We start from the raw sequence: 71,712 nt of genomic DNA, 5'->3' as shown, positions 1-71,712 counted from the left end.
ACGAAGCCTTGCATGATGGAGACCTGGGCTTCAAAAAAGGAGACAAGCTGAAAATCCTGCAGGAGTGAGTGTCCCATAGCGCACACACAAGCAAGCCATGCATACAGTCATAAGACAAAGTGTGAACACCGCCTGTAAAATCATGTTTTGTTGGTTTTATAAGTGAAAAGAAGTTAAGACATCCTCCACAGGGAACATCCTTAATACGGCAACCTTCTACAGATTTTACGGCACAAGTTTTATTCATTTTCTGAGTTTAACATGCAGGAAAACACAAAACACATAAAATATAAAACGTGCCAAAACTTTTTTTTTCTATTTTTTTTTCCCCCCAAAATGGTAACTTCAGTCGTTTTGCATTAAAATGTGCAGACGTGCGTTCCCTGGAGAGGGTGCGTTAACTTACTTTCACCTTGAAAATCAACAAAACATGTCATATGACCGGGGTGCCAAAACTTTTGCACATGCCGGCATGTCCCATATGTGTGATATATATATATGTGTGATATAAATCATTCATCGACAGCTAATGCTCTTCTCATCTCTCTCTCTGTGCAGATCAGGTGAATGGTGGAGAGCCATGTCTATAAGCAGTGGTGAAGAAGGCTTCATCCCCAGTAACTATGTAGCTAAAGACACACTTCAAACTGAAGAGTAAGTCTGCAGTACTGACACTATTCTCTTCAGCACCGACAGTATACTTAATATGACACTACATGCAGAGTACATCTGGGCCTCGGCTACATGAAATGGACATAGTCCCTTCAATCCTGTCACGTATCACGTGATTTGCCTTTGGTCAGTTTTAGAAAAGTTGAGATAGTGTGGGAAATGCAAATAAAACCAGAAAGCAGTGATTTATAAATGTACTTCGACCTGTAGTTGCATGAAAACAGTACAAAAACGAGATATTCTTATTAACTACATAGATTGTTTATGAACATATGCATCATCTTAAACAGGTGATGCAGTCACCTGAGGCATCCAGCAAAGGTTAACCTTTATGAGCAAGGATGGGTTGAGGCTCGCCACTTTGCTAACAATTCATCAGCAAAGAATCCAACAGTATAAAAGTAATGTCCTTCAGCAGGGATATTAGGCAATAACATCAAAACATTCCGCGAATCCGGAAGAATTCTGTGCATAAAAGTCAAGGCCGAAAGTCACAACTAAATGCCTGTGACCTTCGATCCCTGAGACACCACTGCATTAAAAATCTGCATGTTTCTGTGATGTATATCACCACATGGTCTCGGGAATGCTTTCAAAAACGGCTTCCTATAAATGTTCTTTCTTGCTGCATCCACAAATAGAAGTTATAACCACTCTGTGAACAGTGGAAGCCGTAAGTTAACAGTTCAGAAATGCTGCCCACTTCTTTGGGCTTGAGCTCATCTGAAATGGAACTGACTGACGCACAGTGTAAATGTGTATTGTGGTCATGACTGTTTACGGAACTGATGGACGTTGTGTGTGTGAGTCAAAGAATTAAATGGCCATTTAGACTTTTATCAGAGAGTGCTAGACTGGGCAGCTTGCAGTAAACACCCTCTCCCACTGAAAACTTTTGTCGCACTATTAAGCTCAAAATATGACAACAAGGGCCCCTTGCACAGCTGAAGACTTGAATGACAGAAGAATCTGGATCGATTTGTGAGTTCAGGCCCCAAACGATTGTGTGTGTGTGTCTTTCAGCTGGTTCTTCAAAGGAGTGAGCAGGAAAGATGCAGAAAGACAGCTACTTGCACCCGGAAATAAAACAGGCTCTTTCATGATCCGAGACAGCGAGACGACCAAGGGTGAGTTAACCATTCATTCTGGTTAGAGTCCAGAGTGGAGAACAACAAGCATTCTCAATTATAGATCTTTATTGATGCCAGCATAAGGTGGATCAGATATCGGAGGGATGAAAAATTACCATGAGCCGATTCTGTAACAAACCTAGCCTGAAGGGGCAGTCGTGGGCTGGAGGTCAGGGAACCAGCCCTGCGACCAGAAGGTCACCGGTTTGATCCCCAGAGCTGATAGTACCTGACTGAGTTGTCCTTGAGCAAGACACCTAACCCCCAACTGCTCCCTGGGTGCTGCGGATAGGGCTGCCCACCGCTCCAGGCAAGTGTGCTCACTGCCCCCTAGTGTGTGTGTGTGCTCACTAGTGTGTATGTGATGTTTCACTTCACGGACGGGTTAAATGTGGAGGTGAAATTTCCTAGTTGTGGGACTAATAAGGGTCACGTAATCTGAACTGGCATATTCTCACAGTTGTGACAAAACCTGGCACATGAAAAATGTTCAAACAGTCACTTTTATACCTAGTAATAATTACGATTATCTAAGCCACAGCAAATCATGTGAGTGTTCTGTACAAAAGGAGACAATCAGATGTTTTTTCTTGCCTATTCTCAGTTATATTATCACTAACGATGAAGGTTCACTTTCCTACACTGGGTTTAATTTTACCTGCTTAAACACAGCAGTTTCGATATCTGTATGCGAAGTAATGACGTATAATCACGCCCATTCTGTCCATCCCTCACTGTTTCCATTCTGTTCGGTTCCAATCTGAGGCTATAAGGCCTTTCGTGAAGGCTTCCCTGCATTTCATCATCTTTACTGTAATTAGCAGGCTTTGAATCACATTTAAATTAAGGTGGCAGAGCCACAGCGGAGCTCATTTCTGCTTGCCTTTTTGCGTCACAACGCCCACCCTGTTTTCCTCCATACGCTCCAACACGTCCCGCCCATCTTTGAGTTGAACTAGAGGTAGAATCGTCTGAAAATAGGGGGATGTCGTTACTCTGTATTCGTTTTTGAAGAAAGAATATCAGATCAGATCAGCTGATACTCAGTGTTTCTAGTATCAGTGTCGGAAAAGAAAAAAGAAATGTACGGTGTCGTGCCTACTCTCGATTCCAGCTCTCCTGCCTCTCTTATATATATTTATGATGTAGATATATTTAGATATATGATACTGTGAGACATGACTGACTAAAATAAGAAGTGGAGCGGTTACTCTGTTGTTCTGTGATTAGATAAAGAAGACAAATTGGAGATGTGTGTTTTATTTTTACTGCAGCTGTTTGAAAGACTTTGAAAGTTGTCTTCAGAGGAAGCCTAATGAAGTCTGTTTGCATGTCTGTGATTTTTGATAGAATCATCACGCTTATTGTATTTTCTGAAAGTGTTGTAGTTATACTATTATTTCAGTATTTCAGCGTTAGATTCGTGAAATGCCCTGTGGAAAACTGTCCAATTAGGACTTTTTCCCCCTGTAGATACTACCAAGCCGGCTACTCCATTGGTTGACCTAACACATCAGATTACCTGCCATCACAATTAGAAAGACAACTAAGTCATGTTTTGATTTCACTCTAGATCAGTTTAATTCAATTCAATAAGGTCCAGTTAGAGAAAATTTCCTCAAGCGAAGGTCCAGAACATCATAATGTCTAACCTGCATCATGACTCAGTGCCATATACTGTTTACTGAAGTAGCCGAGTAGGAATATCAGCATCTTATACAGTCGACAGCTGAATATCAGATCAAATAAAGTCCAGTTCAGTCAGATTTCAACAACATTTATTGCCAGTTTTCTCTTTTTAGATCACGTCATGTGGAATAATTTCCCTCTGACTCACTTTCTTCTCTGACTGCTGTTTCTCGCTTCGTCTGTCCCCTGTGTGGCGTCACTCACTCGAGTCTCAGAGCTCATCGTAATGCACAGATCTGATTGGCTGAGCAATGTCACATGTGATATTTACAACAAGTTTGTTTGTTCTGTGAGTTTCCTGGGCCACTACAGCAGCACCGTGAAGGCTAGATAAGTTATGCCTAAAATAGGACCACCCTGTCAAAATTAAATAGCTTCAGGTCCGCAAAGGACAGCTTCTGGGTCTGGACTCTCGGTGCAGTCCGACAAACATAAATCCCATTAAAATATAATTTAATAGGAGAAATCCATGGATCAATAGAGAAGAACAAAATAGCACATTAGTATACTTTGACGTTAAAGATCATCTCCTTCTAAATTCAGCCTTTTGAAGATATGTTTTGTCCCAGGCAACAAGATATTGAGAAGACTGTAAACATTCTGTTAGCTGGGCCGTCTGGCCTTATTCCAAATTTAGATGCTAATATTTCTAGAGGTCTAGAGGTCTGTACATCAGTACCACATCAGATTTCAGTGCTGGTTTGGTCAGACCACAGAGACCATTTGCAGCTGCTGATAAAACAGGTTGACCAGACCTGAATTGATATCATTCACAACTTCCGGCCCACAGGAAGCTACTCTCTGTCTGTCCGGGACGGTGACCCCCCAGGGGGCGACACGGTCAAGCATTACAAGATCCGCACTCTGGACAACGGTGGTTTCTACATTTCACCCAGAATCACATTCAACACCCTGCAGGAGCTCGTCACCCATTACAAGAGTAAGTACCCACCCGCTGACACACACACACACACACACACACACACACACACAAACTCTTTGTTTATGGGATTTTAAATTGAACTGTACTGACAGTTTTACTGCCTACACTCAAAGCTAACCCCTCACCTGTAGCTCAGGAGCCGAAAGTCTCTTTCATTTCTTCACATAATTGCTAATTCTGGGCCATTGGTCACATGTGTATTCATAGTATTTGATTATGTCATTAACAATGCCACACCCCTTCTTGGAAAGCAAGTTGTAAATCCGACTCAGCTCTGATATAGTTTGTCTCGTCATCATTGCTGCAGCAACGACCTTGTAGGTGGATGATGACCACGTCAGTAGACCAGAATGACCACAAAAAGATGAGACAATTACTGTTAACCTTAGATACAGCTTCTAGAAAATGCTGTAATTAGGAGATGGGTCTGTGTGATCTCCACATCCTAAGTTCAGAAAATTCCTACGCATGAGGTTTTACAAAAATGAATAAAACAGCTACCAACAGTGGCAAAGTTTTTAATGGAAAAACAAGATTAAGCCACTAAGATCTCAGGCTGTTTTCCATACTAAAGCTTATTATTTAGCAATTACAGGGACTACGATGCAAACTACCCGAGCTACTCTTAGGTTACATTACATTACCGGCATTTGGCTGACGCTCTTATCCAGAGCGACTTACAATTTGATCATTTTACACAATTGGCCTGACTGCATGTCTTTTGGACTGTGGGAGGAAACCCACGCAGACACGGGGAGAACATGCAAACTCCACACAGAAAGGACCCTGGTCGCCCGGCCGGGGAATCGAACCCAGGCCCTCCTTGCTGTGAGGCGACAGTGTTACCCACCACACCACCGTGCCGCCATAGAAGTGTGTAGTAAAACTTTGGGCCTGCCAGTCGCCCCTGGCCATTAAAGGGCTTAAGCTGGAACTGGTTTCTAATTGGAATGTTCCATTCCACCTTAAATGGTACAGCAGTTACAATTAGGCAGCGCTACATGACCTAGATAGCAAGACGATAGCGGACCACTGTTGGCCCGCTGACACCAAAGCTGGCAGCCCACTGGCTTTTTGCTCTGGTTTTCTGGGCACCCACTGGGGGTAAAGCAGAGCATTTGACAAAATGCCACCTTTCATCACTCATTTTCCACTCACAGTTCAATTTATTTGTTTTTTAAATATTTTTATTTATTTTTAAATAGTATTTAGTACTTTAAATATTTAAAAAAATATTTTTAATATGATTTTTAAAGCACTATTTAAAATGCACGTAGTCTTTTTCATCAGAATTTTTACCTCAGTAAATACATCATTAATCAGGAAACATCTTAAACTTTCACTTGGAAATTGAATGGCCAGCTAATGAGCAGCACAGCAAAGCCACTTTATCTGCTGGACTGTTGAACTTCTCTCTGGCTGATCTAACGCTGTGTCCCAAACCACACATTTCTATACCTACTATACTAATGAGTGCACTTCTAATGGCACTCTAATGGTTTTTTACATCTTATTTAGGGTACTAGGATGTGGTTTGGGACACAGCAGATGTAGTGCAGTGGGAAAGCTCAGCCATTTAGACTTCAGCCAAATCCCATTTCTTCTCTTTCTTCTGTTGATCACTTGTTCAGCCGTCTTGCCGGTTTTTCTTTTTTTCTGATAACGCTCTGTTTGAAGCCTCTGAAAAGCCTCTGTGTGGAGGGTCATGTAGCCCTAACACTTCACCCCACCCCTTTATCTCAAGAAAAATTGGGACACGCTTACCCTAGGCGTGAATGTGCAACACAGAGAGCCCTCAGTGGGCTCAGTGGTAGGGGCGAGGGGTGAAATCACTTGTAATATTAATAAATTAATACATGTTTGTCAGCTTTTTTCCAGCTTCCTAGTTTCCTACTAATTGTTTCATAGCAATGAAATTGCACAGGACTAGCAGGACTAAGACTAACGGAATACATTATTTACAATTATCTGAAACCAAATCTGGCAGCCTAGATTTGGTTTGAGATAAACGCGTACAAATTCTGAACAGTAATTCCGAACATTTGAAAACTAATTCCAAATTTTGGAACAGTGATTCCAAACACTCAAACATTGATTGCAAACTTTTAAACAATGATTGCAAAAATTTGAAAATTGCTTTCCAAAGTTTTTAACAGTGATTCCAAACTTTTGAACAATGATTCCAAAATTTTAAACAGTGCTTCTAAACTTTTAAACATTGATTGCAAACTTTTGAAGATTGATTCCAAACTTTTAAACAGTGATTCCAACCTTCTGAACAATAATTCCAAAATCATTATCAATGATTTCAAAATTCTGAACAGTGATTCCAAACATTTTACAGATGATTCCAAAATTTTGAACAGTGCTTCCATACTTTTGTACTGCAGTGCATCTATGAACTTTGCTTGAACAGAAATGAGTGCTCAGTGTAGTCATTAGCATTTACTAAGACAGTGGTGTTCATACTGCCTAATATCACCTGAATATATTTACTCTCTACTGACAATCCTGATCTTTTTGTATGTACACTGTGCACGAAAAGGTCAGTAGGTTCAGGATGTACCAAACACTCTGCTAGTCTGTGCAATGGTGGTACTACCTGCATCACTACACTCAAAACTTAGTGTTAGAGTTTTAGCTTAAAAAACAAAGGCACCAAAAAACGCACAGCAATTAATGCTGTTCTTTACAGCACCCCCTGCTGGTGGGTAAAGAAATACCACATTTCCCTTCAGTCTGAGCAAGAAAAGCAGTCACTTTGGCTGTAGCCTCTCGTAAAGGCCTCTCTCTGTTTGTGTGCAGTGTGTTTTCCTCTCAGCGCAGTGACAGATTGACAGAGATGGGTGACTACAGAAGTACTGAATTGTCTCTTTGTGCTTGTGTCCACAGAGCAGGGAGACGGTCTGTGTCAGTCCCTCACTAACCCCTGCATCAGTGCCAAACCCCAGAAACCATGGGAGAAGGATGCCTGGGAGATCCCACGAGAGTCCCTCAAGCTGGACAAACGTCTGGGGGCCGGCCAGTTTGGAGAGGTTTGGATGGGTAAGATTTGTTCCTGCTGAGTTTCATGTGAAACGTTTGGCCAGAGTGGTTTTCCATAATAATATGTGTTCATCAGAAGATCTTGTGTACCTCATCCGTCAGCGGTGGACGAAGTACACAAATCATGCACTTGAGTTAAAGTAGACACCCAAGGTAAAATATCACTCCAGTAAAAGTAGAAGTTCCACACTTTAGACCTCCACTTGAGTAAAAGTACTAAAGTATTTATCTTCAAATGTACTTAAGTATAAAGTAAAAGTACTAAAAGAGGAATTCTGGCTCTGATGTCCTGTTATCATTTTTATAACCAGACTGGCTTCATGAACTCATTTCAGGTGAAAGTCCTCCAGCGTCTCTCTTGGTAAACCAGTCTTTTAATAGAACGTCATTAATTAGTGACGCTGACGTCTATTAAAATGATCAGAAGCACAAAACACTGAAGGTAAACAGTTTCCATCAGGGAGAACCGAGTGGCTCTGAAATCACTTTTTACACACAAGCAAAGTTTCAGTTTCAGATTTATTTACAACTTAGTTCCAAGTTTAAGTTGAATAAAAACTGGCTTTAAACTCAGGATCACAGATGAGCTCCTTTACTATGTTGATCTGTAGGCGTCTGTTCATAAACATAAACCAGCCCAAACTCATTTACTATAAAATGAAATGGTGTTTGTAGAAATTCAGAAAAAAGCCGCGTCAGTCTCGACTGCATATGTGGACATATTTCTATATTGAGCTCTATTTACACAAAGTTAGGTTAGTTCATCATTTATGTTGAACAGACTCTCCCAAAGTTTTACGCTGCTGCGCTGACGTTGAACCGCGTGCTGCACTGGGTCGGTATGACCAACAGGTCAAAACCAGCTCTAAACAAAGTGACCGCTGGGCCCTGATTGGTGCTCTGGCTTTGTGCTTCTTTCGTTTTGACATGTTACGTTTTTATACACACAGAAACCAAAAGGAACGACAGATTTCTCAAAATATAATGTAATAGTGAATTATTTTGGTCAAAACAATACAAGCTGGTCAGGTCATATCATGTAACTTGCTCATGATTGCATGTGTATCACCATTACAATATGCAGCACTACCAGTATTTTACCCTCATTGTGAAGCCCAGCCAGACTATATTTGGCCTCTCAACAAATGCAAAGGAGATAAATAGTGGTAATAGTTTCAGTTTGGCATCTCATTTACAGCCACATACAACAAGCACACCAAGGTGGCAGTGAAGACTATGAAGCCTGGCAGTATGTCCGTGGAAGCCTTCCTCATGGAAGCGAACCTCATGAAGAGTCTGCAGCACGACAAGCTGGTCCGCCTCAATGCTGTAGTTACCAAAGAGGAGCCCATCTACATCATCACAGAGTTCATGGAGAAAGGTATGTGCACAATAAACTAGTTTTGGGCAATATGATGATGTGTCGTATGGGGAAATTACATGACAATCCAGGCTTTTTTGACTAGAGACAGACTTCTCCAGCTGTACTTCTAGAAAACTGAACAACTCGGTAAAAAGACAACCAGTGTATAGTAACTGCATAGACAACATATTATCAAGCAGCTGATTTTTCCTCTTATTATTTCTTAAATGGTTCATTTTTGCAAACACTGAATAGCCTTATGTAAATGTGGTGCTGTAAATGAAGGGTTTGGCTGTAAAACACTTTACAGACCACAAAAGTTTTCTATTTTTTCAAGATACAAGTTGTTAGTAGTGCAGTTTACAGATACACCAGAGGTCAGTGCTATATTAGGATTAATACCACCTTCACTGGAGAAATAAAGATATGTTTTTCATTATAAATCAGCCATTCTTCTCAAAAACTGTTAAATTACATGCAAAACCGTCACTGGTTTATATTCTATTTTGAGAGGAGACTCTTCAGATGGTTAAATGTTTATGTATCAGGATCAGCAGATTTGAAACATGAAAAATATCAGAAATCAGCATTTTCATATCGGTGCATCCCTAATTCTTGAAAGCCATTTTTATGATACATAAAAATGCTGTTTGGCTGGTCGGCTGGCGCATTTCTGTCTCTTCCAATACTGTGACACATATCACGGTTTGTTAAAATGTCTTGTATCTCAATAAATAAGGATTAGGACTGTGGAAACAGATTTCTGAAATTTTTCATGTGCGCTCCTGTTCAAAAAAATGGGCCAAGCCCAAAATGGCAAAAAGCTTTCAACGGTCTTAACCCACGTTTTTTTAAATAAACAGATAAAGTAACTTTGTGTCCATCCCACACAAAGTTCATTTATCTGTGCGTTTTTTAATAATAAAAGTATAAAAGTAAAAATTGGTTTTATTATTAAATGGCTGCTTTTATTTCTGTTAAATCTTCTTTAATGGCTTCAAGCAGCTGAAAACATTGTTAACCCAGTTTGTGTTTAATATCAGACTAAATATTCTCTCTAGGGTTTAAATGTGGATTCTGACCAGGCCAAAACCATCAATATCAAATATTATATTTTGGCCTTGGCCCATGTCCGTACCTGCTGATGGTGATTCATGTACCTGGACAAGCTTGACAGAGTGATGTAACACTTATTTGTAGACGGTTGTGAATGCAGTAAAAGGCTTTGGCTTTTCTGGAGTCCAACAAATACATTTAAAACATCGGCCAGAGCTAAACGTGTGTCTCATGCCGATAGAGTTGTGATTCTGACATCATTGGGCATTGAGTCGCCCACCCTTAGTGAAAGTCAGTGTATTCATAATGAATTATGAGTCAGTTCATTTGTTTATGTGCTCTTTCCAGGCAGTTTACTGGACTTCCTCAAGAGTGATGAAGGGAATCGTGTCCAGCTGCCCAAACTGATAGACTTCTCTGCACAGGTATGTGAGCCTTTCCAGCTCGTCCTCATGCTCCAGTTCCTCTCCCATTTTCTCATGTGTAGAACATCGTGTGCTGTGGCACATTTGCCTTTGATGTACAAAGCAAGTTTGTCATGTTAGTTTTTAAATTTCAATATTCAAATCTGATCATCAACAGCCGCCTCTGTGTGAGCGTATGTGAGCGCACTGGCTTTGTGTGTATTGTTGGGTGGTGTGTATTAAAAGACAGAGCCAGCCTCATAAAATTCAACGCTAAGAGCGCTGCGGCAGGAAAATATGCAGCACAATAAACATGTGGTGGGATTAGTGCCCTGACACCTTTTTAACTCTGCGGTATTTTCCCAATGAGCTGAGCAAGAGCCAATCAGAATCCACATGTATATGAGGTCATACGCAATAAGACCTACACCAAGTGAAGGTCTTGGTAGGTTGCCAAAATGGGCAAGATTAAGAGTAAGAGACCCTTATTAGTCCCACAACGGGGAAATTTCACCTCTGCGTTTAACCCATCCATGAGGTGAAACAACACATACACACTAGTGAGCACACACACACACTAGGGGGCAGTGAGCACACTTGCCCGGAGCGGTGGGCAGCCCAATCCACAGCGCCTGGGGAGCAGTTGGGGGTTAGGTGTCTTGCTCAAGGACAAAATATTGTTAAAACCACAGAGAACGTTTATAGGGAACTTTGAATTGTAGAATTTCCTGTATATTTGCAGGATTTTTCATTGGTAGGAATCTCATCCTTGAAAGACGAACCTTCCAAATAGTAAACAGAGTCGCCAGTACATGCGTAACAAAACAAATGAATACTCAAGTATTCAAATTATTCAGGCCAGCCCGATCAACAGCAACTTTTATATCGGTGTTGTCGGAAGAGAAGCTCATATGTCCAAATCGGTAACTTTACAGGAGAAGAAAAAAACCTGCTTTACTTTTAATGTAAGTCAATGGAACCAGAGTTTTTTCCAAGTAATTTTGGTCCGTTTGTTTTGGTCCATTCTTTATGAAATTTACACACAATTTAAAGAACAACAGGCATTTTCAAATGATGTCAAAAACTGAAATACAAGGTTTTCTTCTGACTGCAGCGCTACGTGCTTTATTATGTGAAAATAACCTCAATCATGTTTTCTCTGCAGATCGCTGAAGGCATGGCCTACATCGAACGAAGGAACTACATCCACAGAGACCTGCGGGCCGCCAACATCCTGGTCAACAAGAGTCTGGTGTGCAAGATCGCTGACTTTGGCTTAGCCCGTATCATAGAGGACAATGAATATACAGCTAGAGAGGGTGAGCCATTCCTCAGCTCTCAAATCTTTCCCATTAAAAGCTAATTTATGCTATAGTGTGCTTAATAACCTTGACAGAATTGGTTTGAAGGACTGAACTGATATTGCATTGGCACATCTTTGCCATAAGGGGGCAGTATATTTCAAATGACATCTCTGTACTCTCCCATGAAAGGTGCCAAGTTTCCTATTAAGTGGACCGCGCCAGAGGCCATTAACTACGGCTCCTTTACCATCAAATCAGATGTGTGGTCATTCGGCATTCTGCTCACCGAGATCATCAGCTATGGCCGGACGCCGTACCCAGGTCAGCACTGCCAACTGGTGCTAATGAACATAACACTGTTGTTGGGAGAAAACCTTCTATCTCCAAAACGGTAACTTTACAGGAGAAGGAAAAAACTGACATAACTTTTAATGTGAGTCAATGGAACCAGACGTTTTTCCCAGTCATTTTGAGTTGTTTCTTTTAGTCCATTCATCATGAAATTTACTCACAATGTAAAGTGCATCAGGTATTTTCAAACAATGTGAAAAACTGAAAAACGTCAAAAACGGAGATGCAAGGTTTTCTTCCGACAACAGCGAACAGCATAGCAACGTATAGAAGTAGTTGCTATTGATTTCATAGCAGACCTCTGTAATACTATTTGTAAAGCCTAATTTTGATAGTCATCCAATATGATGGTTTTACAGTGTTAGTTTGGATACCAGCGCTCGGACTTTTAAAATGCTTAACAGTTCTCCACTTTGCCATCCAACACACACTCCTCTCTCCTGACGAAATGCCATGGAAAACCGAAATTTTGCGTTTTATGTACAGTGCCAGCAACTCATCATCATCGAACTTCAGTCCTCAAACACTTTGAATAGAGACTGACTGATTGAAAGGTTAGATTACTGAATTATTCTACAACAGCACCATCCGGCGTGGACACTGATAACATCAACACAGAGATAACATTAAGCTTAAGTGATACTTTTTTAATCCCACAAACGGGGAAATTCCACCTCCGCATTTAACCCATCCGTGAAGTGAAACACCACACACACACTAGTGAATACACACACACTAGGAGGCAGTGAGCACACTTGCCCGGAGCGGTGGGCAGCCCTATCCACGGCGCCCGGGGAGCAATTGGGGGTTAGGTGCCTCGCTCAAGGACACCTCAGTCATGGACTGTCGGCGCACCTTCCGGTCACAGGGCCAGTTCCCTAACCTCCAGCCCACGACTGCCCCCTTCAGATCATTCTTTCACCCTTTAATGCTGAGATGAAAAGTGTGAATTTACTCTTCGTTTTATCTCCTTTAATAGCATGATTTCCCAAATGCTGTTGTTGTATTTGTTTCAACGTTTAAATGATCTGGTGAAGCCGTAAAATCACAGATTTTTATGTTAGCCAGCATATGAACAGTAATCGACTTCACACTTCACTCTCCTTTTATTGTTTTTACTGTGACAAAACAGGTCAATAATGAACTCATAGTGATCTGCTCTATCACAGTGCATCCAACAGTAAAGGCAGCATCAAGCTTCTTTTATATAGTGAGAAAGCTTCAGTTCCACATGTGGATATATACATATCTCAGCTATTGTTGTTGTAGTTTTTAAATTTTCATTAATTTTTATATAATTTTCCATTTTTTGTTTTTGGTTTAATTTCAGTTTAGTTTCAGTTAGTTTTAGCTTTTGTTTTATTTTCTGAAAAGTAATAGTTTTAGTTTAAAATTCAGTAAACGGATTCAGTTTCACAAACTAACGAGCAGAACGAGCTTCGCTGAGAAGATCATTAACTCTGATCAGCTCTCAGCTTCATTATTAGAACCAGACGGAGGAGAAAAAGGTGAGACGAGCTGCTTTTCCACCGTTTACAGGCTTTAACGTCTGTTTGGCGCTGTTGCCATGGTAACGCGGAATGATGCCGCAGGCGCAGTGGAAGAAAAGCACATGAATTCCGATATTAAGGTCATGACCACAAATCGGATACATATCCCATCTAGGACCACATATGAAAGTGGCTCAGGTCGGATTTGAATAGATCAGATTTGTGTCCTCGGAGCCCTGAAAACATCAGATCTGAGTCACATCAGGGCAAAAAATCGGATGTGTGCCACTTCAACCTGGTGATGTGAACTGTGAAAGCCTGAAATAGTCATTATAGAGGCATCGGGTCAGATTTTGTAGGAGTATTTCAGACCACGTCATACGTCTTTACATCACACACTGGCTTTGAATACTCTTTCAACACGTTCACAGTCAGCAGATTCATCCCCACGGGGAAGGGGACTGAAGCACAACCAACGACATTAAATGCAATTTCGCAAAATACATTTACACACAGCACAAGAAATATTCCGCTGCTGTCGGACCAAAACCTCGAACCTCCAAAATGGTAACTTTACAGTAGAAAGGGAAAACAAGCTCTGCTTTTAATGTAAGTCAATGGAACCAGACATTTCTCCACGTCACTTTGGGCCGTTTCTTTTAGCCCATTTGTCTTGATATTCACACACAGTATAAGGACAGCAGGTATTTTTAAATTATGTCCAAAAGTGAAAAAAGACAAAACTGGAGATTCGAGGTTTTGGTCCAACAGCAGTGAAATATTTCAAACGTTCCACGATGAATGGACCAATAGGAATGCTCCAAAATTTCTTGGAATAATATCTGTTTTTCCATATTTACTTATTTACTTCCTTTACTTACATTCAAATTGAAGGAGATGTTTGTCCTCTCCTGTAAAGTTGCCATATTGGGGTTTATTTGACAGCAACAGTATGAATGATTTTTAAATTATATTCAGATTCATCTGCTCACGGAAGGGGACTGAGGCGCAACCAGCAACGTTGCATGCAATTACCACATTTACATACAGCTTGACTTCTAAGTGCTGTTTTATTATCCAGGCATGACGAACCCGGAGGTGATCCGCTCTCTGGAGAGAGGTTACCGCATGCAGCGCTTGGACTGCTGCCCCCAGGAGCTGTACGACATCATGCTGGAATGCTGGAAGAACAAGCCGGAAGATAGACCTACATTTGAGTACCTTCAGAGCGTGCTGGAGGACTTCTACACGGCCACAGAGAGCCAGTACCAACAGCAGCCCTGAGCCGCTCTGACGTGTGTCTACACATATAATTCCTCAGGCTAGGCACGTACACCAAGCACACATGTGCATTCATATACATGCAACCATTTAAATGCACTCTGTCGACCAACGGCAGCGAATCAGTCACGATTGGAATCTTTATTTGATCACGCAGAGCCTTTTGCCTTACGTCATGTGTTGCACATGATTGCACAAAACTGTACAAAGTCATAACAGAGGTTAGAGAGCTTTTTTTATCTTGTGGCATCTTTAGTTTTTTTCGGTTCTAACGTTTCTCTCTTCTTTGTCAGTGTAAACTGTGGCATTCAGGAAGCCTAGCATCATTCTTTGAGTACTGTGAATAGTATGAATTATAATTTGGATTGTTAATAAGATACGAGAAAACATTCTAAAACTACAACCTATATTAGGTTGAAAAGACTCAAGCAAATCTGCGTCGCTGTTCCGCCTAACGTTACTGATTAAGCCCTTTTGTATCTTTTGGTCAGTAGTTTTTAAGGATAGCTGTGAAAATCACTTGTTTTATTATGTTACTTCTGTGTATTTCTAGCATTTACAAGTAACTGTGTGTTCAATAAACTGTGCTGCATTAGAGGAGAGCTTTAGATTCGCAGTCATGTTCCTTCAGATAAATAATAGATTCAGATCCTTTCATTTTACCGTAGTTGGACCTTCCACCTGACCCAGATGCTGTTATGACCTTATGCTATTCTCTGTATTTAGTGCATTTCTGGTTGAACCTCTGTGCAATAATAAGGGATTGTGTGATTCTATATACAAGTGTTCATTTTAAATCAGCTTTATTTATTTCAGGAACTCTGATATACTGCCTGAGAATCTTCGAGATGTTGCCTGAACATCAGTAGTACTGAATATGTCCTGTTTTTTGTTAATTGTGCATCTCATTTGTATCATGCTTGTCCTAAAATAAAGTGCTTCACAATGATTCAAGGAAGGAAAAGAATCTTTTAAAAAGCCGAATTTAACCCTCCACTGCATGCATTATGAGAGCAATTGTTTTTTAAATCACCTCACTTTTCTTGAATAAACTGGTCCTTGATTTACTTTTTTGGATTGTTAAATTCAAAAATATGAAAAATAGTAATAATGTGTGCTGGTGTCCTTTTGGAGTATGTTGCCTTGAGGCAACATTGTGCGACAATGGGAAGAAATGATAGAGTCATATTCCCTGAAGTAGGGAGATCTGGCTTGTGACTGGCTAAGTCCATTCCACTGTCGCACAATGTTGCTTCTAGGCAACAAACATATTTCTGCAAAATCTCATGACAAAAACTTGATATTCAATGTTTAAAAAGAGGTTTTTAAAGATTAAAAAAGCAAGCACGTGCTTTTGATTGACGTACTCAAACTCTTCCCTTCACTCTTAACCCTATCGTTAACTTTAAATGTGTATGTTATTGTAAAGTGAGGGAAATTAATTTGTTGCCCTGAGGCAATATCCTGCAATAGAGGGTTAAAGATGGGAAAAAGTTTAGCGATGTTCAAAAAATATCTCGCTGTTGTCGGACCAAAACCTCGTATCTCCAAAATGGTAACTTTACGGTAGAAAGGGAAAACAAACTCTGCTTTTAATGTAAGTCAATGGAACCAGACATCTTTCCAAGTCATTTTGGGTCGTTTCTTTTGGTCCGTTCGACTTGAAATTTACAAACAATGTAAAAGACAGCAGGTATTTTTAAATTGTGTCAAAAACTGAAAAACGGGAAAAATGGAGATACGAGGTTTTGGTGCGACAGCAGCGAAATATTTTAAACGTTCTATGTCATTTGTACACAGCAGCCCTTCAATTTGAGTGAGAATTTCACAATGAATGGACCATTAAGAATGTTCCAAAATTGCTTGGAATAAATTCTTTTTTTACATATTTATTTACGTATTTACCTTTTCTTATATTCAAAGTGAAGGAGATTTTTGTCCTCACCTGTAAAGTTACCATATTGGAGTTTATTTCACAGCAACAATATAAATTATTTTACCAAATTATTCCATAGTCAGAGTTGAAAGTATAATTTTCTTCAGTCTGCAGAATAATTCAATTTTAATTCTTAATATTAGTCCATTTCACAATGAACTGCACTACAGTTCCCACCATGCACTGCAGCATTATGTGTGCTCTGACTCTCCTACCCCAACAATCATCTATGGGACAGCAGTTACATCTCGATTCTACACAATTCCACACAAGACACGTCACCAAACACACTAGCTGCATTTCAGTTCGGCCAATATACTATATTATATACAATACATACATACATTATAAACAATATACACTTAACGTCAGCTCAGTAGCTCAGAAACTGAGCCCAGGTCTTGATGAACTTGCAGCAGTGAAAGGACGCCAGATGTCTACTTTAAGCAGACAGGTAGGTTTAAAAGACTGAGCGCCTGGGGACGTTTAATTTTTGAATATTTCCAGTGTCCATGTAATATTTCAAGGTCTACTACAAGTGTCCCTATTTTACTGTTGTTGTTCTTGCAGATTTTGAAAAACCAATGGCCAGTTTGGGTTAGAGCACAGCATTAATACCTTACACGTCAGTTAGCATTTTAATGCTGAGCAGTACAACCCCATTTCCAAAAAAGTTGGGATGCTGAGCAAAATGCAAATAAAAGCAAAATGCAATGATGTACAAAACACTTAAAACCTATATTTCATTGAAAGTAGTTCAAAGACAGTGTTGAAACGAAGAAAATATATTGTGTTTTTGAAAAATATATGCCCGTTTTGAATTTGATGCCAACAACATGTTCCAAAAAAGTCGGGACGGGGGCAACAAAATGCTGGTAAAGTTGTGTAATGCTAAAAAATAAACCTGGTGGTTAATTGGCAACTGATCAGTAACATGACTGGGCCTGAAAGAGCATCCCAGAAAGGCTGAGTCTTTCAGAAGTAAAGATGAGGAGGGGTTCACCACTCTGTGAAAGACTGCATGATCAAATAATGCAGAAATTTAAGAATAACGTTTCTCAACATAAAATGGCAAAGAACTTTTGTTTTTCATCATCTGTGGCACCCAATATCGTTAAAAGATTCAGGGAATCTGGAGAAATCTCTGTGTTTAAGGGACAAGGCCAAAAATTTGACTTTGCTGGCCGTGATCTTTGGGCCCTCAGGTGGCACTGCATTAAAAACAGACATGAGAAAATCACTGCATGGGCTCAGAAACACCTCTGAAAACCACTGTCTGTGAAAACAGATCATCACTGCATCCACAAATGCTAATTTAAACTTTTTGGAAATCATGGAGACTGTGTCCTCCGGGCTAAAGACCACTCTGCTTGTTATCAGAGCACAATTCAAAAGCCAGTATGCATGATGTAGAGGGAGGCATTAGTGAGCATGGCATGGGTGACGTGCTCATCTTTGAAGGCCCCATTAATTCTGAATGAAAAATACAGGTTTTGGCAACATATGCTGCCATCCAGATGACGTCTTTTTCAGGGAAGGCCTTGATTATTTCAGCAAGACAGTGTCAAACCACATTCTGCACGTGTTACAACAGCATGGCTCTGTATTAAAAGAGTCCAGGTGCTAAACTGACCTGTCTATAGTCCAGACTGGTCGCCACTGAGAACATTTGGAGGGTTATGAAATGAAAAATACAACAAAGGAGACCCTGAAGCATTGAGCAGCTGAAATCCTGGATCAAACAAGATTATGGAAACATTTCACTTTCAAAACTACAGCAGCGTCTCCTCAGTTCCCAAATGCTTACAGAGTGCCGTTAAAAGAAGAGGTGATGAAACACAGCGGTAAACAGGCCCCGCCCCAACCTTTTCGGAACATGTTGTTGGCATCAAATTCAAAAAGAGCATATTACATTCTGCACACTGTCCAAACGTTTTTGGAAATGGGGTTGTACAACCCCATCATACGAAATATGAATGTGATTGGGTGGAATGCAAGCAAAACAGGCTGCCATGCTCCGTTATCAACGTAAGACCACCTACGGTCTGCTTTTTGTTTTTTTCCCTTTTCTGTGAATGTTATAAAATTTTCTTTCAACAACAGTTTTCTTCACTTTCTTCTGACACTGAAGACTTGCTGTTCTTGCCAGGCCCTGTCAAAGATGGAGAAAACAGCAAATCACCAATGCTTAAATAAAGCATCTGAAGAAATAAAGGGGAAATTTCTGCATAATTAAATAGTTGAGATGTAAACAAAGTCATTCAGAGTGGTTCGATGTGAAAAAGTCCAATGCAGAGGAACTTACCAAGTCTCTGTTCATTGTTTACAGTGGTGGTGATAGGAACCAGACATCTAGATTTCAATGCCTACAAAAGCTCACTCCTAGAAAGTTATTCATTAAAATAGTTATGAATTCCACCTGACGCCTCAGACATTGTTTCACTATACTACTGAGAGAGGGTTTTGGCCTAAAGCATATATTATTTTATACATTCAAGGCAGAGAAGTACGTACAGAGCGTGGTAAGACTAAATAGTTAAAAATTGCGGATTTTACAAAGGAAACACCAAACAAGTAGATTCACTGGTGGTTTTGGATGGTAAATAAAATGGCTGTATTTGTGTTGTAAACATTACAGCCCCTGGCTCCTCTTACCACACTGATAGGAACCACAGTGTAGAGCAATCTGCAGCGAAATCAGAGAAGTCAGTAGGTTTCTCATCAATGTACAATTTTAGATCAAACCACTGTGAATGTCTTGGCTTATCAGTAACTGAACAATAAATAAGTTTTGAAAAATCTGTACGATTCCCCTTTAAATCAAGTAAGTCTATTTAATACAACGTCCATCCATCCATCCATCCATCCATCCATCCATCCATATTCTAAGCCGCTTCTCCATCAGGGTCGTGGGGGGTGCTGGAGCCTATCCCAGCAGTCTTTGGGCAGAAGGCAGGACACACCCTGGACAGGTTGCCAGTCCATCACAGGGCAGACAGACAGACACTCACACCCAGGGGCAGTTCAGCATGTCCAATTGGCCTGACTGCATTTCGTTGGACCGTGGGAGGAAACCGGAGAACCAGGAGGAAACCCACACAGACACGGGGAGAACATGCAAACTCCACACAGAGAGGACCCTGGTCACCCGGCCGGGGAATCGAACCCAGGCCCTCCTCACTGTGAGGCGACAGGCGCTACCCACCACGCCACCGTGCCGCCTTAATACAATGTTTACGGCTAAATAAGCTGGTGTGAAGGGCGGAAGCTCAAGGACACAGTGAAATTGTTATATTTTTAAATAGAATTTATCATTTTATATTAAATTGATATAAATAGGCTAAAGGTAAGAATAGACATTTGTTTGACCATGGGGCGAAGGCTGATGCTAAAATGACTTTTACTTTGTAATATTCAAGCTATAACTTCAATAGTGTCTGGGTCATTCTACAGAAACGTCCACTTTTCTGTCTTTCCATAGGGGTCACTGGTGTTACGCATAATAAAGGAAACACCAGAGACTTTTTTCATGAAAACTGTTACTAAACGGCTGCTGCAGAGCGTCAAACCACATGGTGTCAATCAGGGAACGTCCACTAAAATATGGAATTTAATCCATTTCTATTCTATTTTTTCACAATTAGCTCAGAATAAAGTCGGTCACACCAGGGACGTCAGCTAGAAGCTTCATATGAGATCATGAGCTGAATGAGAAAGTCTCTGAGAACTGAGAGACACAGTGGACTCACCGTGAGCTTTTCTTCATAGATCCTCAGAAAACAGTTCAAAGGAGGTCGAGTGACGGCATCAGTGTGACTTTTATTTCAAAATAAGAGATTTTTTGCTATGTGGTAACACCAGTGACACGACTCCTGGGGGACTTTTATTATATATTTTATAATATTTGTTTTCTTTATGTCATTTAATTCATATATTTCATAGTCATGTGTAGATGATTGCAGTTAAAATGGGAGAAAATGTGTTTCTTTTATTCAAAATATGACCTCAGCCTTCACACGACTGTGAGGACGAGCTCTTATAAACACCTTTTGCGATGATATTTGAGACTGAAAGACATGTTTCAGCAGATTTTCCTTCCTTTACTACGAATGTTGTGGGCTCAAACTGGAATGACTCCAAAGTATGAAGTCACTGAAAACGGGTCAGAAAATGAGCCAAGGCCAAGAATCTGAGGTTGAGATGAAAATAAATCACATCATTTTTTCTTTTTTTTTTTTTTAACCACAAAAGGACAGATACAGATGGTTTATTTTGTTTCCTAACACAATGAACCTCAACGGCTCCAACTTCCAAATACTTTTGGGGCCGCCGTAGCTGCATAAGAAACGGCCTCTTTTACATCTTTTTCTTCTGACACCACGTAAGCCACATCACATAAGGTGAAAACACGTAAATAGACCGTTTTAGAAATCGACTTACATTACAGTCGATCTGTGTTTCCTCACAGCTCAATAAGCTCACTAAGACCTCTGAAGTCGTGTCATCAGTGGTCAGCATGACTACTGGTGCTTCTGGCCTCTATGTCGGCCAGTAAGAATGCAGAGCTTGCAGCCTGGGGGCTTGGGAGATTTTTTTTCCATCTATTTTTTGCGTTTTTTATTGTCACGCATCGACAAATATCCCCCTAATTATAACAAGACACAACGTCTCACCTGGCCTGTCCGATTTCTGAAAACAATTAGCTTTCTTGCCGTGCTAATAGTGAATGTGTTAAAATGTTTTACACTGTTCTGTTCATGAAATGGGGGCCGCATGGTGGCATGGTGGGTAGCCTCACAGAGAGGAGGGCCTGGGTTCGATTCCCGGCCAGGTGACCGGGGTCCTCTCTGTGTGGAGTTTGCATGTTCTCCCCGTGTCTGTGTGGGTTTCCTCCGGGTTCTCCGGTTTCCTCCCACAGTCCAAAGACAGGTGTCAGGCGTGAGTGTGTGAGTGACTGTCTGTCTGCCCTGCGATGGACTGGCAACCTGTCCAGGGTGCATCCTTCCACCTGATGACCGCTGGGATAGGCTCCAGCACCCCCCTCTGAGGGAGAAGCGGCTTAGAAAATGTGTGTGTTCAAGAAATGAATGAATAAAGCTCCACATTAACATTCATTTTGGACTCTGTCTGGAGCGCCCTCTAGTGTCTGACAAACATGGCAAACCTCCTCACTGTACACCAATCAGGCATCACATTCTGACCACCTCCTCGTTTCTACACTCACTGTCCATCTCATCCGCTCCACTTACTGTATAGCTGCACTCTGGAGTTCTACAGTTACAGACTGTAGTCCATCTGTTTCTCTGATACTCTGTTACCCTGTTCTTCAGTGGTCAGGACCCCCATGGACCCTCACAGAACAGGTACTATTTGGGTGGTGGGTCATTCTCAGCACTGCAGTAACACTGACGTGGTGGTGGTGTGTTAGTGTGTGTTGTGCTGGTCTGAGTGGATCAGACTCAGCAGTGCTGCTGGAGTTTTTAAACGCCTCAGTGTCACTGCTGGACTTAGAACAGTCCACCAACCAAAAGTATCCACCCAGCAGCGTCCTGTGACCACTGAGGAAGGACCAGAGGATGACCATCACAAACTGTGCAGCAGCAGATGAGCTGTCGTCTCTGACTTTACATCTACAAGGTGAACCGACAAGGTAGGAGTGTCTAATAGAGTGGACAGTGAGTGGACACAGTGTTTAAAAACTCCAGCAGCACTGCTGTGTCTGATCCACTCGCACCAGCGCAACACACACTAACACACCACCACCACCACGTCAGTGTCACTGCAGTGCTGAGAACGATCCACCACCCAAATAGTACCTGGAGCCCCATGTAGAAGCCTCGCGCGCTGCCGGAGCGTTTAGGCCCTGTCTGAAGTCGCTCGCGGGCGCACGCGCACACGTCTCCCGTGACGTCTGGAATGACACGTGTATTGAAGATGGCGGCCGCGATGGTGAGTGGAAACGATCGCTGTGTTTTGAAATATAAAATCCGGTCTGTCGGTTTTCGGGCGGCTCCGGTTTAGCGGACCCGGCGCGGGGTTGCCGGGCTGTGTGGACCCGCTTGTCTCCGTGTGCTGTCCGTCCGGCCGAGCGAGGCGGTTCGGCGACCGATAAGGATGAGCTAACTAGCTTAGCCACTTAGCTCTTCCTCCAGCCGCAGCTTAGCTAGCCCGGTTTGGAAATACCGGCTTTGTAAGTTTCCTTCGCCGTCTAGCGATGATTTTGAGCCACGTCTGAGGGGAAAACAGACGACGGCTTTCTTTTTCCCCGCTCAGAGAGACTAATGCCGCTCCAGAAACGGCCAGAACCGCCACAGTCCTCCTGATTGGGTCGTTCACAGTTGACATGATGCCCAGTTTCGCGTTAAGTAGCCAGTAAATGGACCTGAACGCGACACTCTTAACTTACCCGTTTAGTTCCCTGCCAGACGAACACTTTCATTGCTCCTGTAGATGCTCGGGTTTCTGTTCTGTGCCAGAACATCGCTGGTGTCGGGTCAGAACCTCCGCATCTCCCAAACGCCAACTTTACAGGAGAAGGGAAAAACACGCCTCGCTTGTAATGCAAGTCAATGGAACCAGACGTCTTTCCAAGTCATTTTAGGTCGTTTCTGTTCGTCCATTCGTCGTGAAATTTACACACAATGTATAGGACCACGGGTCCTTTCAAACTGACAGAAACTGAAAAAAAAGACAAAAATGTGGATATACGAGGTTTTGTTCTGAGAGCAGCGATGCGCTTGTCTAAGCACCAGTTTGTTTGTTTGTTTGTAAAAGTTCCCCTCCAATGAACAGAACTGGTGTTTCACCTCTTCTTCTCCAGGCTATGTTTTGGTTTGTCCATCTGAATTCACGTGACAAAATCGTAAGGCAACTTATTCCGTAACTGCATAAAAATAAAATTAATTTTATTTTGTAAAAGCTCCTCAAATAAACAGAACGTGTGTTTTATGATCTCCACATGTCACTATATGTTTACAATTTCCTGCTGAAGGCCAAAAATCTCCGAAGCTCTTTGTGTTGTTCTCTAAAAGTGATGTTTCCAGAGCAGATCACTGAAGAGACGCCGTCTGTTTATAGTTTAGAGCCCAGATTTGGGGAAAAACGGGTCGACTTTCAGTAGAAAAACAAAGTTCAGCTTCTTTTATTATAAGGGTTTAAAATGACATCACCGTCTATTAGACTGGAGAGAAGGGCTACAGCCTCACACGACGCCCAGCTTCTGAATGGAGCTTATGGAGTATGAACGTTATGAAGAACATGACCAAGTGTGGTTTGGAGCCACCGGTGGTTCCAAGGAGCCTAAGAGGTTAAAACCCATTTACCAGCTGTGTGTTTTGTGCTTAATTAGCAGTGCTGTTTAATTGGATTTAGTGCAGCACAGTGTGTGAAATGCTCAACACAAGTAAATGTGGCACTGCTTTGTTCCAACTTACCTGGTGTCAGACAACTTGACCCGTCACGGTTGGTGTGACCTGATTTTACCTTTTCATGTTTTGTTTTTGCCGTTTCGCCCATCTTGATGTAAACCATAGTATTTTAAGTGCTGGATTATTGGAGTGTAGTATAAAACGTAACTGACTACCACATCAGAGGTGTAGAGTAACTGAGTAAATGTAATGAGTTTCTGTACTTTAGTATTTTTGGTGTATCTGTACTGAAGTTTCTCCGTTCTGGGCGACTTTTTCCTTTCACTCCACTACATTTCAGAGTCTAATATCCGACTTTTTCCTCCTACATTTTGAGAAATCTGTCGTTCCTTTTGGTTTCTGTGTGTATAAAAACGTCACATGTCAAAACGAAAGAAGCGCAAAGCCAGAGCACCAATCAGGGCCCAGCGGTCACTTTGTTTAGAGCTGGTTTTGACCTGTTGGTCATACCGACCCAGTGCAGCACGCGGTTCAACGTCAGCGCAGCAGCGTAAAACTTTGGGAGAGTCTGTTCAACATAAATGATGAACTAACCTAACTTTGTGTAAATAGAGCTCAATATAGAAATATGTCCACATATGCAGTCGAGACTGACGCGGATTTTTTCTGAATTTCTACAAACACCATTTCATTTTATAGTAAATGAGTTTGGGCTGGTTTATGTTTATGAACAGACGCCTACAGATCAACATAGTAAAGGAGCTCATCTGTGATCCTGAGTTTAAAGCCAGTTTTTATTCAACTTAAACTTGGAACTAAGTTGTAAATAAATCTGAAACTGAAACTTTGCTTGTGTGTAAAAAGTGATTTCAGAGCCACTCGGTTCTCCCTGATGGAAACTGTTTACCTTCAGTGTTTTGTGCTTCTGATCATTTTAATAGACGTCAGCGTCACTAATTAATGACGTTCTATTAAAAGACTGGTTTACCAAGAGAGACGCTGGAGGACTTTCACCTGAAATGAGTTCATGAAGCCAGTCTGGTTATAAAAATTATAACAGGACCAGATCAGAGCCAGAATTACTCTTTTAGTACTTTTACTTTATACTTAAGTACATTTGAAGGTAAATACTTTAGTACTTTTACTCAAGTGGAGGTCTAAATGGAGGAACTTCTACTTTTACTGGAGGAATATTTTACCTTGGGTGTCTCTACTTTAACTCCAGTACATGGTCTGTGTACGTGATCTGCTACGTTCCCTAATGTCCCACATCTCCGGTGCTTTTTTGGTTCAGATTTTAACACGTACACGTTCCAGACTGACTCAGCTTGAACAGATTTCTTCAGTGTCTCATTAGAACTGGCTGGCTTTCTGAATTAAGATTTCATGATCTTAAATTACATATCAGTTCCTCCATTTCTCCTTGTACCAACCTTTTGTCGTCATTCTCTGTCGGCTTGGACCGAAATTGTCCAGATCAGTGGTCTTCAGAGTTGGTCTGTGGTACAGTCCAACTCAGCCCCTTCACTTCACGGATGGGTTAAATGCGGAGGTGGAATTTCCCCGTTGTGGGACTAATAAGGGTCACTTAATCTTAGCTACAGTCCCCAGCATGCACTGCGCTGTACTTTGCACTGACACACTCCTCAACAACAACAGTGGGACAGCAGATTTTACCCAATTGTACACGTCGTGTCACCAAACACACCAACTGCGTTGCAGCTGCTGTTTAACCGACACATCGCTGCTGTCGGAACAAAACCTCATATCTCCAATATGGTAGCTTTACAGGAGAATGGAAAAACGTGCTTTTAATGGAAGTCAATGGAACCAGACGTCTTTCCAAGTCACTTCTGGTCCATTCATCATGAAATTTACACACAATTTAAAGAAAAACAAAAGCTTCCAAATTATAAACTGGAAAACGGCATAAACGTTCCGACAGCGGCGATAAACACCCTAATCACTCCGAACACTCAGCAGCTCAGAAGCTGGCGTCAAGAATTAATGAGCGTGCAGCCAAGGTAAGATGTCAGGTGTGAAGATCAAGCACCCAGGTAGACTTATAAGATCTTGGAGACGTTTAAAGAGACCTAACAGGTATTTGTGGCAGAGGTCGCTGTTATGTCAGTTACTTGTAACGTGAAGGTTTCCTACAAGTGGCTGCGTTTTGCTGTTGAGTGTCTGTCGTATTAAAATGTAAACGATCCGTATTTTTTAATGTGGCCATTTGAGGGGTTGAGTTCGACACCCCTGGTCTGTTGTGTGATTGCTGTGATCTCTCAGTCAGTCTGTAACTGTTCTCCGGCTTTATGTTTGTTCTGCAGGAGACGTGGGTCGTGCTGCTGCTCTCCACACTGCCTTTGGTCAAGCCCTTCTACGTGCCTGGTGTAGCGCCTATAGATTTTCATCAGGATGACCCTGTTGAGATCAAGGTCTGTCAAAAGTCTAAGATTCTTACTTGAGATCAGCCACTTAACTCGTGTAGTTAAAGACTGATTTAATTTGTAGGCTCCCTAAACCAATTTCAGGGTTTGTCACATGATTTTTCTGTCTTGGCTGCCATATCTGGGACCGAATTTGTGGTTTTGCTGTTTCGCACAAACGTAATTAGAGGTGAAGGACGACTAAAATCACTCTCTTTACTGTGGAAGAGAAAAAACGTGACCTGGACAAAGTCGATAAAACAGGCTGAGATCCTTATACAGTTTCCCCCTGAACTCCGGCTCCCACTTAAACTGGCGCAAAGATACCAAATTTGTGTTTTCCTGACATTTATATTCATCTCATACTCAGCCCCTCTCCCTATTCTGGAGAGTCTCTCACAGCATTTAAAGCACAGAAGCCCACCGGCTCTTCACGTCAGGGTGGGTAAAGGATCCCACGGTGTTCATAAAGAGGAGAAAAACCCGATAACGACATCAGCTCATTAACACAGATGTGATCAATGCTGGCCTTTAGATCACTTCAGCTCATGTTCACAGCCGAGAGATGAACAGTCGTACCCCTAACGGAGCCGCGGACCGCCGGTATAACTTCACTCTCTGTTTCTGATTTAAATGACGTTTAAATGGAGAAACACAAACGTTAAATATCAGACTGAATGTCGTGGGGCGGAAAACGACGTCGTGTGTCGACAGACGTGGTTCTGTGAGTTTGCTGGTGCAGTTAGTTCAGAGTTCAGCTCCAGTCCTGAAACCCCTGAACTGCATAACTGTGGTTTCCTGGTTAAAATTCCTGATATTATCAGCTGATTAATCCCTTTTGGAGCTGATCGAGGTGTGAACAGCAGAGAAACACTGAACTGTACAGTGCAGCGGCTCCGAGCCTGGAGTCTGAAACACTGAGTGAGAGGTCTGCGTGTCTCGTCTCTCGGCTTCTGTCGCGTCTCGCAGGTGAATCAGTCACAAAGCACAGCTAATTGAAGGCAAAGCTCCCAGATTCGGTCCTCAGAATGGCTTAAAACAGCATGTTTTAACAAAACAGTGGACCCTTTTTTGCCTTTTTGTCACGTGTAGGCAGTCAAACTGACCAGTTCGAGGACCCAGCTGCCATACGAGTACTACTCTCTTTCTTTCTGCCAGCCCACGGACGTTGTGTACAAGGCAGAGAATCTAGGTAAACTGTTTGCATATGAATTATAAGCTGCTGTAAAAGCTCTAAAAACAAAGGAATGTGTTGTAAAAGAATTGGTCCTCACAGTTTTGACTTTTCTCCCCTTTCTGGGTTGATGGTGATGCATGGCCAGGTGAGGTTCTACGAGGGGACCGTATCGTTAACACGCTGTACCAGGTACGGATGAACCAGGACAAGAAGTGTGAGCTGGTGTGTGGAAAGCCGGACAAACCCACTAAACTCGGCGTGGCTAACAGCAAGCTGATCGCGGAGCGCATCCAGGAGGAGTACTACGTTCACCTGTGAGCTCCTTTACGGCAGTCAGCCTGTCTGGTCTGGCCTGGTCATTATGGTCTAATTGATGTGAGGTAGAGGTGGAAGATGTGACAAAATGGTATCGTTGTCATAAGAAATTGCGCCAAAGCAAGCTTTTTTTTTTGAGCATATCTTGGGTTTATCTCTATTCAGAGAGCTGCATTTTCCATTAGTAGAACTTCACACCTTAAGCATCTAAGGTTTGCTTTATTATCAGGAATTCCCAGTGAAATCCTACTTGGAGGATAATTATCCTGTTTAATTGGTTATCGTGTACTGTGTGTGATGTTAAAGTGATTATTGACTGTCTCTACAGATTATCCCAACAGTTCTTGCTGGTTCATTGTATCTCTTTCAACATTATTTGCATATATTCTCAAATATTTTTATCTTTTTGCCATATTATCCACCCTTAATGTGAAGCAAAATATCGCTGCTGTCGGAACAAAATCTCACATCTCCTAATGTAAAAATGCCTGTTGCCCTTTACATTGTATGTAAATTTCACGGTAAATAGACCAAAAGAAATGGCCCAAAATTACTTGGAAAAACATCTGGTTCCATTGACTTGCATTAAAGGTAAGGTGTGTTTTTTCCTTCTTCTGTAAAGTTACCCCTCCGCATTGAGAGGAGCCGGTTGAGGTGGTTTGGGCATCTGATCCGGATGCCCCCGGACGTCTCCCAGCGGGGTGTATCAGCCACTACCTACTGGGACAAGACCCCGGGGTCGTCCTCCAAACCGCTGGAGGGATTCTATCTCTAAGTTGGCCTGGGTGTGGCTTGGGGTCCCCCGGAATGGGCTAGAGGAAGTTGTTTGGGATTCTCTGCTTTCCCAACTGCTATCACAAAACTGTCTGGATTAAGCGGTTAATAATGAATGAATGAATGGAAGAAAGTTATTATTTTGGAGATACAAGGTTTTGTTCTGACAACAGCGATAAGTTTTAGGCCTTATTTTATTCTCTAACTCAAAGTTTCTCCATCATGTTAAAAGTAAGATCTCTTGACTAAATGATGTCTGTGATCAGTATTGCAGACAACCTTCCGGTGGCCACAAGACTGGAGTTTTACCCCAACAGAGACGCAGGAACAGATGAGGAACAGAAGAAAGACGTGGTGAAAGATGTGCAGTTTGAACATGGCTATAGACTGGGCTTCACCGACAGCAACAAGGTGGGCCGTCGTTTCACCTTCGCATTTAACCCATCCGTGAAGTGAAACACCACATACACACTAGGGGGCTGGGAGCTCACTGGCCCAGAGTGGTGGGCAGCCCTATCCGCAGCGCCCAGGGAGCAGTTGGGAGTTAGGTGTCTTGCTCAAGGGCACCTCAGTCACACACTGCCAGCTCTGGGGATCGAACCGGCGACCTTCCGGTCACAGGGCTGGTTCCCTAACCTCCAGCCCATGGCTGCCCGTCAATGGACTACAGTCTGTAATTATAGAACTACAAAGTGCACCTGTATAGTAAGTGGAGCTGATAAGTGTCATAATATTATGCCCGATGATGGTGTATGAGGTGTATGTAAGCATGTAGTGTGGACTCAGGGTGGGATCTTTAAACATTTGCTCAGAGGGCAATATTTATTATATCCTGCTCACCTGTTTGTCTTTCAGTGTGCCTGTTGAGGTTGTTTGAGAAGTATTTGTTTGCGTTCTACTCATTTCCGAATGGTCACCTTCTTAAAGTAAGGCGTTCCACTCAAATACATACCAAAGTCAACTTTCCCAGGCTGTGTATCTCCTCACCATCCCAAATGTGCTGTTGCATGTTCAGGTTAAACCAATGAATAGCATTTCTTGGGGGAAAAAAGAAAAAGCACAAACCTGTTTGTCAGGTTTCTAATGTTTCCTGATGATGTTTGTCTCCAAAACATGGTTTGAAGTAGATCTGATGACCAGCTTCCCTTCGTGCCCAGCGCTGCATAGATAAATGTGGGGTTGCCTTTATTTCTGTTGCCCTGTGATCATTGTGACCGTTGGCCAGGAAAGACCGTAGCCTCTTCAGTTTAATTCTAACCTTCCGATAGCATTTCTCATTAGTCTTGGTCTTGTGTTGTGATCTAGTTTACAGTAATGATGTGTTCTGGACTGGGTGAGGTTGGTGGTGTGTCCCTTTTTAAGAACCGTTGGGTCATTGTAGGGTAACTAAGGCCTCTGGAGACTGCTGAGTGTTTTGTCACGAAGATCCAAGCAGCTCTGTTTCTACTCGTGAAGGTTTTCTAAAACAGTATGTTTAGGAATGGATGATTGGTGTGACCAATATAATACAGTGGGAGGCGGCAGGTCAGTATTTTTTTATGTAGTTAACGCCCAGCTCAGTCTGATACAGTGGCGGTTTAGGGCCATTCGTCCGATTTCAAAGCGCTATATTTTTACAACCGTGAGGCGCCGAGGAACCAATCACAATCCTATTGAAAGGGGGGTCATAGAGTTTATGATCGTCAGTGGACGATGGAAGATAAATCATTACGCTGAGTCTCTCAATAACGTTAACTCAGGCTGAAAGTGACACCAAAAATTGCCATTATGTATTCTGCTGTGAGCATCTTTCTGCTGCTGGTCCCACACCTTCGTCGTGTTGTAAAGTTCTGTATTCAGGCGTGTATGCACGTTTTGGACATCGCTTCGTGGTGTCAGTCATGGGTATCAGTATAACCCAGCGGTGGACGAAGTACACACATCATGTACTTGAGTTGAAGTAGAGACCCCCAAGGTAAAATATCACTCCAGTAAAAGTAGAAGTTCCTCCCTTTAGACCTCCACTTGAGTAAAAGTACTAAAGTATTTACCTTCAAATGTACTTAAGTATAAAGTCAAAGTACTAAAAGAGTAATTCTGGCTCTGATGTCCTGTTATCATTTTTATAACCAGACTGGCTTCATGAACTCATTTCAGGTGAAAGTCCTCCAGCGTCTCTCTTGGTAAACCAGTCTTTTAATAGAACGTCATTAATTAGTGACGCTGACGTCTATTAAAATGATCAGAAGCACAAAACACTGAAGGTAAACAGTTTCCATCAGGGAGAACCGAGTGGCTCTGAAATCACTTTTTACACACAAGCAAAGTTTCAGTTTCAGATTTATTTACAACTTAGTTCCAAGTTTAAGTTGAATAAAAACTGGCTTTAAACTCAGGATCACAGATGAGCTCCTTTACTATGTTGATCTGTAGGCGTCTATTCATAAACATAAACCAGCCCAAACTCATTTACTATAAAATGAAATGGTGTTTGTAGAAATTCAGAAAAAAGCCGCGTCAGTCTCGACTGCATATGTGGACATATTTCTATATTGTGCTCTATTTACACAAAGTTAGGTTAGTTCATAATTTATGTTGAACAGACTCTCCCAAAGTTTTACGCTGCTGCGCTGACGTTGAACGGCGTGCTGCACTAGGTCGGTATGACCAACAGGTCAAAACCAGCTCTAAACAAAGTGACCGCTGGGCCCTGATTGGTGCTCTGGCTTTGCGCTTCTTTCGTTTTGACATGTTACGTTTTTATACACACAGAAACCAAAAGGAGCGACAGATTTCTCAAAATGTAGGAGGAAAAAGTCGGATATTAGACTCTGAAATGTAGTGGAGTGAAAGGAAAAAGTCGCCCAGAACGGAGAAACTTCAGTACAGATACACCAAAAATACTAAAGTACAGAAACTCATTACATTTACTCAGTTACTGTGAACCACTGGTCTGCCTATCAGCAGTACCGTGTTGAAGTGCCAGTTTCGGTATCTGTGTAACTCTATTCAAAACAGCATTTTGGGCCCACATTATATCTCTATCCTAGCATAGCACACACTTGTAGCAGATACTGAATGTTCTTAATGGCTTGAAAACAACAAAACCTCCACCGGAGCCAAAATCCCACTTATCTTTCTTCAGGTCATTTACTTCGTTCATTTTAGACCAGAGACAAAAGTCCTGTAGCAGTCTGAGCCTCAGATTCTCCACCCATAGAGTTGCTTGCCATCTAATAAGTATAACTTGCCCAGCTGGCCAGAGCTGAGAGGATGTTGTCAGTTGTATTCTGATTTTTATCTTCAGGACTTCAGGCAGTTTCGCGGTTCCATGCACCATTCCAGTTTTTTCAGTCTGTTGGGAAACACTTCTGCAAACGCACTGCCTAACATTTTGACGGTTTTTGGAGCAGGAAATAGTAGCTGGGTTGCAAAAGGTCTGAGAGCCTCACAGCATCATAACTTATTATGCAGGTCTGTTTTTGTTGTAGCCCCTTTTTGTGAACCACATACCCCAAAACTTCACATAAAACAATATTTCGCTGCTGTGGAATCTTGTATCTCCGTTTTTGTCGTTTAAGTTTTGATATCATTTGAAAATACGTGTTGCTCTTTACGTTGTGTGTAAATTTCATGCTGAAGGAACCAAAAGAAACGACTTAGAAGATACTCTGCTTCCATCGACTTACATTAAAAATAAAGCAGGTTTTTTCCTTCTCCTGTAAAGTGACTGTTTAGGAGGTATGAGTTATGTATGTATAGGAGATATACATTTTACATGTCAGTCGGATGGCCCTTTCCTGTCTAAACAGCCTGTTCTTCACCATGTTAAGTAGTGGTGTAACGGTTCCACGGATAATCCATAATCCGTACGGATCACCCCTCATATGCGCATGAGCTGCGGGTCAGTTGCCAGAAAAAAAATACAGTCTCACGCAGGAGGGCGGCAAACGTGTGTCAGGATCATATTTGACCATTTGTGGAAGTGGAAGTAGGTTTTGAAGCTTCAGAGAGCTTTGATTCGGGTTCAGCCCTAAATTAAACATTGCTTCTTTGGCCCGAAATCATTATGTAGTAAAGTAATTGTCTCAGTCTCGATGCGGAGGCGCGGTGGCAACCAAGCAGTCAGCAGCGACCGTAGTCATGCTGCTGGAGTAGAGGAAGAACTTGAAAAGCCTCCTGCATCGTTTAAATCACAGGTATGGGAGCATTTTCGGCTTCTCTGTAAAGTATCGCAGTTAACGAGAAAACCTCGTATCTCCAAAATGACAACTTTACAGAAGGAGGAAAAAACCATACTTTCCTTTTAATGTAAGTCAATGGAACCAGAATGTCTTCCAAGTCATTTTGTGCTGTTCTTTTGGTCCATTCATCAGGAAATGTACACACCAATGTAAAAAACAGGCAGTTTCAAATTATGTCAAAAACGACAAAAGTAGGGAAACGAGGCTTTTTTCTGACAGCAGCGATGTACTGACTGGCAGAGAAAGGGTGGGTCATCAGGCCTCATACTGCCCTTCAATTTAACAAATGAGCATTGATTATTTTATTTAGGCATTAAGCTTGTTTTCATTTAAGACTATGGGCAAAAGTTCCACGCTTCCCAACGCAAAGCAATGTTTGTCTTCCTCAAGTCTCTGTTTGATTGATGCTGGTAATTCCTCGGTTGTTCATGTCTCAAAAGTTTGGATGAAGAAAGGATTAGACTGGTTCTGGGGTTTCAATTGGCCACCTGCAGAACTGCCTGTACAGTTTGATAAAAAAGTAGAAAACGACCACCTCCTTGTTTCTACGCTCACTGTCCATCTTATCAGCTCCACTTACTGTATAGCTGCACTTTGTAGTTCTACAGTTACAGACTGTAGTTCATCTGTTGCGCTGGTACGAGGGGATCAGATACAGCAGTGCTGCTGGAGTTTTTACACACTGTGTCCACTCACTGTCCACTCTACTGGACACTCCGACCTTGTCAGTCCGCCTTGTAGATGTAAAGTCAGAGAAGACAGCTCATCTCCTGCTGCACAGTTTGTGTTGGTCATCCTCTAGTCCTTCATTAGTGGTCACAGGACGCTGTGTGCTGGATATTTTTGGATGGTGGGCGATTCTCAGTCCAGCAGCGACACTGAGGTGTTTAAAAACTCCAGCAACACTGCTGTGTCTGATCCACTCATACCAGCACAACACACACTAAAACAGCACCACTATGTCAGCGTTACTGCAGCGCTGAGAATGACCCACCACCCAAACAGTACCTGCTCTGTGAGGGTCCATGGAGGTCCTGACCACTGAAGAACAGGGTAACAGAGCATCAGAGAAACAGATGGACTACAGTCTGTAACTGTAGAACTACAGAGTGCAGCTATACAGTAAGTGGAGCTGATAAAGTGGACAGCGAGCGTAGAAACGAGGAGGTGGTCAGAATGTGATGCCTGATCGGTTTACACTGTTTTTGCTGAGAGTAATTTGTGCTTTTATTTTCCGCTAAACAATAGGCTGAATTCTGATTTCTGAGAGTAGGATTATATGTACACTGCTGTTTACGGGTTACATCACCTACGTTCCCCTTCCCTTGGTAGTATTTTATCCTGTTTTATCCTAATAATACAGAGCTTATGAACTGGCAGTCGGGCATAAATTCACTGGGGCTTAATTTACAGACAGTAACCACATTTAAACGACAATCACAATATTGGTCAGAAAAATCGCAGTTAGATGTTTTCCCCAAATCATTTAGTCCTTCTTAGAGACGCTGTTGATCCCGTGCGTACAAACATTTTAGGTTACCTACCAGGTTCTTATCTCGGGGGTAAGAGAGTCTCTGACCACACTGTTTGCAATGGGGCTTTATTTGATTGCGTCATATGTGACATTTTGCTCATGTTCCTAAATTCTTATTTGCACAGTGTCTTTCTTCTTCCTACAGTACTATTTGCACAACCACCTGTCCTTCATCCTGTATTACCACAAAGAGAAAGTGGAGGAGCAAGATGAGCCTACGTACCGTGTTGTACGCTTTGAGGTGGTGCCACAGAGTGTAAAACTAGAAGGTAATACATCTCAGGCCTTTTCACTTGGATTTGGAATAGCGGATGACCGTTCCTTTAACATCCCAGCGATGGGAGTCGTTGAAACTCAGGAGAACTATTGAAAGAGATTGCCAAGTTATGAAGCAGCAGGCGGAGAGGGCAGTTAGCAGTAGAGTGGCCTGCTGCTATGAATCTTGTGTATTAGGCTATGTTCACATTACCAGGCTGAAGTGGCGCAATATCTGACATTTTTGCCCTGATGTGACTCAGATCTGATGTTTTCAGGGCTGTGTGGACGCAAATCTGATCTTGTCAAATCCGAACTGAGCCGTTTTCTTATGAATTCATGTTTCATCGGAATTCATGTGCCTTTTTTCCCCCCCACCGTGCTGCCCCATCATTCAGCGTTACCACGGCAACAGCGCCAAACAGACGTTAAAGCCTGTAAACGGTGGAAAAGCAGCTCATCTCACCTTTTTCTCCTCCGTCTGGCTCTAACAATGAAGCTGAGAGCTGATCAGAGTTAATGATCTTCTCAGCGAAGCTCGTTCTGCTCGTTAGTTTGTGCTGATGATGCAGTGATTCAGTCACGTGATGTTACTGAGCAGGAGGAGCTCATGAGGGTCATTTCAGGACTCCAGTTCATCACATTTATGACAGATTTGATTCACTTACCTAAACGAGTGTGAACCATCGAGTCAAAGAGATCAGATTTGAGCAAAAAATTATATTTGAGCAACGAGCCTAAATCCTGGGCAGTTTCTGTTCTGTCTGTTATTTTAAGGCAGTTAAACCTTATAGATTTAAATACAGTGCTTGCCCATCATTAGCACTATACATTCAGATATCATCTTATAAAAGGACTCTGGTTTTATGCATTTAAATTCATTTGTGTTTACCTCTCTTTTGCTCTTTCTGTCTGTCTTTCTTTCTCCTAGAGCTGAAGGCTGAGAAGGACGGTGCCTGCACGTTACCCGAGGCCAGCGGTTCTGTTCCTCAGGAGATTGACCCAAACAAAGAGAACAATGTGCTCTTCACCTACTCTGTGCACTGGGAGGTGAGCAAGCATCATCCACCTTTTCAGCAGGCAGTCCACCTCTGTCTGTGCACCCTGCACAATTCTTATGCCTCTCTGACTCCTGTGCTGTGTAGGAGAGCGAGGTGAAGTGGGCTTCTCGCTGGGACACGTATCTCACTATGAGTGATGTGCAGATTCACTGGTTCTCCATCGTCAACTCTGTGGTGGTCGTCTTCTTCTTATCAGGTGTGTATATTTGCTTACTGTGTATGAAGCATGTCACTGTGTGTGTATGCTGTTGGCTACTAATTAAGTAATTAATCCATTTATAAATGGATGTTGGCATTGCACAGGTGGCAGGTGACGTATAGTTGTATTATTATGGGAGTGATTAGATGACAATATTTATGACTAGTCGGAAAATACATCCAAATAAAGCACTTAAATACCTTAACGTGTTGAGCACAAACTGAGGTAAGCATCCAAAGTATGGTTTACAAACAAGAACACTTCCTAACACTGGCTATTTATTTATTTATTTATTTAATCAGTTCAGGGGCCAAGTAAATGCCTTGGAGAGCGACATAATTGCTCACAATATCGATATATTTGTATATACTATTCACATTGTACACATTATTCAGTGTATGCAAGCCATTATACACATTCTGCAGCATACACTGTAAAATTTAATGATGAGGTTAATAATTTCCCAGCCACTAAATACAGATGTGCTAACTCGTAAGCAGGGTCAAGTTCAGAACTCAACTGCTTGTACAGGGTCCAGAGATCTGGAACATTTAGCTTGAATGTATTTTAAATGAAAATGAAGCATCGTAGTGTATTCATATAGGGAAACAATGAATTGCTGTAGATTAGAGGGGACCGATTCTGGTCCTGGACACCCACCACACTGGAGAGTTCAGATCGATAGTTAAGCCGTGTCTGTTTCTTAGCAACCAACCGTATGCGCACAGCTGAAAAGTAAACATGTAATCAAGTTAGTTAGCCAGACAGCTAACGTTAGCTACCGTTACTGATGTAAAAAGGTCAAATAAAACTGAAGCATAATAAACTGAGAGTTAATAATATTGTTTTAGTGCTTTGTGCTGTTTATCAGAGCGTCACCACTCCACAGTTTCAGTCTCCATTTCCCAAACGCTTTAGCCGAGCGCGCTAACGTTACTCCTCCTAATGAATAGACACACGTTCAGCTCCATCTCTTCATTATTCACCACCATCCCTGCAATATTTTATCATCAACATTAACACACCAAGGTTATAAGAGGGGCTTTTAAAACATTAAAAAAAAAAAAACAACTCAAGTCAAAGCAGCTTTTTCAGTGTAGATAAATGCAGCGTTGTTATGCAGGTTATAGTGAACTGTGCTGTCCGTCGCTGCATAAAACAACAGAAACAGACGAGTGAAACAGAAGTTAAGATGCTCTGGAGTTTATCCTAAAGTTAAGAAAATATTTTAGGATATTTTGTCAACTTAAGATGTTTCTGTAAAACCGTTTTCTTTTCTGGAAATAAGATTATAGACTTAAAACTATTGTTGTGTAATGGCTTCTGTCCTAAATTCGGTCTTAACTGAAGCTACCAGGACAGCAAAGCAGATCTCAGACTTAAGAATTTTGAAATATTTGTAAAAATAACCTATTGCTTACCATACCAGTGTCAGTGTGTATGAAATTTGGCAAATATCTCCGTTTAAGATTCCTCCTCAACAATGAAAGGCTTATACTGGCACCATGAGCTATGAAATGCTTGGACCCCTATGATTGCCACTAGCAGTGTAATTTGCAGAGCTCTCATGCGGAGTCCAGTCCATAGAAATCCGCTTGAAATGAAAATGAACATGAAATGTGAAAATGAAAATAACTGCTCAACTGTGAGGGGTATTATTGAAAAGTGGAAGTGTTTAGGAACCACAGCAACTGAGCCATTAAGTGCAAGACCACATAAAGTTAAAGAGCGGGGTCGCCGAGTGCCGATGCTCATAGTGCATAAAAGACACATGAAATAGTTCCAAACCTGCTCTGACATTAACATCAGAGCTGAGCAGCTGAATGCAAGCCTTAAATCGCCAAGCGCAATGCCAGGCGCCGAAGCGGGGTGGCGTAAAGCGCCGCCACTGGACTCTGAAGCAGTGGGATAATGATATGGGGTTGTTTTCAGGGGTTTGTCTAGGCGCCTTAGTTCCAGTGAAGGGAAGAAATCGTAATGCTTCAGCAGACCAACACATTTTGGACAATTCTATGCTTCCAAATTTATCGGAACAGTTTGGGGACGGCCCCTTCCTGTTCCAACATGACCGTGCACCAGTGCACAAAGCAGGTCCATAAAGACATGAATGAGCCAGTTTGGTGGGGAAGAACTTGACTGGCCTGCACAGAGTCCTGACCTCAACCCCGTGAAACACCTGTGGGATGAGCTAGAACAGAGATTGTGAGCCAGGACCTTCTTGCCCAACATCTGACCTCATAAATGCGCTTCTGGATGAATGGGCAAAAATTCCCACAGACACACTCAAACATCTTGTAGAAAGCCTCCCAGAAGAGTGGAAGCTGTTGTAGCTGCAGTGAGGGGACCACCTGCTTCCTAGCTGTCAGTTCTTAGGTTTCCACCGACAACAGGCACAGCTCGAGCTCAACAAACAAACATTACTCACTGCTGCCCTCTACCGGTGTTTTATAGCACCCGTTAGAAGTAAAAACTTCTGCCCATTAATTAAAACCCGTGAGGCGTCTTATATTTAGCTGTATTTGCACCAAACCAACTGGTAAAGAAATACACCCATGTGTATTATTGAAAGTGTATGTAGACTGGACCCAGGCATCCTGCTGTTTTCAATAGGGTCAAGGTGAGGTCACTCACTTGATCAGCTTCTTATGCAGTGGATAGCGGAAAATCGAGACAGAGCAGGTGCTCTAATGGTGCAGCCGTGTCATTCAAATTATAGGACTGTTCGTAGAAACTAACCAGTAAAATTTTGTGATTATGGCCTTTCAAAATTTTTACAATAATAAATTACCACGACCACTCAGTGCAGTCGAAACAAGAATTTGTTTTATCCCGTTAATTTATTATTATTCTAATAATTTTTTTTGATAAATTCAGTTTCTTTCTGTTCATTTTGGAAACCAAACAGTATGTTATTGCATTTCTAATTGTGAAGAATAAAAAGGCTAAAAAGGGGAAAAAAAGTAAATAAATAAATAAAAATATCTCCGTCTGCAGTACATAGTGTTTTGAAGCATGTAGGTACTTTCTCTTCTACCCCAGCAAACTGTTTCTCTTTACTTCTTCATTGTCCTTATGTCCTCATTCATCTTTGTCTTGTTGTAACCCAGAAAAATAAATAAATAAAACGAAAAGAAAAACCAGCCGTTTAGCATGACGGTGCACTTTCAGCACATAATGAATTTGACTTATTTCTTCTGTCTTTAGTTGTTTGTGTTAAATGTATTGAGAATCCAACGTAGCACGATGAAGACATCACAATGACAAAGTTTCAGTTTACAAAGTTAAAATGTTATTACAAAGTTAATAATAAATAAGTTTCAAACAATGTGAATAATGTACAATTTACAGACTGATGAATAAATATGTATGATTGCCTGTTTCTATTGACTTTTTTGGGCAAATAAATGTTACAGTTTGAATTTATTATTATTAATAATAATAATAATGGTGGTGGTTTGGAGACTGTGGCTCTGTCTAAAAGACAGGAGGCTGAGCTGGAGGTGGCGGAGATGAAGATGCTGAGATTTTCGTTGGGAGTGACGAGGATGGACAAGATTAGAAATGAGCAGATCAGAGGGACAGTGAAGGTGGAGCAGTTTGGAGATAAAGCCAGAGAGGCCAGGTTGAGATGGTTTGGACATGTGTTGAGGAGGAATAGTGGATATATTGGGCAAAGAATGTTGGAGATGGAGCTGCCGGGTAGAAGGAGAAGAGGTAGACCTCAGAGAAGGTTTATGGATGTAGTGAAGGTGGACATGGAGATGGTTGGTGTGAAAGTCAGTGGATAGGGCAAGATGGAGGCAGATGATCCGCTGTGGCGACCCCTAAAGGGAGCAGCCGAAAGAATAATAATAATAATTATTATTATTATTGTTGTTGTTGTTGTTGCTTTGTTGTTGTTGTTGTTATTGTTATTATTATTATTATTATTATTATTAATATACAGTGACTCTGCTCTCTGCTTTATATTATTAAGGAACCTCTACTTTAGATATCACAGTGCAGTCTTTCGATTCGCATCTTTCACATCGTTTCCTGTACTGTCACAGAAAATTGTTTATTTTGAAGCTGTAAGGTGATTGACAGGCCTGTGGATCAAAGGACAGACAGTCCAGTCTCCGCTGTCGGTCAGATGGGATCTTAACTGTGTCTGTTTTCTGCTTGAGCCAGTGGCATCTCAGCAGAGGGATACAGTGTTTGTGAAAACCAATCAGCTTGCGTGGCCGGAACTAAATGTTGTAGAATTATACTCACATATGATGTTCAAAAACAGTCAAAATATTAAAGCTCCCCGTTCATATTTCACAAGGGAAGGCATTCTGTGGGTGGAAGTTACAGCATGGCTCTGTCCGTTCAGCAGGCAGCCACACAGCATATCTGCGCTGATTCCAAACACGGAGTACACATTTAAAAAAACACAGATTACAAGACAAAAATGATTACCTTAGTGCATCTTCAAGCCAATGACGGCATGTTATCTGACATTTAAGTCATCCAGCTTGACTTCCAATCACATGAATGGGAACTTTTAGCAATTCGTGATACTGTGAAACTGGAGCTGTAGAGGAGAAATGGGCGAATTCCTTTTTTCCTTTTGCATTTTGCCGTGCCGTTTTGTGAACATGGGTAAATATCTGCACGTGTTTGTAGGAATCCTGAGTATGATCATCATCAGGACCTTGAGGAAGGACATAGCCAACTACAACAGAGAGGATGACATTGTAAGTGAATCTCTTCTACCTGCGCTCTTTGTGATGGAGTTTCCTTCACGATTGCCCAAGAATTAAATCGGTTTCTCTCTCACAGGAGGACACTATGGAGGAGTCTGGCTGGAAGAATGTTCACGGAGACGTGTTCCGCCCACCCCAGTACCCCATGATCCTTAGTTCACTGCTAGGCTCAGGGATCCAGCTGTTTTGCATGATCCTCATTGTTATCTGTAAGTGTGAAACTACTGCACGTTAATGTAGAGCACCAATATATACTTACCAGCCAAAGAAACTCTGACCCATGGTTTGTGTGTGTGTGTGTGTGTGTGTGTGTTAAAGTTGTGGCCATGCTGGGCATGTTGTCTCCATCAAGCCGTGGGGCTCTGATGACCACTGCTTGCTTTCTCTTTATGTTCATGGGGTAAGATGAATTCATGTGTATTCAAAGTATATGTGTGTTTATGCTCGTTTATGTGCACATGCTGGCGTCTCGACTCCCTGTTAAGATTGTAAGTCAGCGTTTAACTCTTTTATGTGTATTTCTTTTTTCCTGGCTGTCTGTGCAGCGTGTTTGGGGGATTTTTCGCTGGTAGACTGTACCGCACGCTAAAGGGCCACAGATGGAAGAAAGGAGCTTTTTGTGTGAGTACCACATGTATGCTTTAACACAGTACAGAAACAGTACCATTGTTAGAACTATCCAATTTTGCAAGTCGGTACCAATGCCAGCGAAATTCTTGTTATAGCAAAAGCAGAAATGCCATAAACGACTGTTTTATTTTTAAACTATATTATTATTATTACTATAATTTACATCATTAGCTCTCGCCGAGCATCACAATCTTTTCTATAAATTTACTCATTTATGATTTCCTCACATCACCGTGCATCACACTTTATCTCAAAAAAGAGTGTTTGCTTTCGGTGTGGTTCGCCAATGTAGTTGTGCCTTCGTCTTTATAAAGTTGTCTCGAACATCCTTTTTTTTTTTTTTAAGTTGCATGCTTTGTTTTTAATAAATTAGTTGCTTGTTAATGCAAAAATATTATTAAACCTACGGAAAATAAAATAAACTCAACCAAACGTTGGTCTAACAGTTGTTTGTCAATTAAGGAATAATCAAATAATTATTTACGTCCTATCTTGGCAGTTATCTTTACAGTGTCCAGAAAAAGAACCGTCAAGCCCAGTAAACGTTTTACTGCCAACAAAAAGTTTAAGTTGGGTTGAGTTTGTTTTGTGGGTCCTTGGTTCAGTGACATCAACAACTCTGAAACAAAGGTAGCTGGAATGTGTTTGTTTGTTTTTATTGCCAAGGTAAGTCTGAAATATTCAGTGGCAATGTTTGCTGATTTGGTTTTGAGCTTCATTAGGATACCTTTGCTCATCTGCCTTGAATTAATATCTTTGTAGGCTCTTGATGCCTTTTTTTTTCTATTGGGCAACAACTTAACAAAAAAAGAAAATAAAAATTGTAACAAATCCACTGTTAAAGTGTATGTTACATTTGCTGGAGGCAAGGTTTTGGTAGTTATACAGGCCACAGAGACGCATTGATGTACTTTTATGAACTAATTATTAATATGTGGTTACCCTTCAATCGCAGCTGAAGATCTTTTTATACAAAGCAAGAAACTTTAGTGTTTAAACTGCCGTTCACTTTATTTTACCTTGACCTGTGCTACCTTTTTCGACAAACCAGCCAATTAATGCCGCATGTTGTTTCCTCTTTATAGACTGCGACTCTGTACCCAGCGGTGGTTTTTGGAATCTGTTTTGTGTTGAACTGTTTTATCTGGGGAGAGCACTCATCTGGAGCTGTGAGTACCTGTGCAGTCTGTTATTACACTCCACCTCCACCTCCAATTTCTTTTACACGCTGACAAAACAATCAGATTTAGGAGTTTGCAGTTAATCCACCAAAGTTGTGCTGTTATGAAGTTAGCGAAGTGCTCTAGCTTTCTTTTCCTCGTCCTCACTCAGGTCCCCTTCACTACCATGCTGGCTCTGTTGTGCATGTGGTTTGGGATCTCCATGCCTCTAGTGTATCTGGGCTACTACTTTGGCTTCAGAAAGCAACCATACGACAACCCGGTGCGCACCAACCAGATCCCCCGGCAGGTGCCTGAGCAGCGCTGGTATATGAACAAGTTTGTCGGGTGAGTTTGACCCTCCATTGACCATAAAATTCTCATAGATAGGTTTTTGAACTGGGTTGGTCTCTCAGGAACTGTGCTAAAATGGTTCAGTTCATTCCAGCAAAGAAGGAACTTCTTTGTCGAAATAGAAAATAATGTTTCTGCGAGAGTGCCAGTGACCTGTGGTGTCCCCCAGGGTTCAGTTCTTGGGCCGCTCTTTTTTTAATGCTTCGTCTTGGCCAGACACTAGTTTTGGCCAAAATGGGATATTTTATGTGGGATATTTTACCACACGGCTATGCAGATGATGCTCAGATGTGCTTGGCCCTCTCCCCACACAACAGTGATCCCTTCGACCCGCTTTGTAAGTAACTTTCTGCAGTTGTCCGGAATAGCAATGAGAGGCACAGACTAGCTGCCTATGTGGACTCGAGAGCCCTAAAATCTAAAGAACTAGTACGTGATCATGAACTCGGATATCAGTTTTAGCAGTCAGATCAAAACCAAATCAGGATTTTATCACATTATGACCATCAACAAGACGAGCTTTCCTGATCAAACAAACCTGGAGCAACTCATCCGTGCCTCTATTTCTAGCAGGATTGACTACTTCTAACGGGACTCTTAAAAAAGGACGAACAAACAGCTTCAGATGATTCAAAATACAGCTGGCAGGATCTCACTAGGAATAAAAGAAGGGAACTCATCACGCCAGTTCCTAAATCCGTACACTGCATGCCAGCAAGTCACAGAATAGGGTTTAAGTTACTGTTACTGGTCTTAATGGTGTAAGATCAGCATATTCCTGTTCTGCCGCAGTGATATGAGCGGAGCGGAGCTCTCAGATCATTAGGAGCTAGTCAGTTAGTCCTATCTAAGGTAAAAACTAAACATGGAGAATCAGCATTTAGCTACTATGCCGCTCTTAAATGGAATCCACGACACGGAGCATTAGAAGATCCCAGACACTAGACTAGTGTTCAAATCCGGTTTAAGCTGCTTTCAGCCCAGTTTAAAACACGGTTGGCTTCACTGCGCCTCTCTCTTGTATCCTATTTTGCTTTTTAATCTGATTTTTGATTTTAATGAGACTATGAAAATCTTTTTAGTTCAGTTCATGTTTTTTAATGTCGGTTCTTCTTTACTTTTTAAATTATAATTTGAATTATCTTTTGTGTTTCATCATTTGTAAAGCACCGTGGATGACCACAGTGTGTGAAAGGAGCTTAAATATACTTGACTCCACACCAATTCTAGATGACCAGTTCAAAAAAAGATCATATTGCTGGTTACAGTTTGAAGGATTTCTCTGACTGCAGGAAGAATATCAAAATTATTGTTTGTAGTAAGAAATTGTGCAATTCAGATGTTGCAGGTAGCAGTTAGTTGGAAAAATGCTGGCGTTTTCCTTTAAACCCAAGGTCATCTAGACGTGCACATTGACGGTCCTGTTTCTTCTGCCCATTTAGGATCCTGATGGCCGGCATCCTTCCTTTCGGCGCAATGTTCATTGAGTTGTTCTTCATCTTCAGTGTAAGTCAGATTTCCCCGGCAGGGAGGGGTGTGCTGAGCGGTGTCGTTCAGTTTTCAGAGCTTATATTATTTAGTGATGCACCAAAATGAAGTTACCCGAAACGAAACTGAAATTTAAGGGGGCCATAAACTGAAACTGCAAATAAACAAACACCTTTTTTTTTTTTTTTTGACTGACAATAAGTAAGAACATTTATCATCTATCCATAATATAACTTTGGAACTTGATTTTTTTATTTAATTTTTTTTTTTCCTTCCTTCATCTGCTAGTTTTTTTTTCTTCTTCAAAAACTGCAGATGGCGTCAGCTTTCTAGCAGGGACTTTCCACTTTGCTTCTGTTTTGTTGTAATCTGCATGTCGTGCATGATGTGCTGTCAAATGGTATTAAACCTGCAGTGGAGAAGTTCTTGGATGCCGTATCTCCTTTTGATACTTGGCAAGAACAGCGATTGCAGATTGCTGGTCTAATGTCCCTCAGAGGACTTGTGAAATAGTTCCATATGGCCGTTTTCGCTGTTAATCTCCCGCTGCTCTAACAGTATGAACACACCTGCCACAGAAGAGGCAGGGAAAAGTGTTTCTAATCACGGTTTGTAATTTGAATTACCATTAAAAATTTGTGAGGTGATTCGGGAACATAGTAGGCCTGTTTTAGGCGTCTAGTCTTTGAAAACGTATTAACTTTCAGTAGCCCGTCATTGTATATTCCAGTCCTTTTGTTAGGTTTTAGGTTTTTTGTCATGTAATCACGACCGTATTGTAGTTGTCAGTCTGTTGGTTTAAACGAAACCATGTGTGCTATAACTTTATATTTAGAAGACATGCAAGGAATTCTCTTGCTTATCTGTGTATTGCTGTGTGCTCATATCAAGTACTTTACAGCGGCCTCGAAGGTGGCTCAGCCAATCAGATTTCTGAATTTCAGAAGTGTCCCCAAGCCCCCCCCCCCCAATTATTGTTTCCAAAATAGTTTCAAAAACTGCAGATGCTGTTGACTTGTGAGCAGGGACTTTCCTTATTGCTTCTCTTTTGGTGTAATCTGCATATTGAGCATTACATTTTCAAGTGACCTCCAATGGTCTTCTTTAACGTTCTTGGCCATCGTATCTTAACACTTGTATGACTGCAAATCGTTTGTCTAATGTCACTCAAAGAAAACATGAAATGGTTCCATATGACGATTTTTTTCTCTGTTGATCTGCCACTCAAATCTGAAGACCCTAGGAAAATGTTTTTAATCACCGTTCCTAATTTTCATTAGCGTCAGAACTTGTGCGATGTTGGATTCAGACACTTTGTAGGCCTGTTTTTAGGCCCTCTTAGTTTTAGGCCATCTAACTAAAAGCGCTTTTTGACATTTTTAATTCAGCAGTGCTCGGAAAGGAGAGGTTTTATTTGTCGGAGCCTCATCTGTCGAATTCAAGATATTTTTAACACAAAAACTACTGATATTGAGTGGTGAAGCTTCAGTGGCCTATCATTGTATATTCCAGATTTTTTATTAGGTTTTTAGTTTTTGGGCGTATAATCATGACCATATTATATTTGTCAGCCCCTTTGGTTTAAACAAAACGAGATTCCTATGAATGGTATGCGTGTTATGGGCTGTTCACTTTATATACACACTTAAAGAATCATACAAGGAATTATTTTTAGTGAATGTGTGTTTTTAGCCTCTTGTTCTCAGGGGTATATTTTCGTTTGTCCATCTGAATTTACGTGACCAGTTTGTAAGGCAAATTATTCAGTAACTGCAAGAATTAAATGTAATATTTTGAGTTTTTTTTTTAGTTTTTTGAAGTTCCCCTCAATTTAACAGAACGTGTGTTTTATGATCACACATATTTCTATATGCTCACAATTTCCTGCTGAAAGCCAAAAATCTCCGACGCTCTTTGTGTTGTTTTCTAAAAGTGATGTTTCCAGAGCAGATCACTGAAGAGACGCCGTCTGTTTATAGTTTAGAGCCCAGATTTGGGGAAAACGGGTCGACTTTCAGTAGAAAAACAAAGTTCAGCTTCTTTTATTATAAGGGTTTAAAATGACATCACCGTCTATTAGACTGGAGAGAAGAGCTACAGCCTCACACGACGCCCAGCTTCTGAATGGAGCTTATGGAATATGAACGTTATGGAGAACATGACCAAGTGTGGTTTGGAGCCACCGGTGGTTCCAAGGAGCTTAAGAGGTTAAAATTCAGTTGCTTTGTTCCCCACGGCCACCACCCCCCAGGATTTCACGAACTGCCGATCAACTTGTGAACAGGGACTTTCCTTATTGCTTCTGTTTTGCTGTAATCTGCATATTGAGTATTATGTTTTCAAGTCAAGTCAACCCTGTAAAGAAGTTCTTGGCCGTTGCACCTTAATCATTTTTTATACAGGTGTTACAGATTGCTTGTCTGATGTCCCTCATAGATCCCGTGAAATGATTCCACACGGCCGTTTTTTCTGTTGATCTTCTGAAACTCAACCAGTTTGAATGGCCATGGCACAGAAAAGCCATGGGAACGTGTTTTAATCACTGTTTCTAATTGAACTAAAATGTTTGTGCACTGTTAGATATGAATGTGTTGTATGTTCAGAATTTTCAGCATTTTTGACTAAAAGGACCAAAGGTGCCGTGACCGTTTTAGTGCATCAGTTCCTGAAAAAGTTCAGTCGGCGAGGCTTCATTTATGTGAGCGTAATCTAGACAAATAAAGACATTTTAAACCCAAAGTTTAATAGAGTCTTGACCTTGAAAACTACCAGGAAAAACGTCATTTCGCCTGTAATAATCGGCGCATGAATACAGTAGGGATCGTATTCATTCGGATAGAAGTGTTCTGTGTTGTTCCTGTCTTGCTTTTATCTCGTATTCTTCTGTCTTACTGAGGTTTTTTCCCCCTTTAGGCCATCTGGGAGAACCAGTTTTACTATCTGTTTGGCTTCCTCTTCCTGGTCTTCATCATCCTGGTGGTCTCCTGCTCACAGATCAGTATCGTCATGGTCTACTTCCAGCTCTGTGCAGAGGTGTGTGTTTGTGTGTGGGAGGGGTTTGTGTTCATAATGACTGGAGGTGTAAGCTGTGACTCAAAGTACAGGTAGCGTGTAAAAATGAACAGAGTAGCATGCAGGGGGTGCGAGGTGTTGTCCAATTCGGCTTATTGAGCATCTTTTGTTCTGCCACAACCTCCTAAGAGTCCAGCTAGACTCCAACGACAGAGCCAGCCTTCCTTAGAAGTTAGTTTAATTTGCTCAGAGCACTTTTGTTAATGCTGCTGCAGCAGCTCGACTAAGGAAGCGCCCTGAGAAATTAATAAATTGAGTCATGTCCTATTGGTTTTCCCATTCTTCCCGTCCTTCAGCTTTGTGTAAGCTTATAAGATATACTCCCCTTGTTATTTAACCTCTTATTCTCCAGGATTTGTTTTGGTTCGTCCATCTGAGTTTACGTGACCAAATCGTAAGGCAACTTATTCAGTAACTGCATGAAATAAATGTTTTTATTTATTTATTCGTTAATTTTGGAAAAATCCCCCCTCAAATTAACAATGTGTTTTATAATCACACATCACTATATGCTTAGAATTTATTGCTGAAAGCCAAAAATCTCAGACAGTCTCTGTATTATTTTCTAAAAATAATTTTTACAGAGCAGATCACTGAAGAGACTTTCAGTAGACAAAAAATGAGCTGCTTCGTTTATAAGGGTTTAAAATGAAATCATCAATTTGACTGGAAAGAAGAGTTACAGCCTCATATGACCCTCACCTTTTCAAAGTAGCTTATGAAATATAAAAGCTATGAAGAATATGACGAAGTGCGTTTTGGAGCCACTGGTGGTCTCAAGGAGTTGAAGAGGTTAAGTCTTATATCTATAACGAGCGTTGCGAAAACCTGCTTTTGAATTGGCGTCTCAAAGAACAGTCCATGTGTAATTTGTATATATTTTTCTGCAGTATCATGAATAATTAACAAGTCTCCAAGCCTTAGCTTGTTTGTGTGCAGATAAAATGGTAGGTGTGCAGAGCCGCCGTAGTTAATATGTCGTTTCTTCCTGCAGGACTACCGATGGTGGTGGAGGACTTTCCTTGTGTCTGGAGGCTCCGCCTTTTACGTACTTGTCTACGCCATTTTTTACTTCGTCAATAAGGTACGTATATTTTATTCATAGAGTATATACAGGGAGGTTCACTCGAAAGAGGCCCTGAATATTCTGTTGTCACTCCCGTTGGGGTGCAGCAATCTGAACCAAATAAAATTCACTACATGCTGTACCTGATTCTGCCAGACACCTGAAGGGGTAAGTAGCAAACGGAGGTTAAACGTTGCTGTCCGGCACCTTCCTAATCGCTCCAACGCAGGTGCAGCCCGGCTTGTTCGAAGCTCCATATACTGAGGAGCGCGTCGCATGTTTCATTCAGATGCTTTGTCTGAACGAGAGTTATTGCAGAATATTTGAGGCCTCTTTCGAGTGAATCTCCCTGTATATTTAGATAAAAAGTTTTCAGAATGTTATCAGGATAGTCTAGTCCGATTGAACGAGGTGGGTAATCCTGTAAATAATCCGTTAAATAGAAAAAGCAAAAGCAGAAAACGCAAACAGACGTCCAGCTTATGCGTCTCAGAACACGACGTCTTCCTCTCGGCCTTCTTTAATAAGGACGTGTGAAGGAAGTTCTCCTGAGTCTGACGTCATTTTAAAGCAGTTAAAAACACAATCACTGCTCACTGCTGCTCATCTCACTCTGACTGGACCTCACGTGATGCTCGTCCTCATGGTAATGTTTACTCTAAGTGGTTCTCCACGCACGCGCGTCCTTTTGGATTTGATTACTTGTAGTGAGCATGTTAACGAAGATTTTCCATCAGATTATTTAATAGAGCGAGAATAAACATCTCGGTCTTAATCGATAAGTGGAATGTATTCAGTGTGCATGAGTGGTGGGTTGATTTTGGCCAGAGTGAGGAGCAGCTGTTTAGAAAGCCGGAGCATCGTTTTCTCTCACTCCACAAGCCTAAAGTAAGTCAGGAATGGAAAATTAAAAATACTGAGCGGATTTAAGTCAAAGTAACTACCGGGTTGTAAGAAATAAGCTTGAAACGAGCAGAATTATCTGCCAATATAGTGAAATAATTTGACTTCGCTTAAAAATCGATTAAAACAAGAAATCTAGAAATACGTTCAGTAATCTGATCCACTTATAACAATCTCAGAATGAGGGAAATTAGATTTGTTGACTAGATTTAAGATAATTTCATTATTTCATATACATTTTGGTAATTAAGGATTTTTAAATGAGGCACGCTGGAGAAGTACTTCATATACAAATTTCTTTGATGGCAACAAGGTTAACTGATCATTGTAGACACATTAACTCTCACCTTTGTTTATATAATCACCCAAAAATCTGACATTTATTTATAAAACATGTACAAGTCTGAAATATTTAGTCTTCTTAAAAGAGTTCCACTGATTTATTTTTATTTTCCAACATTTCTGCATGAGTCAATCATTGAGAGGAGAATAAAATAATTTAGAAGTTTGATGAGAAAATGTTTTCATTACAGGGAAAATTAACGATTCAGGACGAATACTGAAACGTATAGCCATGATATTTATTATCCAAAACCACCAGTGAATCTACACGAGGTTGTATATGTAATATTCATGGCGGCAGAACTGTGGCAAATCTGAAAAAATACATTTTCTTCTTTTTGCCGTCAATGATTTAGGCCAAAAACGTCATCGCAACATAGTCATAACACAAGGATTCAGGCACCAGGCAGCACATTCATAACCATTTCATATAATAACTGTCTGTGCGGGAGCTTTTAGGCGTTAAACTCTCCAGGTGTCTGGTTCCCATCACCACCACTGTGAACAATTCTGACTCATAAGTTTCAAAAGTGGCCCAGATCTGATGTTCTCACCAAATCCTTTTTTTTCTCTGGCTGTTCACGTTATCTTTTAAATGTGATCTGTATGCGGCATCAGTCTGAACCGATCAGCTCCTAAACCGAGCCACATGTGCAAAAGAGCAGAGCTTCACGTGGCTCGTCCACAGGTAAACAGTCATGACGGCCAGTGGACGCCAGTCGCTCCTGGAGCTTCAGTTTCGCCTTGTCAGCATCACAGGAGCGATTATGAGGTTCAGATGTTTGACAGCTGGGCTCATCACCCACGATATGTTGGAGTTTACCGTAAAAGTTGGCACATTATTTGACCACAGCCACTTCTTTTGTTCGCATCCTCGGATTCTTGAAACATGGGCCTAAACGTTTGAGTCTCAGCAGCGTCGCGGTAAGTAACCGGCTTCTGAACTGACCCTCATGAGCTACTCCTACTCAGTAACGTCACGTGACTGAATCACTGCATCATCAGCGCAAACTAACGAGCAGAACGAGCTTCGCTGAGAAGATCATTAACTCTGATCAGCTCTCAGCTTCATTATTAGAGCCAGACGGAGGAGGAAAAGGTGAGATGAGCTGCTTTTCCACCGTTTACAGGCTTTAACGTCTGTTCGGCGCTGCTGCCATGGTAACGCTGAATGATGGTGCAGCACAGTGCGGGAAAAAAAACACATGAATTCCGATCTGAGCGTCACATTGAAGTCGGATGGCCACGAATCGGTTGCGTCAGATTAGGGGGAAAAAATCTGATTTGTGTCACTTCAACCTGGCAATGTGGACGTAGCCTTAGAAACACTATTGACAGCGCATCAGTGCATTATTAGTTACGGTTTTTCTTCTTCATTAATCTTTCATTTCTCTCTCTCTCTCTCTCTCTGCAGCTGGACATTGTGGAGTTCATCCCCTCCTTGCTGTATTTTGGCTACACAGCTCTGATGGTTTTATCCTTCTGGCTCCTAACGGGGACGATCGGCTTCTACGCAGCTTACATGTTCATACGCAAGATATACGCCGCTGTCAAAATCGACTGAGCCACAGTCCTCCTGCGTTTTGTTACCTTTTTTTGTTTTTGTTTTTTTTTTTAACCTTCTGATTTGTCGAGCAAGCACTGATGTGAGAGTGTATGTGTGCGCGTGAGCACGTATGACTGTAGCATGAGGTGGGTGATGTGCAGCCGCGCCACCCCCCCCCTCCACGTTGACAGCAGGAGAGAATGCACAGGTGCTTTGTGCACAGACTAGTCAACCATGTCCTTCTGCCCCCCCCTCCCTCCCTCAGTCGCTCCTCCACTGCAAGACAGAGATTACATGGCTATGGACTCCAGAATGAATCGTTTGCGTTTTTCAATTTAAATCTGGGTTTCCTGTTGCACGCAAACACCACATGGGCCAAAGTGTTGTTTTGATGTTGTTTTTTTTTTTTGGGGGGGGGGGGGGGGGGGGAGGGGGGTAGGGGGATATGGAGGAGTGTAATGGGGTCAATAGGATATCATTTTTTTGTTTTTTTTTTGGGGGGGGGGTGTCAAATTAAATATTATATCATTTTACAGATCACTTTTGTTATCTTTTAATACTGTATATTTAATTTGAATCTTTTCCAACATGTCTGGTTCAAACTAGTATTTGTTGTTGTACAGAAGTGCGTGGGTGGGATTGCGAGCGTGTGTGCAGCATGCAGGAACGAGTGGTCAGTCTGTGGTCATTGAGTATACGCCGATTTACAGAAAAAATGTCGTCGAGACGTGACAAACGAAGGACGTTAAAAAAAGAAAACGGTTGCTGTTGCTTTCCCTCAGCTTTTCCCAGTGGGCTGAATTACCTGGACCAATATCACTAAGGTTATTGGCCACTGAAAGCCAAAGCTTGTTCTTCTGTGAAATATTCTGTATTCCCAAGAACATGAAGCGTATTAATTAGGTGCGTCTCAGGTGAGCCGTAATCGCCCGAATGGTGTCCAGCACTGCACAGCACATTCCATGACCTGAGTCGTGATGGTCAGTGTGCAGTGCGTTTAGGCGGGCGGGCTTAGGAAGATACAAGCTGCGTTCCAAAGCCTGGGCTGTAGCCGAGGTGGTGCGGGTCCTCGGTAGGACTGTCCTATGAAGACTCCTCCTTAGTAGCCTATTGGTCAAACTAATGGACCTGTCCTAACGAGGACGCGTGGTGACCAGTCACCATTGAGTTTTATTGCTTTTTCATTTCTTCGTGGAAATCTTATGTAGTACCATAAACTACAGAAATACTTCTAAATAATATACCACATGTAGACAGATGCTTTATAAGGTAACGAAGATGAACTCACATGTGAACAACTCGGATTTTAAAGCAAACTCCAATGGCTTGGTTTTCCCTCGTTTTCGTGGGGCGGTTTGTGCGTAGAGAACTGTGGTTAACCGAATGCCTGGAAGGATCCATCTGATGCGCCCTTGAGATCACTCAGAACGTAGGCTGCGTTTCTTCTGTATACGAAAGGTCCTTCACTTCGGAACGGCCTGCTGTGACGTGGCAGCCGAGAAACGCAGCCTGGGCTTTGGAGCGCAGCTACAGTGTGTTGCCATATAACATTTCTACCCTGTCGATACAAAATACAGCGACGTTTGTTTATTTTTCTTTTACTTTCTGTACAAACTTTCTACAAGAAAAAAGAAAAATCTGTAGAATCACTGTTTACGGTTCTGCAGCTTTCATTCGTCTCTGATGGTTTCCTTCTTTGGTGTGTTACAGCAATGCATGACACAGGCAGGGCATAAACCATGGTGGTCCAGGGGAAGACCCCAAACACCCCCCCCCCCCACTACAAAAACGAAGCATCAGCACAAGTGTAGGAAAGCTGTTAGGCGTCAAGAGGTAGCCGTTTAAATTTTTTCCTGTGTACTTGGTGTGTTTGAGGTTGGTGAAGCTGCATTATTGTAAACTACTTGTGTTGGTTTATTGATTTTCTTTGTGATTGTGATTAAACTTCAGTTCAGTCTCCTCGAGGAGGTGAACAGCCCCATGTTTACTGTCTGAAAATGTCCACCCCTTGTTCTTTTTTTTGTTTGTTTGCTTTTGTTTTGATACTGGCCTCCATCTCCTCCTGCTTGTTTGGGCTGAGGATTGGTGGACCTTTGTGTAAAACCCAGAGATGAATGGTCTGGACGTTCTTTCTGTACTTTGAGAAGGGCAACTGACACCTATGGCTCTGGTGGTCCCACCACTAGTATTGCCTAATGACATTGGGGTACAAGTAGTGGTGGACATAATCCCATATTTTCCATTTATATCCTTCCTTCCACTCTTAAAGGAATACTCCAGCTTTATTCAGCCTCATTTTCCCATTGGATTCTATCATAAGTGTCTTAAGGCAGCAGGTTTTCTGTTCTTTTGCAGATTTTTGAGGGCATGGGAATACATTAAAATGACAATGTGGCGAGAAGTTCCAGATGAAAACGCTGCAGTATTCCTTCCATACGTGTCCCATCTAAGCGTTCTCAGCATCCATCTGTTCTGATATTATTAGAGGTTTCCTAGAGATGATTTATCTGTGACTGAACGCAAGGACTGTATAAAAAAATTCTATTTTCTGAAGACAAACCTTTTTCTCGCCTGTTGAGCGTGTCTACCGTGAATGCGCGTCTACAGTGGATGCAGAATCACCGGCTTTGTATCGTTGCGTTCTGGCTTTCTGTGGAGCTCTGTATGTACCGGCCGTGTCCTTGATTTTAGTCGAAAGCATGTTTATTTTTTAATGGATCTTTATGACCCTCCTTCCTCAAACGAATGTCAAGTTCTGCAATGTATGAAACGAATAAAAGTGCCGACAAGTTGAGATACGATACGCTGTCCGTCTGAGGCCCATGCTTGCTTGTAAACGTAAGCCTGAGGATTTGCAGAACGACTTTGAGAAGCTGCTAGAGTTAGTGACCGAGGCTGGAGCCTGAAACCGTTGCTGGTGTCCAGAGAAAGACTGTAAAACCTCAAATTCCTCCAAATTCGAGCTGCTTTTGTACATGTGAGAAATGGCGGTGTATTCCAGTTAGTATATTTGTGAGAAATGCTGGGCTAAAACGGCTCCCCGGGACCTGTAAGTATAGGTTTGAGGTAGGGCGGTATAATTAGGCCTGCCTTGAAGCCAAGTGCTCCTTTTTTATCACTTGGAAACTTGCCTTCACCCCCCCCCCTCCCCCTCCCCCTCTTCATCATTTCGTTTGTGCGCAGTGGTGTGGTTTCCTGCCTTGGCTGTACGGTATGCGAATGGCAGTTTTCAGCCATAACCTAGTCTGGCTTATTCTAGCACCCTCTCCCACCACCGCCTGCAGGAAATCACCCTTAGGGGGGGGGAAGAAAGGGCGGAGGGACAGATATAAAACCGTGGGTTTGTCTTTTAATGATTTTAACATCATACATTACAAGTCAAAAGGTACATTGTACTGTACAATAAGTAAATAGGTTTGTTGTAATGTCATCTCTTTGGATCAACCAATATACATATCTGTCACTTTACATTGCAGCAACTGATTGTAGGCGAGTCATGTAATAAAAAGTGGACTGGTGTCCCATTTTTTTATACAATTCTCCCTGTAGATGATAAACTTCCATGCTATATAAAATAGTGTAAGGCTGAATGAAAATATTCCATTTTTGTTTTGTTTTCACCTTTTTTGCCAGAGATGGCAGTAATAAGCAAGTACTAAAAATAAAAGGACTATGTTGCTAAACAAGAATACATAAAGAGCTTGGAATGCAAGACTTACGTTAAGCTAAAAATAAACAAAGCTACGAGCAGATGTCGGCACCTGTTTTCTCTATAAAGCGAGGAAAGAATTTCATTTGAACTTTTTCAGATTGTTTTTTTTTGTTGTTTTTTTGTTTTTAAATCTTAAAATCAGTTATCTTTTAATAATTTCCCTTAAAAGCTTAGTTAGGCACCTACTCCTATTGGGAGAAATAAAAGATAAGTGCTTCCCTAGTAGGTACAACGGAGATTTTGTGCTCAATTATAATATAAAGGGACGCTGAGCTGGATGCGGTTCGACGGCAGGTGTGGAGGGGCTGTCGGATTGGAGATCAAATAAATTTCCCTACTGCCTGTTCTTTTGCTCTCCTCCGTCTTCCAACAGACTTTGGAGCGTCGCAGGTGACTTGAAGAGGAGGTCCTCCAGTTTTTTAAGGAGTCCACTTTGATGTCGTCTGAAAGTTCTCAATAGGAGGGAGGCTCTCCTTTATAAGGGCACTGGAGCAAGACTGATGTCAGGCTGAAAAAGCCTTCACCTTTTGAAGTCTCCCCTCAGTCCACAGCACAATGGGGTCCTGGACGTGAAATGAGATACGAGCGCTGTGCGGCTCCGGTGCATCCAGCTTAGCCTGCCTGCCGGAAAAACTCAACTACCCATCGCCGGCTCTGCAAACACGCCAGACGCCCAGCTCCACCCATGCAGGCAGTTATTATATAAAACATAATTTAAACCAAAAGTTATTTCGAAGGGGGGGAGGTGGGAGGTGGTGGTGGTGGTGGTGGGGGGCTCTTTCCAGTAAACCAGTCGAACCTGTCAAGCTCTGTAATATGCTGTTGATTGAAAACACTTCAGTCGGTGCCAGAGCTGGAGTTTTTCTTTCTTTCTTTCTTTCTTTCTTTCTTTCTTTCTTTTTCTCCCACTCTTTTCTTCTTTTGTTTGCAGTTTCCAGCCAGTTTTCTTTTTTCTTTTTTTCTTCCTTCAGATTATGTTGGACCGCCTTTTTTAAACAAAGGTTTCGAAGATAAGCTATGCTCGAGCATATTTTTACTCTATTTTCTGCTCTTCTATTTCTGAAAGTCCTGAAAAGTGGAAGCGAAAGAGCTGGGGCAGAGGGCGAAGCGGAAAATATTAGTGAAAAACCTATTTAAAAAAAATACTGTTACTCTTTTGGAAGAGGAGGGAAAAAACAAAAAACAATACATAAGATTAATTCTACACATCAAACTAATGGCACGTACATGTACACGATCAAATACAAATAAAAAAAAAAATAAAAACAACATACAAACATACAAGGCTGAAGTTTAAAAGAAAAAAAAAATACTCTTTTCAAAGGTTTAAAAGTGCTAGAATTCAGATCAGCTCAGAAAACCCGGGGAGGAAAAACTCGGAAGTTGCCAACAGCTTTTATGTTTTAACAGCTTCGTAAGAGAAATAAATGATTCTTGTGTTTTTCCCACTAGGAAAAAAACGTAGCTTTGCTCGGCGATTTGACTTTTAGCTAAAACAGAGATAAAATGCTCACGCAGTTTATTCCCATGAAGGATGATCAGTCAGATTTGTCACTTACTGTGGCTTTGTTCTGTTTTAGGAGAAAACATTTCAGCTTCAAAGTGCCTATTAAATCTTTTTTTTCCCCTCAGACAAATAAAATTGGGGAATAAACGCTAAAAATAAACTCTTACTGGACTCCAAATGTTGGTAATCGAACCCTTCAGTACCACCCGATGCAAATATGAAGAGAAACTGCTTTAAAACGACGTATTTGGCTTCTCGTCTTCAGTCCAAGCCTAATCAGTTTGTTTCTTACAGTATGTAAAGAAGTCTTTAGGTCGCAATCGTGCCAAGAAAGTTTCTTCTCCCCAGGTTTTTGGTATGAAAAGAAAAGAAAAAAAAAAACACATAAAAAACTAAAAATAAATGAGGTGATGCGTTGTGTTGTTTTGAGGTCCTGTTTCAACAAACAGAAAATAATATATATGACAACATACGACCAGGCAATATCCCAATCAAACGTCCCATGCTTTGAATGTCAAAGACCAGGCTGGTGACTTATTTGTTCTGGATATTGTGTCTCTTATCAGACTCTTTCATTAAAAAAAAGAAAAGAAACAGAGAAATGTTCATTTGAATGGAAGAAGCAGCCGTGTGAGGAGAACTAGACAGAAATGGACAAACGGTTCGGTGTAACTACTGTGCATGTTTTCAGTTTAAACATCTTTGCAGAAGTATTTCTATAGAGTGGTCTATGACTGTCGCCAACCATAGCACTAAAGCAGCATAGTAACTTTTTTTTTTTTAGTTTTTTTTTTAGTTTTAGTTTTTTTTTTCTTGATTTCTAAGTTTTGTGGGTGGTCTCAATGTTTTTCAGGGTTTTTTTTTCTCCTTCTTTTATTTCTATTTGGCCTCGTTAAGGTAACATCTCTTCACTACTTCGCACTTCACCTTTATGAACGTTGGATGGGGATGGAAAATCGGGCAAAGATGCCACGGCAATGACCCTGAAAGGTGTGGATAAATGGATTTGTTTGCACGGGAAATGAGAGATTCACTCGAAAGAGGCCTCGAATATCGGTTAATAACTCTCGGTGGGACGAAGCGATCAGAACCGAACGACGTTCAATGAGCTCCTCGGTATATGGAGCTTTGAACGAGCCGGGATGCCCCTGCGTCGGAGCGATGAGGTGGGCGCGGGACAGCCGTCACAACGTTTAACCTCCGGGTGCAGACCCTCGTATACCTTCATCTGTCTGGCTAGAAAACGGTGGATCATTTCCAGCACCGCATGTAATGCAATCAGTTACACACACGTCAAGGTATGCAGCGTATGTTCTCGGTTCAGACGGCTTCATCCTAACGGGAGTTACAGCGGAATATTCAGGGCCTCTTTCGAGTGAATCTCCCTGTAGAATTCCTACCATAGTTCTTCGTGTAGTGGGCAGTTATTTGGTGTGGATTTGTGCAGACTTTCATTTGCAGCATCATTTCTGGCATCTGCTTTATGGACATATTGACACCACGTCTCGTAGTGCGGTGACTGGGTTCTGCATTTTTCGTGAACTTGGTGGTTTAAGCTGATGCGCTCTCTCGGGAAACAAACTGGGAAAAAAAAATTACAATTTTTAAATGTGGAAGAGAGCCTTTTTAAAAAAGTAATACCATGAGGCAACACCAAAGACGTCAGTCAGGTCTGTTTCCAATACTGAAAGCGAAGAATTCAGATCAATCTTGGGTCACATTATGGGCCTCTCTACACAACACGCTAAAGATTAAAGATAGGGTAAGTTCGTTCTACGTAATTCTACGAATCATACGGGGGTCAAAACACCATCGTCTTTGACTCGCGTAAAGGGAAATGTATAAAACGAATAGGACAGGGGAAAAAGCTATAGGGAAAAGCAATTACTTCATCCATTTTTTTTTTTTTTAACCAAGGTTACACGATTATGTAAACCTGCCAGACATAAGAAAAAAAATCCATCAGCAAATTTTAATATATCTATCTAAATTACACTTTACTAAAATAAAAGCAATTATCATATATATTTCTGATGTGGTATTTCGTACACTGCAAAAAATACTCTTTTTTTTTTTTTTTTCTTTCTTTCTTGTCATTTCTTGTTTTTTTTCTATTCACATATGTCAGGGTGCTTATTACCATGTATCTCTCAACGTTCAAGAAAACAAAACAAAAAACAACAACAAAAAAAAAAAGTCCTGCCTAAAATATTTGTGTCTAATAAAATATATTAGAATGAGGTGGGCAGGAACTGGAGGTAAGAAAGTGTCGCCACGGAGATAAAATTAGTGCCGGAAGGAAGGAAACCATCCCGAAGGGCTTTTTCGATTCTAAGTACTAAGGATCATTTCCGATTTTTTCCTGATGTTCGGTTTTATTTTTTGGGTTCATGTATGGCCGTCTCTGTTTAAGAAGCTTGGCTGGAAGGAAGGGTAAACAGACTTGGGGCGGTGGGGTTGGGTCAGCAGGTCACCATGGTTACCTGAAGAGGTCAAGTGCCTTCAGCTGTAAACAAAGTGCTTCTTTCGAGTCGTGTTGTAAACCTGTGAGGTTTTTTTTATATTATCGTCCACTCTTAGTTTTGATAATGGTCACAGTGTATTAAAGCAGGATCAAACTGTGCAGTTTATTTGCCTCCTTACTTACTTTCTTTCTTTCTTTCTTTCTTTCTTTCTTTCTTTCTTTCTTTCTTTTTCCTTCTTTCTTTGCCTTACACCTTGCCTACATCTTGCTCCAGCACAAATCAATGTGCGATTTTATTTAATACCTTTCAACTTAGGAGCTGAAACTAGGCTTTTCTTAAAGTTTCTTAAATGTTTCCTAAAAAACATCTACAGGGGCAACCTGCTCAGCATCCGTTGTTGGAGCAAAGCCTTGTTTTTCCAGAAAAACTTTACAGGAGGAAGACAAAATCTTCCAAATTGTGTAAAAGAAAAAACAAGTTAAAACCGGAGATGCCGGGTTTTAATCCTTGCAGTTGAGTTAACCACTGAAAACAATAATTGTGCCTTTGATGCACCTAGAATCGAGACTGTTTTCATTTAATTATTCACCTATTTATTTATACTATTTGGCCATGAAAATGATTCAGTATCACAACTTCATTCCTTCACTAATTTTTTTCCCACTCCTGGCAGCAAAGACGGTTTTAGTTTAAGGGCAAACGAATGTTACCTGACTTTTTACGCTTAATAGAATAGAGACATTATAGCAAGTTAGGTCTCACATTTGGAAGAGCAAAAAAAAAAAAAAAAAAAAAACTCACTTCAAACTATTCTTTCTAGTCTTAAAAGACAAATTACTTTTTCTACATTAATTTTTGCCTTTTTCCTACTCATATTATTACTTTATAAAGTATGCAGTACCACGCCTTAAGGCCTGCTGATGCTGCCTCCTAACTAGAAAATGGTGAGAAAAGGTATGAGGGCGAGGTTTACCTAAAATACAGACAGAAAGCCTAAATAAAAGCTCCGTGGTTTTCTCAATTCCTATGCTTTTCTTCCTTTGCAGAAATAAATGATTTCCTCCAGGCTCATTCGAAAGCTTTTGTGCGCTTCAATTAAGGCTTCTATGTGTTCAAGTGTTTTTATTATCGCCCCACCCCTAGGGGGAGCCCCTAAAGCTCCTCTGCCCTGAGCCGCCTAAGGTGACCGGGCCTGCGGCAGGCCAGGGTGGGGTGGGAGCCTCATTGAAAGGCCTGGTGGAAGCGAGGCAGGGTGGTCGTGCTGAGGCTGGAGCTAAACACTGGCGGAAGTGGGTGCAGGGGTCCGAGACCCCCGCCGGAGCCTGGCTGCTCCTGAGGTTGAGGTTGCAAAGAGGTAAGAGGCACTGCGGCTGTCGCTGTGGCAGCGTGCGGCTCGGCGGCGTGCGAAGACACCGACGATGACGAGGAAGAAGAGGAGGCGGTGGAGGTGGTGGAGTAGCCCATCACCAGCCCTCCCGAACTCATGGGGGCGCTGTAGGGAGGCAGGTTGAGCGGAAAGAAGCCCAGCAGATGAGAGAAGTCCATGTTAGCAGCACACAGGGATTCAGCGATGACGGCGGGGCTCTTAGACAGGAGGGGGTCCCCGCACAGCTCGTCTGTCAGGCCGGGCGGAGGCTCCAGACCATCCTTGTTCGGCGAGGCAGCTGAATGGGGGTCGGCTGAGGGCGGCGGCGGAACTGGCAAGCCACTCTGCAGATCCATCAGGAAGCTCTCCATCTCCACCTTCAGGGGCTTCTCCAGCAAATATGAGGTAGATCCAAGCTGGTACTTGGGCGGCGGCTGGGGGTGCTGTTGCTGCGGGGGCTGGGGCTGTAAGGTGGGCTGTTGCTGGTGTGGAGGTGGGGATGGGTGGTGATGGTGTGGATGGTGGTGGTGGTGGTGGTGATGCGAATGGTGGTGGTGTAGGGTTGAAGGAGGCTCCATAGGACAACCCATGCCCATAGCAGCAGACAGTGATCCAGGAACCAGGGAGTGATGGTGGCCCATTCCTGGGTTGGACATGGCCGGCAGGTGGTGAGGGTTGTACATGCCCATGGGAAAAGGGGTGCCACCGCGGAAAGGCTTGGCCACCATGGAGTCCTTGTTTGGGCCCATGCTACACATCATAGGACTGAGCTCTTCCTTCACGGCACAAGGTGGAGAACCAGATCCCAGCAAGCCCAGCATATCCGATGGTTCCGTCTTGATCTTCAGCAACTCCTGCGAGTGGCTCTTCTTGACGTGTCGCGTGAGGTGGTCCTTTCTACCAAAGCGCTGGGCGCAGTACTGGCACAAGAAATCTTTGCGGCCCGTGTGAACCACCATATGCCGGCGAACGTCCTTGCGGGTGTAGAAGCGTCGGTCACAGTGGTCGCAAGGGTGTTTCTTCTCCTTGGCACCACCCGAAGATTTGCCCGAGTGGCTCTTGAGGTGTTCCAAGAGGGCAGGGGTGCTCTCGTAGTTCTGTAGGCACACCTTGCATGTCAGATCGCCCGCTGTGGCAGAGTGCATGGCTATGTGGCGCTTGTACCCTAGCTTTGTGTTATAGTGCTTGCCACACTCCTCACACTTAAAGGCCTCTTTGTTGGGGTCGTGGGTCTGTAGATGGTTCTTCAGATGATCTTTACGGTGAAACATCTTTTCACAGAACGAGCACTGATGGGTCTTCTGCGGTGAGTGTGTGGCCATATGCCTACAGATGGGGCAGAGACAAATTATTTAATAATATTAAACAGAAACTGGCTTTATTGGTGTTGCTGTTTAGTGTTTGCACATACTGCAGTTAAAGGTTTTGGTTTTCAAGTTTGGGACTACATCCCCAAGCTAACTAACTCAGACCTGCACTCAATAATATTAAATTATTCTGATTTTCTGAAGTTACCAGCAAGACTTTGCCAAGAGCTCTTGGTACAGTGTCCCTCAAGCAAAAGCAACAAGACCCACATGCTGCCCTTCCTTGTGTCAGTAACATGTCCTTTTATTCAGATTAACCAGGTGACCAATAACTGTCTGTGTTTACATGCAAATATTTGTGACTGAATACATTCCGATTACAGACTAAGACTGAGGTGTTTATGCTCACTCTACTCAATAACCTGATGGAAAACCTCCGTTTACATGCTCACTACAAGTAATCAGATCCAAAATTACGCACATGCGTAGAGACCCACTTAGAGTAGACGTTACCAGCATCACGTGAGTCCATTCAGAGTGAGATGAGCAGCAGTGAGCAGTGATTGTGTTTTTAACTGCTTTAAAATGACGTCAGACTCAGGAAAACGTCCTTCACACGTCCTCATTAAAGAAGGCCGAGAGGAAGACGTCGTGTTCTGAGACACATAAGCTGGACGTCCGTCCCACCGCCGTCTTTTAAAGATCAGAGCATGAACTTCGTCTCCTCTGCAGACCAGGTTCTGCTCCGCCGTGTTGAACGGTATAAACGCACAAGCAGAACGGACTTAAACTTTCCGATAGGGAATGTAATCGGATACAGGAGTTTACACGTATAATATTCTTCTATTTAAAGGATTATTTACAGGATCATCCACCTCGTTCAATTGGATACAAACTATTCTGAATGGCCTCAATCGGACTAATGTATTCCAACTGTGGTGTTTACATGGACGCATTGTATTCCTATTGAACTATCAGTCGGATTATTAATAGATTATTAGGCTGCATGTAAAAGTGGCTACTGTGCTAAACAGTAGGGGGCAGTCGTGGGCTGGAGGTTAGGGAACCAGCCCTGTGACCGGAAGGTTGCTGGTTTGATCCCCTTGGCTGACAGTCCATGACTGAAGTGCCCTTGAGCAAGACACCTAACCCCCAACTGCTCCCCGGGCCCCGTGGATAGGGCTGCCCACCACTCCGGGCAAGTGTGTTCACTGCCCCCTAGTGTGCATGTTCACTATTGTGCATGTATGTGGGTGTTTCACTGCACAGATGGTCTAATTTCACTGTGTGTGCAAAATTCTTAAACCCACTTTCAGAGATGGGTGCGATTTTCTTTTGCTTTTGAGTTCTGAAAGTACATCATTTATGATGCGTCCAGAAGAATCAGCTCATATAAGTATACTTATAGAGATAATAATGATAATGATGATGATAATAATAGTAATAATGATAACAGCAACACATTTCTCATTTTTAGACGACTCTTTACTCTGAATAATTGGATGCAGCAGCAAACAAAGTGACAGCCTGTGAATTAGAGCTAAATCTCTCTTGTCCAAGCCATGGTGTCTGTAGCTGCTCAGCTCATCAGCCACGTTTCTCGAACAATGTCATCTGTGTTGGCTCCAAAAAAGTGGTATTAAGGTAGAACATCAGATCGCTCACTTTTAGCTGCGTTTACTGTGGCACTACTAGTGTCCTGCTATGGTTTGCATGAAATTAATCAATACATGAATAATATTTTAACAGGTGACCAATGAGTTTTTACTGTCACTGGGTTCTTTTACCAGAGTAACTTGGTTAAGTCACCACCACAGACCCCCTTTTATGGATGCTCTTAGAAACATGGACTTTGACTCATCTGATCCGAGACCTCTGTGAGCCCCTTTTTGGCTTGAAGGCAGAGTGTTAAGTGAGGACCTACCTGTAGAGCTTATATTTGGAGCTGAAGGCCTTGTGGCAGTGAGGCTGGGAACAGTGGAAAGGCTTCTCTCCCGCGTGACAGAAGGTGTGGAGTCGGAGCTTCTCCTGTGAGCTGAAGAGGGCGCCACACACCAAACACTCGTTCCTGCTTGCTCTCTCCTCCTTCTCCCTCTCCCTCTCTATCTCGTGCTCTCTCTCTCTCTCCGTCCTCACTTGAGCAGGACCTCCGAACAATTTGACGGTGGCTCGTCGATCCTCGTCCTCCGGTGTCAGTGCGGTAATGTGACGGTGGGCATCGGTGGCAGCCGCTGCCATGGCAGCCCTAGGGTGCCGCTGCCATTGAAACTCTGCCGTGGCTGCCCTGCCTTCCAGGCCCTGCTCGGATTCCGCCTGGGGGTGGGGTTTAAGAGGGCGTGTGTGCAGGGAGGGAGGGGCCTATTCACTTTCTCCTTTCTCAGATCTACAGTGGACGAAATGAAGATACCTGTAGTTCTGCTTTCAGCCAATTTAATTCCACAGCACCCACAGCTGGTAGAAAGCTACCTAACATGCCAGCACTCACCCTTCTTATTATTCTGATCTCGTCTTCCAGAAGAAACGGCACTGTCGTCTCACCCAGTCCCGACCTCCGTGGACGGGGCTGAGTAGGTTCTAGTACTGCTCATTTTGTTTGGTCTGCGGGAAAAAGGACAGAAAAGGGTTAATCTAGCATCCACTCTGTATCACGTTAAGTTTCTCATCACAATTTTAAAAATTTGCCAGGATGCAGCTACAGAACAGGTGGTAAACTGGGTAGTTCTTAGGCCCATTTCACCCATTCTACTGCGATACTGCAGGCTGACTGCCACAGCTTGCATGCACTGGCCAGTCAATCGTACAGTGCCTGTATAAAGAATCAAATCAATTAATTTGCTCAATAAAAATGCCCTAAAAAAACATATTTGTTTACCCTCTGCAGCTGACAGACCCGTGAGTGGGAATGAATGAATGAATGAATGAATGAATATGTTTACTTAGTATTTTTTGATAACCATCATGAAAATGTGTTTTATTGGCGTAGACTTTTTCATTTTCACTGTTTTTAATATAAGTGGTCAGGATGGAGTGCACCTGGTGTCTTGGGGTAATTTTCTCTTTACAGGTGATTTTATTGCCATCTGAATGTTGTTTTTCTAACTGCTGTTTGAATGACCCACTATTTTTCACCTCGTCAGTAGGGCTCTGATTTTCAGCTCCGTCTCTGTGTAAATTAATATATTTAAATTTTCCATGAAGATGTGGCCTTGGCTTTGGGGGGAAAAGCAAAGATCAGCTCTGACAGCTGCTACATGCTGTATTTGGTCTCCTAGTGCATGTATCATGGACCCTCCCCCAGATATTAAACACTTCCCAATCTGCAAAATCAAAAAGAATGCTTTTAAAGAATCACTCAGCCATTTATTCTGAGGTCTGGCGATGGGGCGATGAAACTGGACAGCGCTGATGATTGACAACCCGATGATGTTGTTTACAAGCGATCATCATGTTGGGGGGAAAAAGCAGAAAACTTACTAATTTACCCTTAAACAGCCTCCTAATGTTAAAGAATCATTCAATCTCACTGTTAAAACATTTTGCTTATTTACACTATTTTTTATCCTTTGCTAATCCTTTGTAGAAGCTGCCCAGGCCTAGTCTGGGTGATGAAGCTTCGACTCCACTAGAGCTTTATCAGGGGGAGAAAGCAAATTAGTGAGAAAAGCAAGATCCCAAAGGTTCATTAGGATGATGATAATGACATCTATGGGTATAAAGCCTCTGTTTATACTCCCATAAGCACAATATCATCAACAATATCATCAACTTTGTAAAGAAAGTTCTCTACGAATAAAACTACTTGCATCACTGTCGGTTCCATGAAGATTTATTGTTCAATTCAGATCAGATGAAACACGACCCGGTAGAAACTTGCTGGGTCTGTGCTGATTTTATTTTGTCCAAATCTGTTTTATGGCTGAGGAAAGATAAAAAAGATTTACAGACGTTTCCCTGCATCGCAAAAATATATCACAATACTTCAAGAAATTTTCTTCACAAGGTTTTTTTTTTATTATTTTTTGGAGATTTAATATGCTGGAACAAACAAAATAAAACTTGTAGAGCCACATCCAAAATAATAATAATAATAATAATAATAATAATACTAATAAACTCATAACTACAGTGATTTTTCTTCAGTGTTTTACAAACAACACTGCAAAATCCAAGTAAACAGGCCTAATTAAGTTCGCTTTGTAATGAAACATGTAGTTGGTCATTGTTCATTAAGCACCGGCGATATCCGAGATCTACTCGGAAAAGCGTGGTGTGGCATAATTTATCCCAATAACAATACAGTACCGTCATTATGCCCACTCATATCCCCCTGATGAGGGAATCCAATCCGCACATTACGGCTCTAACCTGGTGCCGGAATTAGAAGCTCGGAGCAGCGGAGGGAGTATGTCTGAAATCAGCCCTTATACGTGAGTCTTTGTGCTGATTAATGGTGCTAATCAATAATCCTAGCCATTAAATACACGGCCCACTTTGATTTTTCAGCATCATGTGAAAAATTGTGCACAATAGCACATTACAAGCCTCGTTGCTCAGATCCGACCTCTCTGACTCGATGGTTCACACTCGTTTAGGTCAGTGACTCAAATCTGTCATTAATGTGATGAACCTGCCTGAAATGACCCTCATGAGCTCCTCCTACTCAGTAACGTCACGTGACTGAATCACTGCATCATCAGCACAAACTAACGAGCAGAACGAGCTTCGCTGAGAAGATCATTAACTCTGATCAGCTCTCAGCTTCATTATTAGAGCCAGACGAAGGAGGAAAAAGTGAGATGAGCTGCTTTTCCACCGTTTACAGGCTTTAACGTCTGTTCGGCGCTGTTGCCATGGTAACGCTGAATGATGGTACATGCGCAGTGGAAAAGACACATGAATTCCGACCTGAGCGTCACATTAAGGTCACATGGCCACGAATCGGATACGTATCCCATCTAGGACCACATATGAAAGTGGCTCAGGTCGGATTTGAAAAGATCAGATTTGCGTCCACACAGCCCTGAAAACACCAGATCTGAGTCACGTTAGAGCAGAAACATCAGATTTGTGCCACTTCAGCCTGGTAATGTGAACACAGCCTTAATCTCTTTGCCTATGATGTATATTTCGATATTTGACTGAGAACAGTCCACCAACCAATCCAGCCAACAGCGTCCTGTGACCACTGATGAAGGACTAGAGGATGACCAACACAAACTGTGCAGCAGTCGGATTGTCGAACAGAGTGGACAGTGAGTGGACGCTGTTAAAAAACCCCAGCAGCACTGCTGGGTTAGATCTACTCGTACCAGCGCAACACACACTAACACACCACCACCATGTCAGAGTTAACTGCAGTGCTGAGAATGATCCACCACCCAAATAGCACCTGCTCTGTGAGGGTCCATGGGGTCCTGACCACTGAAGAACAGGGTAACAGAGTATCAGAGAAACAGATGGACTACAGTCTGTAACTGTAGAACTACAGAGTGCAGCTATACAGTAAGTGGAGCTCATAAAGTGGACAGTGAGCGTAGAAACAAGGAGGTGGTCAGAAGTTGTTTCAGTGCTTGAGGAGCTTTGGAGAAACTCTGCGTGCTTGTGTGTACATGCAGGTTCTGACATACGTGTGTGAGCATGCATGCCAGTGTTATGAAACAGGATAAGGGCTTCTGTAATCTTACAGACAACAAAGGACGACAAACAAGGCCGAACGGTTCGAGGACTCCAGCCAGCACTAACCGCTACACTGAAACACCACAAGATGAGCATCACGAACCGCAATTCATGAATTTCTGGAAACATACTGTTACAATAAAGGCCTAAAATTACTGTGACTTGGCTCAAATTTATGGCGCTAAGAAATGGCCTCAGTCCAGCTGCTCACTGCTGGCCACACAAGCTCAAACTCAGCATCTTAAACGCGGCAGCACACAGACGGCAGTACAGTCATCCGTGAGCGTCAACCTGTATGAATGTATATGAAACAGAGGAGCTGACAGCTGTGGTGCAGCACTGCGGCCGTCACCCGGCGGGGGGGATGCAGGGGGGTGACACTCCTCTCTTTCAGCCCCACCAGGGAGCCCTGCCCCATTGTCATACCTCTTCATCACACACATGCACACGTACACTCACGGACACACATCCGATCCGTCATGCTTCAGATAGCCCCATTTAACATGCAGTAACCCCCCACCCCCCCACACAGGCACGTAAACAGAAACACACTAACCCTCCGCACACCAAGACCCCCGACTAAGCCGAGCTAGAACTCCCCCATTCCACTCGCACAGAGCAAATACATCCTGGGAATAAGCAAAACTGGGAATTACAAAGCCGTTCCTAAGAGGTTTTACATTAAACCATTTATCCGCCTGTTTACCTCTCACTTCTGACTCAAACTTTTTTCCCTGACTTAGGAAACTTTTTAGAGTTTTAGAATTAAAACATTTTCTTCTACAGTGTTTTTTTAGGGTTTATTTCTTTCTTTCTTTATTGTAATTACGTTTGATTTATTGTTACGGTGACTTTACCGGAGAAGGAAAAAAAACCTCCTTCAATTTTAATGCAAGTCAACGGAACCAGAACTTTTCCCAAGTCATTTTGGGCCGTTTCCTTTCGTCCGTTCATCATGAAATTTGCAAACAATGTAAAGATCAACAGGCGTTTTCAAAGAATGTCAAAAACGACTACTGCTTTAAATTACTGCCACTTTTATTCTTATTTATTAATTCATGAATTTATTGATTCATTCCTTTTATTTTACTTCACTGAATCATTTTACTGAATGAGCCTTTACTGACTTGTTAATTCACTTGTCTTTGGCCAGCTCTTCTTGTTCTTGTGCCAAGGCTTGTATGGATATATCTGTCTTAGGTTTCTGGGCAGGATTACCTAATACACTCGCCGGCCACTTTATTAGGTACACCTTGCTAGTAAGAGGTTGGACCCCCTTTTGCCTTCAGAACTGCCTTAATTCTTCATGGCAGATGATCTACTGGGATTTTCACACACAACCATCAGGGTTTACAGAGAACGGTCTGAAAAAGAGGGGATATCCAGTGAGCGGTCAGTTGTGTGGACGAAAATGCCTGGTTGATGTGAGAGGTCAGAGGAGAATGGGCAGACTGGTTCCAGATGATAGAAAGGCAACAGGAACTCAAATAACCAACCAGAATCTCTGAGGAACGTTTCCAACACCTTGTTGAAAGTATGACATGAAGAATTAAAGCAGTTCTGAAGACAAAAGGAGGTCCAGCCTTTTAATAAAGTGGCCGGAAACAATAAACACTGTAAAAAATAGAGTTTTTAGTTGTAATTTTCTGTTGAATATGTTTTCTGTTTTAATCCGGACAATGAAAAATGACTGACGTCTAATGAACTGACTGAAAATGTAATAAATGAAGGGTCTCTGACTTTTGCACAGTACTGTATTTGTCCACCAGCTCAGCTGTTGACTTTATAAAAACAAACACGCCTCTAGACGAGTGTGCGAGTGTGTATGAGTGAGTGTGCATATGTGTGACGGTGACCCAGGACGAGGATCTGGAAGTGAAATAGGCGGCACAAGTGCATCTGATGTTTTGTTTTGAGATTAAAGGGTTTTCACATTCCTTTGGCCTGAAGGTCAGAGGTCAGTCTCCTGCGTTCACGTTTAACCCTTTCTGTCCTGAGAAAACCAGAACGCCCGCAGTTCAGAGTCGCTTCAGGAGGGGGAAATAAATGCAGCAACACAGATTTATTGCCAAACATAGATAGAAAATTCGCATATTCTAATAAAAAAGTCTCAGAATTTGCATACATTTGCATACAGCTCTGAAAACGTATATGAAACTGTGTATATAATGCAGCTAAAACTTTTTTGTTTGCATTTACAGATATATTACACTATATTACACAATTTATTTATACTGTATTATATAGGTTTTATAAAAACCTACTATAGTTTTAATGGAAGTCAATGGAACCAGACGTCTTTCCAAGTCATTTTGGGCCGTTTCTTTTGGTCCATTCATCATGAAATTTACAAACAATGTAAAGAGCAGCAGGTCCTTGGAAATTATGTCAAAAACTGAAAAATGACAAAAATGGAGATACGAATTTTTCTTCCGACAGCAGCGATATTTATATATAAATATAAATTCATCATATAGAATTCCAAGCCCCACAGAAGAGCTCTAAACATGACCATGAAATCTATGATTTAAGTGACATAAAGGAAACAAGTGCCAAATAAATATTCTGAAATATATAATAAAAGTCCCCAGGAGTCGTGTCACTGGTGCTCCTGCGTAACAGAAAATCTCTCAATTTGTAATAAAAGTCACACCGATGACGTCACTCGAACCCCTTTGACCTGTTTTCTGAGGATCTATGAAGAAAAGCTCATGGTGGGTCCACTGTGTCTCTCAGTTCTCAGAGATCTTCTCATTCAGCTCATGATCTCATATGAAGCTTCTAGCTGACGTCACTGGTGTGACCGACTTTATTCTGAGGTCATTGTGAAAAAATAGAATCCAAATGGACTAAATTCCATATTTTACTGGAGGTTCCATGATGGACAGCGTGTGGTTTGATGTTCTGTGAAATGCATTGATCATTAAAAACGTCTCTGGTGTTTCCTTTATTATCCGTAACACCAGTGACTCCTATGGACAGATAGAAAGTGGACGTTTCTGTAGAATGACCCCAAAAAACACTGGCTTTGAAGGTGTTATATAAAAGACGTAACCTATTGCGCTGACTTAGCGCTTCCATACACGTTTTCCAGGGTTATTTAGTAGAAGCCACGTCTCTATATAGAACCATGAACATCCAGAGAACCATCTGAATACATGGTTCTCCGCACTGTTCTACTCTAAACTCGGAAGATCTTTTAAAATAACGCTAAAACGGGTTCCATGATTGTCAAAAACTTTTTTTGGAGGTGAAAAAGTTTTTTTAAATATGTTTTTTACACAAATAACAGCTCAATAATTTCACTAATGAGCACAGCTTGCAGTTCATTTCAACTCCCATGACTCTATTCCTCCTATTCCTACCTCTATTACCCGAGTTGTGATGAGCACGTTTCATCATACAACTTTTCAAAACCTTTTCTGCTTCCTGCTTTTTCTACACAAAAAAGTCTCCCCATAAATGGAGGTGTATTTCTTTCATAAACAGTCCCACGTCATATTAGCGACACCCACGGCTCTCTGTTTCTGAGTCCCGCAGGCGGTGACTATAATGGTCACTGCCATTGTATTCACAGCCTGACGAGAGCGCAAGACTGTCTTTGTTGCCTGGAAAAATAAACGCACTATAAATAAAGCCGGTGGCCAAATCTGGTCAGATCTTTACTAGTTCCATGACCAGAGCTAAACAGACTATGACTGCAGCAGAGCTTTAAAAGCTGCAGGCTCTTAGAGCTGCTTGACTCGCAGACGCACCAATCAGAGGGCAGAGATCTTGAGAATGCAAATGAGGACTCAAGTGTCCTCCAATCGGGGAGCCCCTGTAAGGTCAGTGAGTACATTTATGTTGCACCTTCCACAGGTAGGAGGGACCAGCAGACAGAAATAGTTCTGACTGACACAGTAGATGGAACTTCATCTTCAGCAAAACGAGCGAAAAGACTGACTTACAAACTCAAAATGCAGCACTTGCTGGCCAGTTTACACCCAGACCAGAACACTGTGGTGAGGAAACTAAACAATTAGTGTAATATAGAAACTCTGGCTGGTCAAATCCTTTACAGGAAAGTGTACTTGCTTAGCAAGAGCTGTCAAGTTTATGACCGACTCTTTGAGCCTCAGTAAATATCACGCCTCAGGACTGAGGAGTCGGTAGAGGACTCAGGAAGAGCAGACCACACGTCTCACAATGTGTTCCGGAAAAAAAGAAGAAAAAAAGAGAAACGTTCAGTGGGCCAAAAATAGCCCCCTAGTTCGTCATACTCAGCTAAGGTGACAACAGTCATGAGAAAGCGAGAGAGAGAAGTGGACGAGGGTGATGATGACACTGCAGCGAAGGGCTCTGCGGAAGGGGGTGAATACAAAAGAGTAAAAGCAAGAGAAAGAGAAACGTC

The 71,712-nt window shown here is 42.0% G+C and overlaps 3 protein-coding genes across 3 annotated transcripts in view; 2 read left to right on the top strand and 1 right to left on the bottom strand.

Annotated features, from left to right (window-relative positions):
• Window positions 1-15,677, top strand: part of hck (HCK proto-oncogene, Src family tyrosine kinase) — a 40,032-nt gene extending 24,355 nt beyond the window's left edge. Inside the window, exons 4-13 of the mRNA XM_017720166.1 lie at window positions 1-64; window positions 559-654; window positions 1,696-1,799; window positions 4,282-4,431; window positions 7,327-7,479; window positions 8,678-8,860; window positions 10,247-10,323; window positions 11,468-11,621; window positions 11,796-11,927; window positions 14,529-15,677. The exon at window positions 1-64 is cut by the window's left edge and continues 33 nt beyond it. Coding sequence (XP_017575655.1) covers window positions 1-64; window positions 559-654; window positions 1,696-1,799; window positions 4,282-4,431; window positions 7,327-7,479; window positions 8,678-8,860; window positions 10,247-10,323; window positions 11,468-11,621; window positions 11,796-11,927; window positions 14,529-14,731 — 1,316 coding nt within the window. The 3' untranslated portion in view covers window positions 14,732-15,677. The remainder of the gene's footprint in view (window positions 65-558; window positions 655-1,695; window positions 1,800-4,281; window positions 4,432-7,326; window positions 7,480-8,677; window positions 8,861-10,246; window positions 10,324-11,467; window positions 11,622-11,795; window positions 11,928-14,528) is intronic.
• Window positions 15,678-22,522: 6,845 nt separating this feature from the next.
• Window positions 22,523-51,693, top strand: tm9sf4 (transmembrane 9 superfamily protein member 4). Its single transcript, XM_017720165.2, has 18 exons — window positions 22,523-22,613; window positions 26,359-26,466; window positions 27,550-27,649; window positions 27,780-27,948; window positions 28,990-29,134; window positions 34,626-34,749; window positions 35,667-35,785; window positions 35,881-35,992; window positions 40,646-40,716; window positions 40,802-40,934; window positions 41,044-41,125; window positions 41,271-41,346; window positions 42,441-42,524; window positions 42,688-42,863; window positions 44,312-44,375; window positions 47,271-47,390; window positions 48,424-48,513; window positions 51,155-51,693. Exons 1-18 carry the CDS (start codon window positions 22,581-22,583, stop codon window positions 51,302-51,304), a joined length of 1,956 nt encoding a protein of 651 aa, XP_017575654.1. The 5' UTR covers window positions 22,523-22,580; the 3' UTR covers window positions 51,305-51,693.
• Window positions 51,694-54,615: 2,922 nt separating this feature from the next.
• Window positions 54,616-71,712, bottom strand: part of plagl2 (pleiomorphic adenoma gene-like 2) — an 81,762-nt gene continuing 64,665 nt past the window's right edge. The window contains exons 2-4 of the mRNA XM_017720164.2: window positions 64,129-64,241; window positions 63,568-64,026; window positions 54,616-61,662 (exon numbers count right to left, since the gene is read on the bottom strand). Coding sequence (XP_017575653.1) covers window positions 60,192-61,662; window positions 63,568-63,881 — 1,785 coding nt within the window. The 5' untranslated portion in view covers window positions 63,882-64,026; window positions 64,129-64,241 and the 3' untranslated portion in view covers window positions 54,616-60,191. The remainder of the gene's footprint in view (window positions 61,663-63,567; window positions 64,027-64,128; window positions 64,242-71,712) is intronic.

This window comes from Pygocentrus nattereri, chromosome 9 (genome assembly GCF_015220715.1).
Source record: "Pygocentrus nattereri isolate fPygNat1 chromosome 9, fPygNat1.pri, whole genome shotgun sequence".
Classification (NCBI taxonomy): domain Eukaryota; kingdom Metazoa; phylum Chordata; class Actinopteri; order Characiformes; family Serrasalmidae; genus Pygocentrus; species Pygocentrus nattereri.
This window is presented reverse-complemented; position numbering and strand designations above follow the sequence as displayed.

Excerpts from the sequence above, each read along its gene's own strand:
- tm9sf4 (XM_017720165.2), top strand. The coding sequence starts at position 22,581 with ATGACACGTGTATTGAAGATGGCGGCCGCGATG. Across the intron at positions 22,614-26,358 it reads TGAAGATGGCGGCCGCGATG|GAGACGTGGGTCGTGCTGCT; the intron begins GTGAGTGGAAAC and ends TTTGTTCTGCAG. Across the intron at positions 35,786-35,880 it reads CCTACTCTGTGCACTGGGAG|GAGAGCGAGGTGAAGTGGGC; the intron begins GTGAGCAAGCAT and ends TGTGCTGTGTAG.